Here is a 71,735-nt window from a genome sequence, read left to right as displayed (position 1 = left end):
TTGCTGGATAGTATCAGGTTCGAAAATTTAGGCATCAGCTGTGAAGATAATGAGATTCATTATAACGCCCATTCTCGTTGACTTTTATCTACTTTTGAAGACCTACAATGTCTCCAATGTTTTGGTTTTGTCGGTTTTATTCTTTACTGTTTTGTTCAATTGTATTATAACTAACGATACAGGCAATTCTATTAGAGATAGCGGGAGGCATTATGGTAACCATTGTTGATCACCTTGTATTATGTTTTCACATTATCTATTATGTCCACCCTTTTGACTTGACCGATTCTGTTCTGTTATGTCACATTTGGTTTTACTCTCTTCCAAAAAAGTAATAAGAACCGTGGAAGCAATGAAACCCAAAATGTGTAATAGTCATTGTACAAATGAGAGGAAAAGAAAGTGCTCTAAACTATATAACTGCATGTATATTTAAGTGTATAAGATAAAAAATGATATCACAGAGTTTTATTGGATCATTGAACAGAACTGTTTGCAGTATCATTGATGGAATGTCCACTCTACAAGCTGTAATTTTGTGACTTGAACAATTATTTCTAAGATGACAATATGTAATCCATTAACTAGTGATTTCCTACTGTTCATTTTTTTTCTGCAAATCTGTATAACTTGTACCCTTTCTCTGTTTTTTTTTCTTTTCTCCTTAAATAAAAAAAAAAAAAAGATAGCAAGATAAATTATGGTAAAAAAAAAAAAAAAGAAAACAAGATTAATGAATGTAGATTTTTAAGAAGGGAGACTACATGTTTTAAATGACCAATGCATTTTGTATTTTTCCTACCAGTCTAAATAAATAAAATATCTTTAAAAAAAAAAAAAAAAAAAAAGCCAGTGGACTATTTTGTGCTAGTGAATCTGTCTGCCAAATCTGCCATCACACCCAGGGAGAGAGAGAGCAACAGTTCCTAACCCAAGAACTCGGACCGGATCAGACTGTGCAACAATGTCTGCAACCTGCCAGGAAGATGTGCTGAGTCTGAGTCAGCCCTGGTATTGCAGTGGATGGATCAAAGGAGTTACCGGATCAAAGTGAGCACTTAGACTCTCACAAAGAAGCTACTTGGGAATCACAAATAGTTGTCTTGTTGGAATATTTAGTCTGTGTTCCCAAACAACATCTTATAGGCTTAAATTTTGTATGTTTCTTGATTTATTTATTAATCAGGATTCTGCTGTGCTCTTGTGTGGTTTCCTGTGTTTATCAGTTTGTTACTTTTGTGTTTTTATTCTTTCATTGGTTCTGATTTAATAGATGTCTAATTTCTCTCTGTTGTCTCAGCTCCCTATCTAGTTTTACTTTAAATCCCTAGAGCAATATTACTAACATATTTATTTATTCTTTTTCCAAACACATCAACTCCTCCTCCCAATTTCTTAAATTCCCCATACTTAGCTCCCTCACAGTCACTCCTATCTTCTTCAATATTAATCCTCAATCCTCGCCATCCTAGGCCTTTGCTCTTCTGTACCATACCTAGCTTATTATCCTATCAGCAAGTTATGACAGCCACATAGCTCTTCTCACTCACAACATAAACCCCCTTTCTCCCACATCTCACCCTTGCCCCCACAATATATCCTCTGAAAATCCTAAATACTCTTCAAGTCAACTAAAAGTGCCCCAATAAAATCAGACTCCACATCAGGCTTTTCTTCTCATCTAGCACTGTTACTCCTTCAAACCTCCCTCTTCTACAGCCTAACACTACTCATCCAAACACCTCCCATTCTCCCCACCAAACCTCACCTGCCTCACTGTAAAACAATCACAAATAATAAACCGCCATAGTATGCACAGAGAATAGACAAAGATGGGAAGTGTAACTGCAAGGACTATCATATAGATGTGTTCGGGGAAAAGGACAAAAATAAAAATAAAAAATAAATTTTTAAAAAGAAGTGTGGAAGATTAAACCCGTGTATGCTGTTATAACCAGAAGTAAATTTTTGGAACAAAACATAGAAACAGATTCAAAATCACTTAAAGTAGGTAACAGAAGAAGTAAATACAACCATTAGACATAAAAAGCTAAAAAGTTCTGGGGCTGGTAGCACACACCTGTAATCCCAGCACTTGAGAGGCTGAGAAAAGAGGACCACTTAACTTCAAGGCCATCCTGGGCTATACAGTAAGTTCAAGGCCATCCTGAACTGCACCAAAAAAAGCTGAAAGTTATTCATGGAAAGGCAACATCCTATTTAAAAATTTCCATATAATTCACAAATTCTTCTCACTTCTCTAGTCCCCAACATGCAGTAAGTCCCTAAAAAAGGAGGGGGAAAGGAAGCATATATTTTTTTAAAGGTTATACATACAAACAAAAAAGCCCATAGATACACATAGGAGAAGGAGGAAGCAAAGAAACTGAAGATCTCTGAAGCCCACCCCCACCCAACTCTCACAAGGCAGCGCGAGGGGTCTCAATGGTAGAAAAAAATATCAGGTATCAAAAATCTATGAAAAGTTCACAAAGGGGATGAAGAAAATAGATGAATTCAAAGAGGTTATGAACCAAAAGTTCACAGCAATTTCACTCAATATAACCAAAGTGAATTTGGGGAAAATAGAAAAAACAAAACAGTTAAATTAAAACAGTTCAAAATCTGAATGAAATATTCAACAAGGATATGGACCCCTATAAAAGATGTCAGATAGAACACCCAAAATTTAAAAAACTGTATAGAATTCATACAATGCAGAAATGACCAACGAGAAGACAGAATATCTGATACTAAGGAAAAAAATAGTGAATTATGATAACTCAAAGAAGCTAAAAAGAAAATAAGAGAACAAAATATAAGACTATCTAGCAGCTACTAGGCAACAAGAAGATCAACCTAAGTCTAACTAGAGTTAAAGCAAAACTACAAAGCAGCACAAATGGATTCACTAACATGCTTGTAGAAATCATAGATGAAAATTTCTCAAATACTTGTGTTTAAAATACAAATCAGTGACACTGATAGAACCACAAACAAACATGATGAAAAAAGATGGTCACCAAGCCATATCCTTATTAAATTATTAGATATTTAGGAAAAAACCCAGAATTTTACAAACAGCAAGAGAAAAATAAAACTCACATATAAAGGCAAACAAATTAGAATCATAGCAGACTTCTCAATACAAACCCTAATGGCCAGAAGAGTTTGGAGTGATGTAGTTCAGTCCCTAAGAGGCAAATAACTTCCAACTCAGATTAATTTGTTCAACAAAGAGAGCAAGCTCAAATAGGCAACCTTATGAGAAATCTTAAGATACTCAAAAAACAACAACAAATGAATCCTAAACCAAAATTAAGGCGGGAAATTATAGAGTAGAAATCAATTCAAATTGAGATTTTAAAAAGCAGTAAAAACATGAATCAAAGAGCTGACTTTTTAAAAGATTTATAAATAAAGTTGATAAGCCTCTAGCCAGACTTACCAAGAGAAAGTGAAAGAAGACTCACACTAATGCAATTAGAAATGAAAAAGATGAAATCAGAACAGACACACACTGTGGAAATCCAGAAGATAGTAACTACTTCAAGAAATTATATTCCAACAAATTACCAAATTTTGAAGAAATGGGAAAATTCCCAGATTCATAAAAACTACCAAAAACTCTCCCAAGAAGACATAATTATGCTTAACAACCTACTACTAATAAGTAATGAAACTGACATAATAATAAGGAATCTACCAACTGGGCTGGGGGTTTAGCTCAGCAGCATAAGTGCCTGCCTGGCAAGTACAAAGTTGTGAGTTCAATTCCCAGTACCAAAAAAAAAAAAAAGGCCAGGACTTAATGGACTCACTGCTGAATTCTATAAAACCTTTAAGAATGCTATATTACCAATACACCTCAAGCTCTTCAAAGAAATTGAAAGGGATAGAGTACTCCCAAATTAATTATGGAATCCAGTATCTCTCTGATCCCAAAACCAGATAAGGACTCAATCTAAAAAACAAAACCACAGGACAATTTCCTTAATGAATATAGATACAAAAATCCTCAACAAGACACCAGCAAATAGAATGCAGCACATCCTCATAAAGATCATGCATCATGATTAAGTCAGTTTTATCCCAGAGATGCAAGGATGGCTTAACACACATAGGTCAATAGATATAATGTATCAAATAAACAGAAGCAAGGTCAAAAATCATATGGTCGTATTAATAGGTATAGAAAAGGCTTTTTAGGAAATCCTAACCCCTTCATGATTAAAAAAAACTGAAGAAAGCAGGTACAAAGACCTACACGTGCATATGATAAAAGCTACATATGACAAACCAATAACCAGCATCATACTAAATGGGTAAAATCAAAAAATATTCCTCTAAAATTAGAACAGGACAAAGATGCCCACTATCTCCTGTTCAACATAGTATATGAAATATTAGCTAGAGCAATTAGGTAAGAGAAAGAAAAGAGTGGTGAATTGTCAACTGGTGGTCAACTTGTAACACCAGCTGAACTGAAAAAACATGGTGCTGAATGTAGATGGCCCATCTGAGGATTATTTCCAACATAAAAGAGAGAACTGGAGAGGAAGATGTAGTGTTGTTGGTTTTCCTCTTGCCATTGGTTCCCCTAGAGGAGCTTGTCCAGGTTCTTTCCTCATATAAATTTGTTTTTTCTCATCGTTAGAGGAGCTCTAGACCTTGTTATCACTGAGATTGGCTGTGGTTCAGTTTGGGGGAGCTCTGTGCATTATGTTGAGCATCGTTTCCTGGCTCCAGGGGGAAAGATATATGCTGTTTAAACTCCTAGAGAAGCTTGTCACACTGACTTCCTGAGATGAACTTGGATGTTTTCATCACTGGAGGTGCTAAGGAACTAGTTGTCACTGAGGATGGCTATGATACTTTTCAAGGGAGGCCTGGTCCTTACTTTGAAGTATTGGTTTCTGGCTCCAGTGTAGAACCCTCAACCTACTGGCTCAAACCCTTAATCCCACTGGCACAGACTTTCTGGCTTCCACCACTGAACTTTGGGCCTCCCCAGTGTAGATCTGTGAAACAGACTTGCATAAGATATTGTCCTGGGCCCTAGACCTCCAGTTGGACTCATAGAGTCATTGTCATAGACTCTAGGTCTTCAACTGGACTCATGTAGGACATTGCCGTGGCATCTGGGCCCTTAGCTGGATTCTTTGGGTCTTGGTGTATGGACAGATTTCCTGCACTCTTTCTTTTGTATTTGAGGCTTTGAGTGACCATTTTAAAATAATACTATAAATTCTGTGGCCTATATTTTCTTATTCCCTTGCAAACCTGACTACAACAAAAACAGATACATATAGGAAAGAAAGAACTCAAATTATCATTTTTGTATATGGCATGATACTCTATATAGAAGATTAAACTCCACCAGACAACTTTTAGAATAACCAATTTCAGCAAAGTAGCAAGATACAAGATCAACACACAAAACTCATTAGCATTTGTGTACACCAACAATGAATGGGATGAGAAATAAATTATGAAAATAATACTATTTACAATAGTTTCAAGAAAAATGAAATATCTAGGAATTAATCTAACCAAGAAAGTAAAAAAAAAAAAAAACTCTTCAAAGAAAAACTACAGTACTGTGAAAAAGGAGATTGAAAAGGACATCATAAAATAGAAAGATGTCCCCTGATCCTGGATGGGCAGAATCAATATTGTCAAAATGGCCATACCCTCAAAACTACCATACAGTTTCAATACCGTCCCAATCAAAATACCAATGGTACACTTTACAAATCTAGAAAACAAAATAAATCTAAAATTCACATGGAGCCAGAAGAGACCTAGAATAGCAAAAACAATTTTGGAAACAAGCAAAATAGCTATCCTACAAAGCAATAATGGTAAAAATGCATTGTCCTGGAACAAAAACAAATCAATGGATCAAAGGAACAGAATTGAGGATAAAGAAACTTCCCCAAACATATTAGGCTGCTCAATCTTTGACAAAGGAGCTAAACGTGCAAGTTGGAGGAAAGATAGACTATTAAAACTGGTTTTCTGTATACGAAGAATGAAACTGGACCCCTACCTTTCACCATAAGAACAAATTAAAATCAAAATAGACCAAAGATCTAAACATTACACAAAAACATTAAACCTATTGGAAGATAAAATAGGTAAAACACTTGAAGACACAGGTATAGGAAAGGATTTTCTAAAGAGAATCTCAATTACATAAAAAATAACAGCAAGAATCAACAGATAGGATTATATCAGACTAAAGATCTTCTATACAGAAAAGAATCAATCAGCATAGTGAAGAGACAACCTACAAAATGGGAAATTTTTGCCAGCTACTTCTGAGACAGAGACTAATAACTAGAATATACGAAGAACTTAAAAAATTAATCCACCTAAAATTAAAGATCCAGTCAAAAATGGAAAACCCAAATGAAAGGACACTTCACAGAGAAAGAAATACAAATGGCCGACAAACATATGGAAAAAATGCTCAACATCTCTGGCCATTAGACAAATGCAAATTAAAACAATGCTAAGATTCTATCTTACTCCAGAAAGAAAAACAATCAATAAGAAATCAAACAATAAAAAATGCTGACCAGGCTGTGGTAAAAAAGGAGCAGTCTTTCATTGTTGGTAGTAATATAAACTAATACAACCATTATGGAAATCAGTATGGAGATTTCTCGAAAAACTAAAATTAGAAATTTCATTTATGACCCAGCTATCCCCCTGCTAGTAATCTTCCCCAAAGATCTTAAGTCATCATACTACAGTAATACATGCATACCAATATTTATAGCAGCTAAATCCTAGAAACAGCCTATATACCCATCAAGAGATGATTAGATACGAAAATGTGTTGTTTATATAATGGAATACTAATCTGCTATAAATATTGACACATTTGAGACATTTGTAGGAAAATGGATACACCTGGAAAATACAATTTTGAGTGAATAAACCACACACACAAGCTTCAATGCCATATAGTATCTCTCGTTTGAGTAAGCCCAAGTACAAAGAGAATAATAAAGGACGGACAGAAGGGGACGAGGAGACAGATCTCTTGCAATAGGGACGAGGTCCAGGGAAAAAAGAAAGAGAGGAGGGGAAAATAAGTAGAATAAAGTTATATCACATACAGGAACCTTATTACCTCAATTAACGTAAATGTTAATTACATAAACATAACATGAGCTAAGATTAATATCAACAGGAACGAAACACGGGATAGGGGAATTGGAGGAGGGAGAGGGAAGGAGGTAAGGGGTTTAAAAAAATAAGAAACAAGACCACTCCCCAAGATGACTGTGCTGCATGAATTATAAACATATAATAATAAAATTTAAATTTTTTAAATTTTAATTACTAAAATAACCAAACAATAATTTGACCCTCAATAATCACCTTTGTAGGATGTAAAAGAATTGATTCATTTGTAAGAAAACTGTAAAGGGAAAAAAATCAAGCATTTATCTTGCCTTTCTTTACAAAATCTACCTCAGCATAGCCAAACAGCAAATGAGGGATAGTTTCTTTTCATAGAAGTATTTCAGCTAATAAACAAAGAAGGAATGACAGAATTGGAATATTCCCTAATGAATTAGTGAACCTAAACAATGATTGTTAATTACTGGTAACATCACAGAAAGAGAAACCAACAGATTATTTGATGCCTCTTGTGTACAGCACTATTTATGAAACATTCCTGCCAAAAAAAAAATCAAACCTGAATCTGAGCAAGCTTCTATATCTAACTAACAATTTGCCAATTTACAGGAAAAACAGGGAACAAAAGAAGATGTTAAATGACACTGGGCATGGAATTTGCAAAATGTAGACTCTGAAAAATTCTACAAGGCAAACAATCCAAATTCTTCTGCAAATAAACTGGAAACTTCAACCTAGGCTTAATGGTGCACTCCTGTAATCCCAGCACTCTGGGAAGCTGCAGTAGAAACATCATAAATTTGAAATCACCCTGGGCAATGTAGCCACCTGGTGAGACTGTCTCAAAGTAAAAAATGAGTAAAAAGGGATAGGAGAATCACAAGTTCAAGCTCAACTGAGATAACCTAGACAATTTAACAAGTAAGACTCTGTCTCAAATTTAAAAAAAAAAAAAACTATAAAAGGCTGGGCATGCAACTCAGTGCAAAGACCCGGGGTTCAGTTTCCAGTACCAACAAAAAAATTGGAAATTTTGAAAAAAAATAAAGTAACATATGAATTTTAAAAGACATTTAAATAAATTGCAAAAAATAGGCTTTTCTGAATATTGTTTCAAATAATCAGAGAGTTTAAAATATGTTTACGGAATATTTAAGCATGGATGGAACATTTCATGATTTTAAGAAAGTATTCAAACCGGGCATGGTGGCATATTCTTGAGAAGCTGAGGCAAGAGGATCACTGCAAGTTTGAGACCAGCCTGGCTACAAAGTGAGCTCAAGGCCAGCCTGAACTGCTTAGCAAGATCCTGTCTCAAAAAGACAAAAAAAGGGACAGTATGCTTTATAGATATTATAAAACAATCTTGTGATCATATTTGTAAAAAAAATCTTTGTGGTCCATGCATAGAAGGAAATACTATTCAGTTTTAAAAAGCAATTGAGTATGTTGTATGCATGTATGAAAATATCACAATGAAACCCATTAATAAAAAGAATGAAATCCTAATGCACACTATGTTAATGAACCTTAGAAACATTATATTGTGAAAGAAACCAGACACAAGGACAAATATTGTACAACTCCACCCATATGAGGTACCTAGAGTAGTCAAATTCATAGAGACAGAAGTGGAATGGTGAATGCCCAGAGTAGGGTACAGGGAGATAAGGAATTATTTCTTGAAGGGGGTATGGAGATTTTGTTGGGGAGAAGATGGATAATGATGAAGAGCCCACAACAATATGAATGTACTTACTGCCACTGGACCATGTTGATTAAAATGGACAATTTCACGTTACATATATTTTACCACAAAAAAAGAGTCCTTATCTTTTAGAGATGCAGATATAATGCTACTTGGGATTTGCTTCAAAATATTCAGGGTGAGAAAATAAATGAGGATAAGAATAAAACAAGAATTGCTAACTATTGAAGTGGTGGGTTCATGAAAATTTATTATGCCAGTTTCTCTACTTGCAGATGTGCTTGAAATTTTCCACTAAAAAAAAAAAAAGAGGAAGAGGAAGATGAGAAGACTGATATATTCTGCCACACATTGCCCAGGTCAGCACACTGAGGCCCTTCATTTTGAACTCACCCAGCCATTCCCGGCTGAACCCTTAGCATTGAGGTACACATTTGGCTGCCCTGCTACCTATCCAGGATCCAGAGCGCTACGGTATTACCTAAGCACACAGAGCTCAGGGCATGTCAGTTCTTCTATAATCCCGGAAGCAGTCCCCAGACAACTATAGCTCTAGCTCAGTTTCTTGCTTGGTACACAACCCTATCTTCTTTCTGCTTCTTCCCTATGATCCCAGTCTTTATGTCCAATTTCTCCTTTAAGGAATCAATAAAAACAACAATAACAAGAAGAGGAAGAAGAAGGAAGAAGGGGACAGGGGAGAAGGAGGAGGAAGAGGAGAGGGAGGAGGGGAGGAGGGGAAGAGAATAGGAGGAGGAGCAATAGTAGTAGCAGTAGTAACAGTTGTTGGGCTTGGTTGCACACACCTATAATCTCAGAACTCTGCGAGGCTGAGGCAGGAGGATTACAAGTTCCAGCCCAGCCTGGGCTACTTATTGATTTAGCAAAACTTTAGCAAAATAAAATAAAAAGTCCTGGGGATGTAGCACAGTATAAAGGCCATTATTGAATTTCCAGCACCACAAACACTAATAACAATGCAGCAAATACCTACAAAATAGTATGTTTCAGGCACAATTTCAAATGCATTACATATATAAATGATTTGATCCTCACAACAGTCCTATGACTTCAGTACCATTTTAACCCCTACTTTGTGGATGAGGAAACTGCAGCTTTGGGTAGTTTAAGACCCACACTCAAACTGCAAGGGAGTGGTAGAAATGACATTCAAACTCAGATGCAGTGAGTTCAAGAGTTCTTGCCTTCCCTCCCATACTGTCTTATCTCTAATTTTCACAAACAGAACAGTCAAGCCAGGCATGATACCACACACCTTGTAATCCCAGCACTGTGGGAGGCTGAGACAGAAAGATCACAATTTCAAGCCCAACCTGGGCAATTCGGAGACTTAGCCAGAATCTGTCTTCAAACAAAAATTTTTTAAATTGTTTCTGAATAGCTCAGTGTGAAGGCCATGAGTTCAAGCTCTAGTACCACAAAAAAATAAATTCATACCACTTCCTGTTATGGTTTATGTCTGGATGTTCCCCTTCCTAAGGCTCATGCAGTCATGGGGGTGCTTTGCAGAGATGGCTGAATCTAGAGTTTGTGATTGATTCATTGTCTAGTGCTGACATTAGGAGGGTGAGTGCTACACCCACCCAACGGCGATGGCCTGCCTACAATATAATGGAGGAAAAGAGGCTTGTTCTTCCCCTTTTGTTCTTGTTGCTTTTACTGTCTTCCACAGCCATGAACTGTTGCCTCTCTGCCATGCCACTCTGCCTTGGAGCCAACTGATTATGGACTGAAACCTCCACAAATTGTGAGCTAAATAAACCTCTCTCTCTTTAACTGTATGTGTCAGGTGTTTTGTATGTCCCAGCAATGAGAGAAAAGTTGATACATTTTTTTGTACCAGGAATCAAACTCAGTAACTTGTGCTTGCCAGGCAGGCATTTGTACCACTGAGTTATATCCCCAGTCCAAGAAAAGTCACTAAGACTCTTCTTAATAATAAATCCACTTTACTATTGCTAAATTCCCACTGAAAACTCCTGTGTGGTTTACTGAAAGACAGTAGTCCTCATGGGCAAGCAGCTCCAGGTGGGAAAGCTGTAACCAGAGAAGCCCCACTGCTAATAGCAGAAATGCCAGCTTCCTGAGATGGCCCTGCATCTTCTCTGGGTGTCCTGACCCCAAGTGGTGAGCAACAGGGTGCATGAACTGTCAAGGTGATCTCTGCATGGCATCAAATGATACAGGAAACACTTAGCATGTCTGCGGAGGTCACTACAGTAGTTTTTTGTTTGTTTTTGTTTTGTTTTTTTACTGCAGTAGTATTTGACCTGTACTAAAAGTCTCCAATTTGAGACTGTGAGAAAATGAGTATTTGTATTTTGAGGGTGACACAGAAAGGATACATTATAGTGTGACAGATGGAAATGGATTTACTAAGACATTAATAGTATCTAGACAGATTTTCAAGCACACCTGGGAATACATTACTGACACATTACAAGAATAAACTGATACATTTGTATTCCCATAGCAGACACAAAAACACTTTACCTTTTACAATTCAAAAAACCCTACACTACAGTGACACTTACATCTTATAATTTTGTCTTCTGAACTAAAACTAGATTTTTTGATGACTTTTGAACACCTTTCTTTAAGGGAACAGTGTTTTTGGCTAGAATTCACCAAGATCAAGTCTCTCTTTTGCTATCATTTCAATGTCATGTAGCTTGTCATTAATATGTGAATCCTTCCTAAGTTGATTACTTATTCATATGATATACATTTATGCATATATATAAATATATACGCATTCATCTCATCATTAAACAGTTAACTTCAAGCTAAGTGTGACAACACACAGCACTCTGGGAGGCTGAGGCAGGAAGATCACAACTTTGAACGCAGTCTGGCAATTTAGCAAGACCCCCGTCTCAAAATAAAAAATGAAATTAAAAGAGCAGTGGATATAGCCTGTATCTTCAATTCTCACTACCACAAAAAAGTTCATTTCTCCCAAATCTATTATACATGTTTATTATTATTTTATTATATAATTATGCATATATAGTCTATTAAGCCATTTTTCCATTATCATAATGAAATACCTAAGGCAAGTACTATTTTGTTTGGGTGTTTTAGTTTGTTTAGTTTTGTCAATGACTTTTCTTGTGTGTTTGTGTGTGGTAAGCAGGGATGGAACCCAGGGCCTTCACACTGGGCTGTATCCCTAGCCCTTTTCTTACCTTTTATTTTGAGACAAGGTTTCACTAAATCCCTGAGTTGTCCAGGCTGGGCTGTATTACACACAAAATTCCCAGTGTTGCAAGCAGAACAAAGGAACAAACTTTGGGAGGGTCTCTGCAAGGCTTTACCTCTGCAGATGGGTGCATGGCCAAACTAAATGAAGCCAACCAGCACACACAACAAATAATCCCGATTTTTATTCCTCATGATGGGGGATGACCTCACAGTCTAACCTGATTGGCTAGTTTTCAAAGTGTAGTAGTTGCTGGGAAGAACAGATCCTGTGACTCTGTGACACAGTACTAGGGTTACAGGTGTGCAGCATCATGCCCAGCATGAAACAGGTACTTTAGAAATAAAACAAGATTTACAGCCAGGTGCAGTGGCACGTGCCTGCAAAAACAAAAACTGGGGAAAAATGAGGAGCCAGGCCTGTTGGTGGAGAGCTACAAACCCAGCACCCTGGGAGGATGAGTTAAGAGGATCACAGGGTTGAGTTCTACCCTGTACAGCTTAGCAATTTAGTGAGACCCTGTCTCAAAAATTGTAAAAAGGGCTGGGGATGCAGATAATGTATAGCCCCTGGGTTCAATCCCCAGTACCAAAAATTTACAAAAAGAGGACAAAAGAAAAAGTAGAGGTTATAGCTCAGTAGTAGAGTGCTTGCCTACCATGCATGAGACCATGGGTTCAAATACCAGTTCTGAAACAAAAACACTCCCAATATGAGGAGAAATTTCATAAAGCTGAAATTTTGAATCTTTACTATAATTTAAATGAAGAATTTCAAATCTTTGCCCAAAGGATGATTTTTAAAATATATATGACAGTGTTAATAATTGTAGTTATCTAAAATTAAAAAACCAGACATTTGCCTCATATGTAATAAATAGAAAGTAGAATAGTAAAAGGAAATTTAGAATAATTTCATATTATTTTAGAATGGGAAGGCCTCCTAAAACAAGATAAGTAATTCAGGAATGGTAAGGATACACACATTTGACTACACTTTTTAAATCTTAATTTTTGTGTCGCAAAAGAACTATAAACAAGGTGAAATGTTGGGGAAATAGGCAAAGAATAGGAATAGAAGAGGAAAGAGGAAATGGAGATAAACAAAAATTATGTAAGAGGTTATACAGATTCACCAGTAGTCATGGAAATGAAAAATAAAATACAGGTTTTTTTTTTTAACCGATCAGATTTAGGAGTGGGAATTAAAAGGTAATTATAGTGAATAATGTTCACATTTTAGAAAAACAAGTACTCTCACTATTGGTAGAAATAAGTTACAAGTTTTCTGGAAATTTTGTAATGTCAGAGAAAAATTTTAAATGTCAAATAAAATGTCAAAATTAAAAATATGCATGCTTCGTGACCCACAATGAGAAATCTATTCCACAGAAATAAAAGCATCAATACTTAAGAATACTTAAATACAGGATTGCTCAGTGTGACATTTCAATGGCAAAGAAATTGGAAAGAAATTGAATTTCTACCACTAAATGAATGTTTGAATAAACTATAATTGGTTTATCCATGTTTATGCACAAAAGCAGGTTATACAATACAACATTAGACTTATTTTTAAAGCCCATTAAGGAAAAGGCCGGGTGTGGTGGTGCAAGCCTGTCATCCCAGTACTTGGGAGGCTGAGGCAGGAAGATCACCAAGAGTTCAAGGCCAGCCTGGGCTACCTAGTGAGTTTAAAATCAGCCTGAACTACATTGTGAGACTCTGTCTCTAAACCACCCCTCTTCCTCAAAAAAGAACTTTAAGGAAAAAGAAAAAGTATACGTTTACAATGGAAGAGATTTTATGGCTACCACCTTATCACCTTAAGTTATCAAATTGCTTTACATGGAAGAGTGCTATACCTCCTGACCTTATACAGAAGACATAATGCAGAATTACCCACAAACTCATCTTGCCAAATACAATAAAACTTAAATCTAGGGCCAGGGATTTAGCTTAGTGGCATAAGCACCTGCCTTGCAAGCGCGTGGTCATGAGTTCAATCCCTGGTACAAAAAAAAAAGTCTAACCCTACAGACTTAGTTCCAGTTTTCAGGAAATAGAGGAACAAGCTAAACAATATCTTGAGCTAAACAATATCAGAAAAATATAGACTGTGAAACATTCTCAAAGACAACAAACCTGGTCTCTTCCAAAAGCCAAATTAATTGGGGGGAGGGTGCTGCTAATGTAGCTCAACAGCTGAGCACTTGCCCAGCTTGCTCAAGGCCCTGGGGTTCTCTCCAGGACGGGGAGGGAGGGAGAGAAAGAGAGGAAGAGGGAGAGAGAGAAAAAGAAGGGAGAGTAGAGGAAAGGAGATGGGGGAAAGGAGGGGAAAAGGCATAGAATCATTCTAAATTTAAAAACTAAAGAGGCATAAAGTACATTGCATAAGTGTGAAATTTTTACTGAATTCTGATTCTGATAAAGTGACTACAAAGGAATTTTAGGCACAACCGAGGAACTGTGAATATAAACTGTATATAAACTACATATAAACCAATTAGTTCTGGGTATGTTATTGCACAGAAAGGTCACTATAGATAACAATAACATACTGTATGCTTCACAAAGCTAAAAGAAAGGATTTTGAAAGTTTTTACCATAATAAATGTTTGAGGAGAAATATATTTGATTTAAATATTACATAATGTATACATGTATTAAAACATTACATGGCACCCCATTTAATATGTACCATTTTTATGTTTTTTATGTCAGTTAAAAAGTAAATATCGGGCTGGGGATTTAGCTCAGCGGCATAAGCGCCTACCTCACAAGTGGGCAGTCGTGAGTTCAATCCCCGGTACCGATAAAAAAGAAAAAGACAAAAAATAAATAAATAAATAAATAAATATCAAAGAGGTAGGGGTGTAGCTCAGTGATAAAACACTTGTCGAGTATTTGCAAGGCCCTGAATTTCATCCACAGTGTGACAAAACGTTCATAATAATATTTTTAATACTCAGATAATTTTTAAATGATAAAAGGAAGCTGGGCACGGTGTCACATACCTGCAACCCCAGCACTCAAGAAGTTGAGGCAGGAGGTTCATGAGTTCGAGGCCAGCTTGAGCTACCTAGCAACTTCAGGCCAGCACACTTCTTGGACTACATACAAGACCCTGTCTCAAAAAGAAAAAAAAACAGGAAATTGTTCATTTTCTAAAGTATAATAAATGGTCTTGTGGGTATGAATGAAAACATCCTTATTTCTTAAGCAATGTGTGCCATAGTACTTATGGGTAACACATTAGAATGTTCAATTCACTGTGTTTTAAATGATTTGGGAAAAATATTAGATTGAACTGAATCAAATTGCCATTTTATATGTCAAACACAGTTGAGTATGTATTGATAATCTTACGTGGTTTAATCTAACTAATGAGGAGGGGAAGCAAAAGCACAAATACACTAAAATCTTAACAATGATTGAATCCAGACAAAAGTTATATTGGAATTCATTACACAATTTCAACTTTTCACAATAAAAATTGAAGGAAAAAAAAACAAGTCTGTACCTATTGGCCTGGATGGATATGTGATATGTCATTTAGTTCTTTTGTTGTTGTTGTTTTGGGGTTTTTTGTTTGTTTTTAGTTTTTTGGGGTTTTTGCGACAAGGTCTCCCTATGTAGCTCAGGCTGCACTTGGACTCATTACGTAACCAAGGCTGGCCTCAAACTTGTAATAGTCCTCTTGTCTCAGCCCCTGGAGTGCTGGGACCACCAGCATGTACTACCATATCCAGCTCTCATTTAGTGTTTTTAAAACTGTGGAGAAATATATGACACCCACAAAAGGGAAAAAAGAGATACAACCCATATATTTATATGTCCAAGCACATAAAAATGTATTAGTTGTGAATTAACCTATTAGCATTGAGAATAGTATGAACAGAGGGAGTGGAGAGAAGGTTAATAATGTTTCTTTTTGTATGTCTAAAGCATTTCACTTGTCAAAAATAAGACTACCTTGTGGATGTAGTGGTGCATTCCTGCAATCTCAGCTTTCTGGGAGGCTGAGATAAAATGATCACAGGTTCCAGCCCAACCTGGGCAATTTAACAAGGCCTTGTCTCAAAAAATAAAAAAAGGCTAGAGATGTAGTTCAGTGCAAAAGCCCTGGGTTCAATCCCCAGCACCTCAAAACAAAGAAAAAAAAAAGTGTTTTAGTCACATAAATTTTGAAAAAAATAATAAAATAAACATGCACATATACATATTACATTATACATAATCTCCTAGAATTGGGGGGCACAGATTCTTTTTCTTAGTTTTTTTTTATTGGACACAAGGTCTTGCTATGCAGTCCAGGATTGACTTGAACGCACTAGGTTGGCCTCAAACTTGTGACAATCCTGCTGCCTCAGTCTCCTGAGGGCTAGGATTTCAGGCATGCACCACCCTGCCCAGTTGGGGTATGGATTGTTTTTCAAAAAAGAGACCTACAAAATTCCCCAAAGAATTGTTATCCTGTATCATTTGTACTAGGAGTTGACACCCATCCTGTTGCTAAATTCTCTGACTTTATTTGCCTGTTTTTTTGTAAATCAAGCTCTAATTGAACACAACCATGACCATTCATTCACTTAAGTATTGTCTGTGGCCAATGGCATAATGCAGTGTTGAGGCAGGAGATTCCAGTGTGGCAAACTGAGCAAGGGGGCATCCAATCGTGGAGGTCCAGGAAATGCACAGAAAAACAGTTCCCAAAGCCCTGCACCAGGGAGAATCGGAGAGTGCTAACTTTAGTTCTTCCCAGGAGAACTCAAGGAAGTGTTTGATATGACGGCCTAGACTGAGGAGAGAGGGATACAAAAGATGGCCACCGTCTACCCAGAGGCTCTCTGTGCTCTCTCTTTCAATGGTTCGCTCTCATCCTGCACAGTGCACTTCTTTTCCTACTTTTAATTGGCCTGAATTTACTCTGCTGAGCCTGTTTCTTTTCCTTAATAAATGCAAAACCTCACTACCTTTTCCACTTGACTTGAGCAATTCTTTGTTCAGGACACAAAGAACCTAGCAAGCATCTGTGTAAGGAGTCCCCAGCACCATAGAGCCCAGAGTTGAGTAGCCGTGAGAGACTATATGGCCCTCAAAACTTAAAGCATTTATTGTCCAACCTTGTCCTTTACAGAAAATATTTTCTGGTCCTGATTTAAAAGGTTATCTTAGTAGATACTCTGGATTTCCTGAACAGTCTGCCTTATTAGAGAAGGCTGTTATCCTATTTGAGTGTTATAGTTTTCAGATGGATTTATAATCACCTAAGCCAGAGTAAGATGCCTTGTATTGTGGTGACTTAGTGAGAAAAAAAGGTAAGCTTAAGCATGTCCAGACTCCTAACCGTATATTTTATCACCAACAAACAAATTCCTTTTACTTTCACACACAATCCAAACACTCTAAGCTTAGGTGATTTCCTAAGCTTGATGACAACACAAACAAATATTTGCAGCTTTTCATGGAAATGTTTTAAGGTTGATTTTTGCTCAAAACAAACAAAAAAGCAGGATACTGTGTTCTAAAGATCATCACTTATTTCAAGCACTTCTGAAACAAGCAGTGGCAAAAATTAACTTCCAAAACAACCTTGTAACAAACATACCCTGCAAAATGCAGCTGGCTTCCTTTGACTCTGGAGGCCTTTCTGCACGCTTCTCAACCTGAAAAGTGAAAATGATGCGAAAGCGCGATGTACGCCTGCGAGGAATATGATGCAATAATCATGTGTCTACAATTCCATTATGGTATAATTAATCTTAATTACACATTAACTTCTGCCTGAATTAAAAGACTTGCTTAGCTTGAATCTTGTGTTGCCTGTAATGTCACTGTGTTATTTTGAGAAATGTAAAATAATAAACCTTCTAAAGCAATATGGTAACTTTGGGGACCCTCTTACAGTTCTTACAGCTTAACCGTGATCAGCAAATTATGCCATTTGCTGAGGACCAAGTGAGAGTATTTGTGTCCCTCCCTCCCGTTCCCAGGCTCAGAGGCAGTCGAGCTTGGGAAAGGAAGTGCTGATTACATATCCAGTCACTTGACAGAAGGAGGCGTCACCCATACCTCTCCTTGTGTTTATATTTCTCTACATTGTTCTCAAGGCTGACTAAAGACTTGGCGTTTGCCTCCTTTTCCATGCACCATTGTGAGAATTTCCTGGGTTCTCTTTCAATCTTCTCTCTCTTGCCTACACAGGCACTTATTAACCTTTTTGGAGCTTCTCCAGGCACACCCAGCACCTCCTACAAGAGCAAAGGATCTTCCTAGTAAGGCAGAAAGCTACACCCACAGCAGCACCTTTATTATAGTACAATACAGACACAGCCTGTATTATCTGGGAGGCCAATCTCATGAGATCCGTTTTCCACTTGTACCTATTGAGCTATGGTACCAATGAGGCTTTTTAGTTTTGTTTTTGTTTTTGAGACAGAATCTCCTGATATATTCCAAACTGGCCTTGAACTCACAATATAGCTCAGGCTGGGCTCAAACTTGCAGAGATTCTCTTGCCTCAGCATCCCAAGTGCTAAGATTGCAAGCATGGACCTCCACACCCAGCTAAATGAGGATATTTTTTGTTTGTTTATTTGAGGCAGGGTCTCTTTTGCATAGTCCAGAATGGTCTTGAACTTGCAAAGATTCTTCTGCCTCAGCCTCCCACATATATACTGGGATTACGGGTATGAGCCACCATGCTTACCTAAATGAGGATTTTTTTTAATATCCACAGAACTGGGAATTCCAATATCCTATACATTACTGAGGGGAACGAAAATTCCTGGAACTATTAGAAAACTTTGGTCTCAGAAAACAAGGAAACTAAGTAATGGCTGATGTATCTTAGCTGGGCATATTTTGAACCTGAGGACAATTTTTGCTTCTTTTTGGAACAAAGAAAATGTTTGCTTAGAGTGCTGCACCTAAAGTTGGAACCTGCCAAAGGTGTTGTGCTCCATATTATACTGAAAACTGTCAGCGGAGGAATTGGAGCAAAAGTAGCAAGAAGTGAATAGAAGATGCCTTGTGGAGGGAGAAGACACTGAACACCTGCAGGTTCTATGTGGATGCCTTAACCACGCCATGAAGCCCAGGAGCACATCTGCGCCCATTCTAGAGGACATGGTAAAGTAGAATATCTACTATCTGCAGGGACCTTTGAGGTCCAGAAATGTATGAACTTAGCCTCGCCTTGATTTGTTTGTACTTTCTAGGGAGACTTATGAATCATAAAGCATTCCTTTATATGAGCTATACCATCTTCACAGACTGGCACACTCAACATCATGGCTACTGTATTACTTCTTTATTTATTTATTTATTGTGGTACTGGGGATCAAATTCATGACCTCACGCTCAACAGACAGGCACTTATGCCACTGAGCTAAATCCCCGGCCTTGTATTACTTCTTGATCTGGGTTCAAGTTAGATCAGAGTGCTGACTATGAAAAATTAATCAGCTGTTTCTACATTATATTCTGACTAAATTTTGTTTTCAGTACATAGTTGCTTTTAGCACATCTATAATCCCAACATTCAGAAAGCTGAGGCAGGAAGATTATAAGTTCAAATAACATTTTTCAAAACTTAAAAACTTTTTTTAAAGTAGAAATACAAAAGAATGTTTAAAATTTGGATGAACACAGCCAGGCATGGTGGCACACACCTGTAACCCCAGCACTTGGGAGGTTGAGGCAAGAGAATTATCACAACTTCAAGGCTGGCCTGGGCAATGAAGTGAGTTCAATGGCAGCCTGGACTATATAGTATGACTTTGTCTCAAAAAAAAAGCTTTGGATGAACTCAATGGTAGGTTTGTTACTGGGGTCTGAAATGCTATACTCTTCCCAGGGATCCTTGCCATGTTCTTGTTCTGAGCAAAGAATTGGACAGAAAACACACATAAGATAATGAGGCTTTACATTTAGGCAGGAAAAGTATGCTCTGCAGAGTAAGAATGGCCAACTGGAGAGAAAGCACAGTGGCCTCAACATTCCTCTTTTGTGTCTCCCCAGCCCCAGGCTGATGTAAGATCTAGGCAGTAGACCTATTAGAAACCTGCTTGATCTCATATCAGAACTGAAGATAGCATTTTCTGATTGGTAGAAGAGACAGGGCTTGGGCGCTTGTGTCCTGGCTCTCCATTACTGACAGGCCACACCTACTTGCCCAGCTGGCTGGTGGTGTCCTAATCTCTTAGTTTCTCATTTGTATATTTTGTATCTAGATATGTTTTTCTCCAAGCTTGCAAAAAAAAAAACAAACTGGGTCCTTTTCTAAGGTTATTTGTCTTCCTATTCCTTTTTCTACTCATACACATTAAGGTACTGAAAAGCTACTGATTAACAGGACTAATTTTTATCCTGTAATTAAATCTAATATCCTAGGATCTTTTGCTCCAGCCACTATATCAACAAGATTCTTTGTTCACAGAAAACTACTAGAACAATTTCACTAATGGAAAGATATAGCTCAGTAAGTTTTGAAAAGTCTTGCTCCAATGTTTTATTTTGTGTACTAATAAACTCTTCCCACTTTCTCAAGAAACATACAGTTCTTCCTAAAGGTCTAAGGTGCTGGAGCTATTACATTTTCTGTGCTGAAGTCTCTTATCTTTAGCTGAATGCCTTCATACATAACAATTAGGTTTTGCAAGGCACCTTGTAAGCAAGTATGATCATTCATTACTTAGCTCTGTTCAGAAATCTGTAACTCAAGATTTACTGAAGTCAATAAATAGTGGAAAAAAGGGTACTCTGGCATGAAGACTGTTTATATGTTATATTAGATTTGTGCTCATTTTCCATTGAATTTATCAAAGGGACCCAGAAATTTGATTGCTTTCCGTTTCTGAAATTCTACTCACCTAGAGAAACATCCCCAAACAGCAAGATGCTTGGCTCTAACATATCATATGTGCCTCTGCAAAATGAGGGGCACACACAATGGCAACACAAAGATATATTAAAAAATACATAATGTAACTTGTCTTAATATACTTTTCTGAGTCTAAAAATATGCCAGACCAAAAGAAACATATTTACATAAAAAGCAGACAAGGTCAAATAACAAAGAAAGCCCTTAATTAGTTGTAATCAACTTTAATTTGCATACCGTATATAATTCCTAAATGATTGTTAATAATAACTTTATATAATGGACTTCCAATTTTCATGAAAATGGCACATTTTGATAAGCAGACACAAAACCCTAGTACTAATAAGGTTTAATTTGCATACATTAGACTGATTATCCAAACAAAAGGATTACAGTATTACTTCTCCATACCTTTATGTCCTTATTATGCACATTTATTAACTTCACAAAAGCTAGCTGTTAGTGACAAACAATAGCCATGGTTGAAAGAAATCTACAGAATGAATAGGGCACATTTTAATGCTAAGGAGCAAAGTTTATACATCATAAATGCCAAATTTAACTGTTTGTTAGCTAAAAGAGCTAGGATTCCAAAATGCTTCATCCTTTGAATAAAGCAGCTTGTTTTTTGTGGAAAAAAAAAATGCCTTAACACATTTCATGCCTTAAATTTCATAATGAACGTACCTCAAGCTAGGAAGCCTCCGACACTGTAGTATTCTGAGAATTCATGAACAGCAACAAAATTAAGCTTTAAATGTGTAGTTCTAGGGTGCAGCGCTAATAAATATATTTCAACAAGCTTAGTTTTCAGCCGAGTAAATAATAATATAGGTGGCATTAGTATTGATATCGGTTCTTAATGCTATCATTTATACCCTGCAATTAAAGTTTAAGCACTAAATAAAGCATTATTAGGAGATCTGGGTTGGTTTTTCTTATATGTGAGCACGAATGAAGCTCACTAGTATTTGGATAAGAGCCAGAAAACTTGAAACTTAACCATAAGCTACTTCCGGGGTTTTGCTCTGTGTTTTTGCTGTTTGGCAAGACACAGACTTAGAATACCAAGAAATGATTTCCAAAGAAGGCAGGAGGAAATAGAAGCCCCAGGAACAGAACTAAATTACACATGTTTAACTCTGACCCATCTACACATAATATCAACTATACTAGCCATCTGCTAGGAATTTACATGTCTGAATATCCAGTAAGAGTCTTTCAAGTACGTGATGAATATTCTGTATGTAAAATAAAAGACCAAAAAAAAAATCTTTGCTGAGGGACAATTGCCCTAAAACTGCCCATGTTTCTTATGAACTGTTGTCCGTTCCCCGCCCAGAGCTCCAAATGCGCCAAGGACTGGATTAGAAGGAGACACACTGAAATTGTCGATCCTTTATTTAACAGGATGCTCCAACTTTTCCGCTTGTATTTCCAGATCCTAGATAATACCTAATTTAAGTGATGCATCCAAAATTCACCTGCCTGGATACTATGCAAAATTCTGGCTCCAGGGCACCTTTCCCCATCCCCCTTCCCTGTGCTCAGATGTGGTTTCTGCACCGTAAATTCCTCCTGTGGATTTGATCAGGTGCTCTAGGAGCTGCCCTGAACTGCTCCAGGCTTCTGACACAAACATCTTTAAATCAGTGTAAGATTGGAAGGGTAATGGAAAGTTATGCTTTCCAGACTCAGAGGCGTGTTCCTCCGCTCAGAGGCTGAGGCAGGAAGGCCACTTGAGCCCAGAATTATGAGACCTCATCTTGTCCCCATCAAGAAAAAAAAAAAAAAAAAAAAAAACATAGGGGGTGGGAATTTAACTCAGCGGCATAAGCGCCTGCCTTGCCAGTGTGTGGTCATGAGTTCGATCCCTGGTACCAATAAAAAAAAAAAAAAAAAGCAAAGAAAAAAAATAGAAAGAACAGAAGAAAAAAAGAATAGAAAAGAAGGAAATGCTTTCACTACTTTATGTGCTCATTTTTTATTAAACTCATTGAAGGAACCTGGAAACATCAGTAAAGGAGTTTCAAAGAACCTTCTTTTGCCTGCTTTGAACTTGGAGCCTTAAAATCAATTTCAAATCGGACAAGTAGTAATAAATAGACTTCCACCATTCAGCGTGAGAATTGCCACCTAGAACACATAAAATAACAAAACATTACCGCTCTGAATAGAGCCATTATCATGATCCTAACTCGGGGTAGTTAGAATAAATTTCTAAATACCACAATAAAGCAAGAATTCATTATTTTCACTGTTCTGTTACTAAAGGGACATAAAATGGGTGATAGCTTCTATTATTTTGCTAACCCCAGAGTCAATACCTGAATGTGCCCAAAATAGTTCCATTGACTTCAGCAAGGTCGCTTGTGCACAAGAGAATACAGCATTTTGGTCTAGAAAACAAATAAATGCTACACTAACACAGTATCTAACGACAGTATTCAGACAGCAACTTTCTTTCAACACACGCAAGAGTTTAACACTTTAATATTGTATTATGCCCTCCATTAACCTCCGTAGACATGAACATTTTTAAATGGGAAAACTATGGCCCTACTCAGCTAGGGACAATATTCTTTTCCACTGAGAACAGAGCAACACAAGATGGATACATTTTCTCTCCCAAGCAGCTGTTGTTTCCCTAGCTCTGCTCAGGTCCACTGACCTAAGCAATGGAGAGGCTGAGCTTCTGGACCCGCGCACAAAAACGTACTGCAACGTAAAACACGAAGGAACATAACTTCCACTAGCATTTGCTTTTCTCCACCTGCTAGCACACACTTCCAAAGACAGAAATTCGCACTCTGATTCCTTTTCTCTCTATTCTCTATGCATTGTGTAAAAGAAATAAAGGTCTCTTTGCCAATCCAAATATGCTGCTTTTCGAGTGCATGTCAGATTACGTAGAGAACAAAGGCCAGCTTGCCTACTCACCCGATTACTGAGAAATACCCTCAGGTACCGGTGCCTTTGTGCCTTTTAACAATCCCTCAGGTTCCAGTAAGGCTCCTAGCAAAGGTATGAGACCCACCTCAAACTTGAGAAGATAACAAACACGAAATAAAAACCCATATTACTGTCCTGTTAATCTCATTTACCATTCCCCAAATCATTCCGGCCTGAAGGGGCCAGCTGGATCTTGTAGCCAAGCTCCAAATGAATCATTTGAAACATTCAAATTTTGTGCATACCACTGAATCTCATCTACTTGCATGAGAATATAAATGCATTGTACATGAGTTTGCCTGAGATAGGATGCTACTAAACCTACCATCTTTTGCATACCAATTCCACTAGTTAATATTTTCAGTGAAGAGTTATCCAGTCTTCTTTTTACCCTCTGCTATAAGAATTCAAACCCAGATTATCTAAAGGTTAAGAAGACTACACCAAAGCAAATCCTTCTGATGAATTTCTAAATGCCCTTAGAAGCAAAAAAGAAAACTGGAGACTATAAATTCTGTATTTATTATTTTCTCTCACTTAATCTAAGATTCCTATTTGTGAAACTGAGATATCATTTTTATAGCATATTCAGGCAAATGCATTTTCAGGGAAAACCCATTTTTGCATACACAGATCTTATGTCACCATTGATCTGACAATGCAATTTTATACCTCTGCTGGAGATGACTGTGTGACCCACTTTACTCAGGAAAGTCCTGGATTTTTCCTGCTACCCGAGAATACTTTTTAAAGAGCCACTTTTCACACTCTAGTGTGTTCTGGATTGGACAATAAGTTCTACAGTACACTGGAGCTGTTCCACTTCATTTCTATAACTAAGCAAGTATTGGGAAAAACATTTAGGGATGCCTGTGTTAACTTCTTCAACTTTTAGAACATTAGTTAAACTTCATATTGCTGTGCTACACTGGTACTTCATAACAAATTTCATATTGATATTGTAAGATTTTTGCAGTGCTGAGGATCAAACCCAGGGGCTTGCACATCCAAGGCATGTGCTCTGCCACCAAGTTATCCTCGGGTCCTCTTTTATTGAGATGGGGTCTCGCTGTATTGCCCAGGCTGGCCTGCAACTCCTGGCTCAGGCAAACCTGCTGCCTCCCAAGTACCTGGGACTACAGTCATACCCCACCAGCTAATATTGTATCATTTTAAATTCACTTTTAGGTACTTCCACGGTGTCTACCCATACAACCTAATATAGTAGTAGTAGAGATATTAGGGACCTCACTGACAGCTACATCAAAGATCACTGATATGCCTAAGACTATACAGTAAAGCTTCCTTTTTCCTTACCCTGCACTTTCTATTAAGCCATAGTGGAAGCTTATATAATAGATCTGAGATCACCCTGACTCCTTTTGATACATTATTCACCTTATTACTTTCACTATTTTATTTAGAGAAAAAAAGCAAAACAGAAAAAAGCGTAGAAATAATACAGAATTTGAGCTGGGCGTGGTGGCTCATGCCCATAATCCCAGCCCTCGGGAGGCTGAGGCAGGAGGATCTTTGCAAGTTCCAGACCAGCCTGGGCTACAAAGTGAGCTCAAGGCTAGCCTGAACTGCACAGTTGAGACCCTGTCTCAAAAAGACAAAAAAAAAAAAAAAGAATTAATACAGAATTTCAAAAAAAATACAGTAAGAAATCACTATTTGATAAATTACATATTATTATCTTAGAAGTAGTTGCTCAAGTCACAAAATCAAAATATAAAAAGTGGACAATCAAACAATGAGCACAACCTGTTCTGTTTGATGAACTAACAAAAACTGAGTAGTACGGTTATCTGTCTTGCACACTTACACATACATACAGTTATATCCTTTAGAGCACTTTGTTTTCCTAATGAAACTGAAAGAGAAGCAATCCTCCCAAACTCATTCCTGGAGGCAAGTATTACTCTGATACCAAAATCAGAGAAAGACCCAACCAAAAAGGAGAACTATAGGTCAGTCTTACTAGTGAACACTGATGCAAAGATTCTCAATAAAATACTGGCAAGTAGAATGCAGCAAATTACTTTCACTTTTAACTCATGCTGACTTCCCTAGCGGAAGGAAGCCTTTGAATCAAATCTTACGATTCCTTATAGAAGAAGAACATTTTTCACAACAGCTTAATTTCCTCTTTCTCTGGATTGAAGAAAATTATAACCTAAAACTAAAACAAGACTTTTTAAATTATAAAATCCAGCTGGGTGTGGTGGCACGTGCCTGTAATCCCAGCACTCAGAAGCCTGAGGCAGGAGGATCTCCGTGAGTCCAAGGCCAATTTAGCCTACATTGTGAGTAAAAGCCAGCCTAAACTATATACTGAGACCCTGTCTCCAAAATAAATAAATAAGTGAAAAATAAAATATAAAGTCTAAACCGGACGTGGTGGTACACACCTTTAATTCCAGCACTCAGGAGGTTGAAGCAGGAGAATCACCGGGAGTTTGAAGCCAACCTAGGCTACATAGTGAGTTCAAGGGCAGCCTGAACTATATAGTGAGACCCTGTCTCAAAAAAATAAAAGTCAAACCCCATGGTAGCTGGGTGTAGTGACATGCCCCTATAACCACAGGTACTCAGGAAGCTAAGGCAGAAGGATCCTTGAGCCCATGAAGTTAAGACCAGCCTAGGTAATATAATGAGATCCTCATCTCAAAATATAAATATTGGGCAATGGGAGAAAATACACTCACAACAGTGTTTGTTTAGATCTCTACATACGAACACAGATAAGCCTAAAGTCTCAAAGCTCTGTCCTCTAAATTTAAGAAAAATGGAGCACAGCACAAACATTTTTCACCATGATCATGTTCTAAAATGATGCCTACGTAGCATGTGTTACACCAACCTAAAGGCACTGGCAGACAGAAAGCCACAAAGCATGGGAATAGAACATCCTCTACCCTTGGCTTTCATGGCACTGTGCGCTCCTAGTTCCTCCTGTCTGGCTCCTCTTCATCCTACCCTAGCAGACCTTTACATTTGTTCATTCAACTGGATTCCCCACGGCTTCATCCTGCTGACACTTCCCTTCACGCGCTTCAGCAGAAGCTCAACTGACAACAGGTGGCCTACTTCTAATATATCTGTTTCATTTGGCTCACATCAATGTTTTAAAATTGAGCCAATATTTAAAGCTAACCCATTTCATGGTAAAATTCAGACTCCTAGATTCATTTGGAAACCCATGCAATTGCCACATGGTAATACACAGCTGAAGCAGACTGTCCCAACCAGGGATCTAAAGTATACATCTGTCCCACGTGCTCATACAGGTTGAGCAGTCCTAATCCAAAAATGTAGAATCCCAAATGCTCCATAATCCAGAACTTTTTGAATACCAACATGATGCCACAAATGGAAAAGGCTACACCTGACCTCAGGCCCCATCCCCACAAGATATCTCATTATACATGAGCAAATATTCCAAAATCTGCAAATATACAAAATCCAAATTGTTTCTGGTCTCAAACTTTTTGGATAAGGAATGGAGATATAGAGATATTTACATATATTCTTGCCTGGCCCCCTCATTGGAATTTTCAGTCTCTGCTCTATATAGCTACCATTGCTCTGCACACTAACAAAAACTGCTGAACATTTTCTTGGGTATTTTAAAATTTGGTCTAATTTTTAAACTTTATTTTCTTTTTTGTTTACTTGTATTTAGGTTTTTGAGATGGGGTCTCATTATTTTAGTCTGGCTTCAAGTTCACAATGATCCTCCTGCCTCAGCCATCTCGGTGCTAAGACTGCAGGTGTGTGCCACCACGCCTAGCTTCATTTTATGTACTTGAGACAGTCTCGATATGATGCCTAGACTGGTCTTGAACTCTTAGACTCAGTTGAGCCTCCCACCTCAACTTGCCAAGTTCTGGGACTACAGGAACATGCCACCATGTCTGGTTTTACTTTTAACCTGTAATAATTGTTCATATTAATCAGCAAGGCACAGTGTGTTATTGCAATATATGTACCCAGATTACACTGACCAAATCAGAGTAATTAGCTCCTCCCTCTCCTATCACTTTTTAGTTTGGAGCCTTCAAGCTCCTCTCTTCCAGACCTTCACAAAATATGTGATAGGTTACTGTGAACTATAGTCCCCATACTTTGGGTGCTTTGAAACACCACAATTTATTCCTTCCATCTGTGTTTTGGTACCCATTATCCAACATCCCATTATCACCCTTCCCCTCAACCTAGATATTTTATGAAGTCTAGCCTCATGCTTTGTGTGTCTTGTAAGATCTAGACCACATATTTGTATTCCCTCCCAGGTCCAGACGGCATACCAAGTATCCTGTATGTTTGTGCTACTCAGCTCTCCATCACTATAACAAAATACCTGAGCTAATCAACTTTGCAAGAGAACAGGCTTATTTGGGTTCATGGTTTCACAGGTTTGGGTCCATGCTCAGCTGACCCCATTGCTTTTGGGCCCATGGTAAGGCAGCACATCATGGGCTGGGAGGATATGGTAGAAAAAGGCTGGTCACCTCCTAGCAGCTGGGAAGCAAAAAAGAGAGGAAGGGATTTGCATCACACAGTCTCCTTGAGGGTGCATCACCAATGACATAAAACTTAACCATTAGGCTCCACTTTTTAAAGACTTGTGCTGCCTCCCAATTTCACCAAACTGAAAACCAAGCCTTAAAAACACAGAAGCCTAAGGGGACATTCCAGACCAAACTACAGTAACATTCTTTGATGTCTAGGGCTGTGTGTTCAGTTACCACCAACATCTCCAAGTACATGATGAAAATGAGGGCATCTTTAATACTGCTCTTTCTCCCAAATCTGACCACCACTGTGATTCACCACTACAAGCAACACAACTACCTTAAGCTAAATAATTGCAAATCATATACCTCCTTCTTTTTCAACTTCTATATCCAGTTACCACTAAGTTCTGTTGACTGACCTCCAACATATCTTTCCAATGTTTTTATCTTCATTTACCCATGGCACCATCATTTCCATCCTAGACTATACAACAGCTTCCTAATTGGTCTTCCCACATGTAGACTTTCAATTCATTCCCTGGCTTCAAATTCCCTAATAGTTTCCCATTATGTTGTATCCTTAATGAATAAGGTTCTCCAATCCTTTTATGATGTGACCCTCTAAATTCTTCTACCATATTCCCTGGACCTTCTCTTGCAGCCTCACTGGCCTTCTCTCAGTTCTGTAAAGATGCAATGCTCTTTCCAGATGTAGGGCTGGGGATTTAGCTCAGTACTGTAAGCGCCTGCCTGGCCAGCACAAGGTTATGAGTTCGATCCCCGGTACTAAAAACAAAAACAAAAACAAAAAATGGCAATCTTTCCTGATGCAAGGCCTTTGGACAAACACTTCTCTCTATCTATTACTTATCCACCTCTCCTCATTTGACCAAGTTAGTCCTTCCCAAACTATCACAGCCCTTTGACCACCACAGTAAGTAAGCAGGAAGCTTGTAGCACATTCTGGGAGAACTTATGAGACCACCCACAGCTAGAGATGACCTCTTTTGAGTTCTGCCCCAGCCTCTAAGCCTGACTACCCTTGACAACTGAGGAAAACAATTTCTCAGCTGACTTAAAACTTACCTTCACCACTGTAGCCCAGCATACTTTGGAGATATGGCCCAGAATAGTCATGCTCAAAGAATAATGGCATCAGAAACATCTAGAAGGGTTAAAAGTAGAAATCACTACCCCATCCCAAGCCACTGACTTATCAACTCTGGGAAGGGGGCCAGTCACAGGTGCTCTAGAAGTACTCCAGATGATTCTGATGCACACTCAAACGTAAGAATTATTAGTCTTGATAATGGTGCAGCTAACTACTGCTCGTTTCTCAGATCTCTCACCTCCTCAGTGAAATCGCCAACGCCCACAATATATACCCTTGCTATTTATTTGCCAACCAAAAGTACTTCTCCTTCATAACCCTAACCCCAAGAACTACCCATTGAATATATTGTCATCTGTTCCATGTCTCCACTGTACAATGTAATTTCTACAAAGGTAAAGACCAATTTTGACTTATTTACTTTGATCATGGTACATGGGAAAAATAAAGGGCTGCGGAAAAGATGTTAACAAAAATGAGGAAATAGTCTTTCCTTTCGACAAGTCTTTGAGACTTTCAAAATATCCAGCTGGGGGGCTGGAGGTTTAGCTCAGTGGCATAAGCACCTGCCTTCTTGCAAGCAGGCAGTCGTGAGTTCGATCCCCGGTACCGATAAAAAGGAAAAAGACAAAAAAAAAAAAAAATATCCAGCTGGATATGTTCTCTGCCTAGACAGTAGGCAGCCTATGTCCAAGATCTTATTTTGGGTGTGATGCACCGAAGGTATAGCTCAAAGGAGAGACTCACCGAAGCCGAAATCAACAAAGGCCAGAGGCTCAGGCTCAGCAGTGTGATGCCCATCGTCCACTTCACATGCAACTACAAGGCTCCTCAAGCTTTAAAATGGATTTCAGAAAACTCAGCTGATCCTAAACACAAAATTGTTGTTTGGTTAAGGTAACACAAACTGGGTATGGTGGTGGCACACGACTGTAATCCCAGCACTCTGGGAGGCCGAGGTGGGAAGATCCCAAATTCAAGCCCAGCCTGGGCAGCTTAGCGAGACCCAGTATCAAAATTTAAAAAAAATTAAAGTGATGGGGGTGTAGCTCAGTGCAAAGGTTCTGATTCAATGTAGTCCTGGAAAAAAAAAAAAGATGTTAATGGGCCTTGGGTGCTGGTGTCCTTCTAATATAGTTGAAAACAAAAATGTTGAGGGCGCCACTACCTTCCTTTCATTCAACACGGGGCACAATGCCCACCCACCCCCAATGATTATCCATGTTTAAGCTTGGGAGGTCGAGGCAGCAAATAAATCATCAGTGATAACAACATGGAAGACACCTGGAGTCAGAAGAGTCTGACCACAATGGGAGGCACCTAGAGGTAGAGGCGCCTGACCCTTAAGCCTGCATTAATAAGGTTCCTCTTCCTCCTCTTCCCAGGGTTTAGCACAGCAAGAGCCCAGAGCCCAGAGCCTGGATGCTCACACACTATCACCACCTGCTCCTTGGAGGTGAACCTGTCCACCACCAAGAGCAGCTTCGCCTGGGACCACGGGTTCCTCTTCCTCTTCTTTTTTTCCTCTGCCCTGATGCTATCTGTCCCCTGATCTTCAATAAACATAGCTACTTACAGCTTACGACAAGGTGAATGCTTGGCGATTCTTTCCCCCTCATACACAACAACCTGGACTATTTTGGCCCAATTCAACCGTCACACTTCTAGAGGTGATTTCTAGTTTTTTTCAGTCCTGAACAAGCAATTAAAGGGAACAAGCATAAACAATAGCAAAGTTTCACACTGATTAAAGACAGAGGGAAAAACAGTTATTGCAGAGCAAGTTTGGGCCAAGGAAAAGTAGGAAAAAGGAGAAAATTTTTTTGAAGTTCACATGACTGCATAGAGCAGGCTATGTGAAGAGACACAATAGCCAGCTTAATGGCAACTGTTGCTCTTTATAGTTCCCACACCGAGGTCATGTTCAGGTCAACCTATCAAAAATCTTCTGGAGTTCCTGCTTTGGGAAGTGTTCTGTGTAAGAGTCCAGGGATTTTCTCACAACTTTCTCAACCAGTTATAGCCACATCCTATCTTCCTGTCTCAATAACCTTAGCTAACACTTAAAATTTCAGTAACTTGACTAAATAAAAGGCTTTCACTGTCACTTGCCCAGGGAAGTTTAGGGGGAGGGGTCCACTCAACAGAGTCATTCAGGGAGTCAGGGTCCTGCTTGAATCTGCTCTTCTTCAGATCTACAGTACAAAATCCTCTCCATTGAACTATGGATAGTGAAAATGAGGTGGTACCTGAGACGTATATAGTGAACCAAGCCTGGATGTGGCTCATAGGGCATCTATCAAATTTGGTACTTAGTTACACGGCCACACTTAACTGCAAGGGAAGCTGGGGCCCAGGAAGAAGAGAACGAGGACATTGTTAAAAGCGGTATTACCACATTTTTTTCTTCTGGTCATGCCTCAGCTCAGACATGAACCGCATTCACCCTCTCCACAAAGGCAAAACATCAGTGTTATCTGGCCAGTGAATTCAGTTAAAAAATCATGATTTCTGTGGGATGTGACATTTTATCCGTTAGGTCCAGGTTTGGCTCCTCTTGGTCTGAAGACCTCAGTCCATTTGGTCACCAGCCTACTCATCAATTTCAGGTCCTCTGGTCATTTTGGCTCCCAGACTACTGCATGCTGGGAAACAGAGAACCAATCAGCCATTGGCCTATCCACATGCCCTGGGGAGAAAGCTCTATTGCCACCTTCCAGGCCTTTTGCAGAGGGAAGTCAAAGGCTCTTTGACTACTGTGGACATGACAATCCTTTTTGCTGTCACCCTACTCCTTCATTGAGCCATGAGAGGAGTCACGAACATACCTACCCACTTGGGGTCTCTGGTCATTTTGCCACAGCTTGCGTCAGTGCTGGGGAATCAAGGACCAACCAGGTTGCTGTGGAAATGAGATCCCTTCTGGCCACCTTACAGGCATTGTGCAGTGGGAAGACAAGGGCGCCCTTCCTGCCACAACCTGCCTGCATAATGTAAAAGTGACAGCCTTCATGGCCATTCTCTTCCTAGTGCAATGGCGCACTGGTTGCTCTTCTGACTACCTACTGATTTTTAACTAGAGGATTCAATCCCAGACCCTTCCAGAAATCACCAAGTAGCCCACACTTCACTTTTTTTTTTTTCTTCTGGTACTGGAAATTCAATCCAGGGCCTTCACTCTGAACTACATCTCCAGCCTTTCTTTTTTTTAATTTTGAGACCATGCACAGACACAAAGTTCATCTGTTTGAGGATCCTTCAAGGCCTCTGTCTAATACTGAAGTAGAAACAAAAAGATCTTGCACCCTCAAATCTTTCCAGAAAGCAGTAGAAGACAAGTGGCTTTAGACCAGCATTTTCCCGGCATGATGGTACTCCAGAGGGCCTTCTAATCACCAACCTGACTCCCTTCCAGGGTTCCACAGGTCATTTTAGTACCCAGCCTCCCAGGTTCCCAGCATGCTGGGAGCCCTCTTACAGTTTTCCTGCCCATAGCTGGGCAGTTGAGAGCCATTTTGGGGCACCATATTAATCTCTCCTGAGAGAGAGTAGAGGACCTTTACTGACTGCATATCAACCATGTCTTGAGAAAGCACTGTTTCCTGTCATTTCCTGCCTGCTTGTGTCCCAAAGGAACTGCCCACCAGAAATCTAGCTCGGTCTGATAATCTCAAACCAATCAACATACCCCTGCCACCACCCACTACCCAGCACCTCACCACCCCTAGCCTATATTCTGGGAAAAACTGGCCTTCAGTGAAGCCATCATGTACTATGAAATGTGAACCCTTTTGATTCCCATATGGGCCTCAAGTGCTGGGGAGCTGAGGGCTCTTCTGGTCTCAAACTGCAGGTACCATGGACACAAGCCCCTTTGGACTATTGTCCTCCTTCCTCACTGATTAACAGAGGAGAAGGGCAAAAGTGGCCCCACTGATCACAAACACAGCCACCCACTAGGGCTCCACTAGCCATTTCAACCTCTGACCGGCGCAGCCCCCCAATGAGACAGGAGACGCTCTTGTGGGCGACAGTTAACTGCTGCTTTATTTACACGGGCTCTGGTTTATATATTCGGCCGTGACCAATCACAGGCTGCCATGAGGAAGCAGGGCGGGAATGGGACGCAGGCTCTGGCTACTATATCCAGCTGTGGCCAATCAGGAGTTGCCACAGAGTCGGCACGGGGCAAATACGGAGTGAGCACGAGGTGCGCACAGGTTGGCTAATTTAGAGAGGGACGTAGTGCATTGCAGAAGCTGGCGTGGTCCTTAGTCCCGGGTGGGGTATGGTATGTTGAGCGCCTGCGCCCAACAAACCTCAGCCTCCCTGGGACTGGGGAACTGATCGCCAACTGACCATCAATCTTCAAACGTGTTTTGGAAATGAGAGAGGCTTTTGACCACTGTGCTTTGCATGGTAGAAAGCCAAGGACCTTTCTTGCTACAATGTGCCCACATTCTGTAGAACAAAGATGGTGGCCCTCTCAGCCACCATCCTTCTCTCTAGGCTGGTACACCAAGACTCTTTCTAGCTGCTTGCTGCTTTCCAACTAGAGAACTGAAATGAAGGCCATCCCAGCCACCAGCCAGCCAAATTCACACACTTAAGATCTTCGGGTTAACAGATGGAGATGTAACTCAGTGGCACAGGGCTTGACTAATATGGGGGAGGCCCTGGCTTCAACTCCCAACACAGCAAAATTAATAATAATCTCCAGGCTGCTGTGGACAGGGCTACTAAAGGCTCCTGGAGCCTCAGATCTGCTAAGTGATGTGGAAGCAAGAGCCTTTTTGGTAACCATGTTTTCCCATGCTTCTGTCCCAGGGAACCTTCTGGTCAAGTGTAGCCGTTTTCTAAGATTCCACTGATCACTTCAACCTCTAGCCTCCCTGCACAGTGGAGGATGAGGTCCATTCTGGCAATTCTACTACACATTGGTGTACAATCAAAAACCCAAACCATACTGGCCTCACATGCCATAGGGCCAAGGGTCCTTTGTGCTTTTGCATCAACTTAATTTGAGGAACTAGGCAACCTTTTCAGTTGCCATCCCACTTATGTGCTGGTGACAGGGTCTTCCTGTCAAAAATTCTGATACTTGCTAAGTTTCTGTGAGTCGTTTTAATATCACTCCTCTTGCTTCTGTGCTGGGAAATACGGCCAACCAGCCTTCAGTGAGCTGCATGCTGTGGAAATGAGAGCTTTTGGACCACCATATAAATGTCACCACTGCAAAGCAGAGAGTCCTTCTCAGGCCATGGGTATACTGTGGAAGTGTGAACCTTTTGAACCACCATCCTCCCCTCTATGCTGGTATATCAAGGATCCTTCAAGCTACCCACTGATTACCACCAAATAGATGGAATCGGAGTCCACTGTGGACACTAGCCATCCAAAAATTCATTTGTCAGTGAATCTTTTGGGGGTCTGTGGGGGAGGATAGAGTTCAAAGATCCACCCTCAGGTCTCCAAAGTACTGTGTAATTTCTCCTGCCCAAGTACTGTATTGATGAGAGTATTTTGCACGCTAGGAAACAGTTTTTTCTTCTGGCCATGGGCTATTCTATTCACTTTCTGGAAAAGTGAGAACCATTTTGTCCACCATCTTTCCTGCACAATGGTATCCTGAGAGTTCCTCTAACCACTTGCCTCTCCCCAAAACGATTCTTTTTTAAGTACATGTTTGTGATACCCAATAGGTTCTATCAGTCTTCAATTTCCCAGCATGATCTTGTCCTGTATCACACCACACCCATTCAGCTGGCATCCTAGGGTGCTTGTGGCCAGAAAGTCCCAGGTTACCAGCCTTCCTGTGAGCTGGGGAACTAGACTGGAGATCCTCAGTGCCACTGGCCTGCCTATAACTTAGCAGCCCTGGAGCCCTTTTGACAACCAGCCAGCCCAACTGCCACATATTGTCCAGGCTTCTAGATTTTAGTCTAGGTTTAGCAGGGGAGCTATTCTGACCACAAGTGACCTGAAAATTGGGAAAGCAAGAGCTCATTTAGGTTGTTCTTCATTCATTTTTTAGGGTAGTGCCCCATCGGCCCTCTGGTCACCAATCTTCCCTCTCACTAGGGCCCTATGAGTCATTTCATCCTCCAGCTTGCCCCATGTTAGAGAACAGCCATCGGGTCATCAAGCTTCCCATAAACTATATAGGTGCATGAACCCTTTCAGCGACCATCTCTCCCACATACTGGCACCTAGAGGTTCCCTTAGGGTTTCTGTTGCAAATGCAAGGTAATGTGCAATTTGGTTTTGTCCTCTGTCAAGTGAGAATAGGTTCTGCTTTGCTTTAATCAGAAAAGAGATATTATCCAGGCCTAATAGTTCAGGCCTATCACCCCAGCATGGGAAAGTGAAGCATGAGGGCTACAAGTTGGAGCCCAGTCTGGGCAACTTTACAAGTGAAGGAGACCCTATCTTTTTTTTTTTTTTTTTTTGGTCTTTTTCCTTTTTATCGGTACCAGGGATCGAACTCACGACTGCCTGCTTGCAACGCAGGCGCTTATGCCGCTGAGCTAAATCCCCAGCCCCATGGAGACCCTATCTTAAAAAAATTCTTTTCAAATGGCTAGAGATGTAGTTCAAAGGTACTAGGTTTAATCCACAGTACTAAAAAGAAAAGAAATATACTTTCCTTTCATATTAAATATATGTGGAAGTTAGAGGTTTGAGACTGGAGTATGACAATTCTCTGGGATTGCCAGAGATTCAGGTACCTTCCGAACAAACACTGCCATTTTCAACTTGGGGTTCTTGTCTTCATGGTTCAGTATGGCTGCTAGAACTCCAACCATCATGTCTGTTCCAGGTAGCAAATTTGAGAAATGGAGTAAAGGGCCTTACCCTCTCTTTTAATGTGACTCCTGGAAGCAACACACAAACTGTGTCTTTATTCAGAATTTAGTCAAATAGCCACTCCTTTCTGAAAGGAAAGCCATGAAATGTAGTCTTTCAGTGGCACTACCATGTGCCCAAACAAAAATCAGAATCCGTGTACTAAACGATGCAGGGAATATTTTAGTTATTCACTGAAACCTAATAAATAACCCCAAAGTAACAGCAACCAAAAATACACAAATGTAACAATAATCATTTTATTATCTGTATTAGTCAGCTTTTCTATTGTTGGGACAAAATGTCTAGTACCCAGAACTTAAAGGAGGACAGGTTTTAGTTGGCCCAGTTTCAGAGGTTTCAGTACATGAGCAGCTGGCTCCTGGGTAGGAATGGCATGGGAAAAGGACTTGGCAGGGCAAAGCCTCTCACTTCATGGTGGCCAGGAACAGAGAAGGGAGCAGTGTCCCCTCCCTCCCCCCGTGATCCAGTCAGCTCTTCAAGAGTTTCTAACAGGAGTCAAGTCAACAATTAAGGTTAGCTGGCTCACTGTCTCCCACAGATTTGTAGGTTATGTGGGCTCACCGGGACCATGCTGTTAGTCTCACTCAGGGCACTGTTGCAGTCAGCTATGATGCTGGGATTCTTGGGCCTGTCCCTTCATTCTTCCCACAACCCCTCCTCTCCACGTGACCTCTCCACTCATGCATCCTCTCTCCAACAGAAGGGTCCAAAAGCACAAGGAAGAATCTTCCAGGTCTTCTCAAAAGTTTCGGTGCAGCAGCATTTTACCACCTTCCACTGGTCAAAGCAGTCCCAGTGCGAGACCCAATTCAAGCAGAGGAGAAATATACTTCCCTTCGTGATCAAGGGAGTGACAGAATGTGAAGCACCACCAGGAGGATGGATATTTGTAAGTTGTAATGGTTGATTGATTGTGGCAATTTGAGATGTTTAGAAGCTTAACTAAATTAGTTCAGCAATTCTACAGCCTAGGATCTAGAGGACCCGCCCTAGGGCAGCTTCTCACTCAGATGGTATAAAGGAGAAACAAGGAAGGACAACTTCCTTCTCTTCTTTGGAGGAGCTCCAGCATTTACCTTTAGTTTGCACATCATCTCCTGGCTTCTCGTGCAGATTCTTCAGCTTCCACCTCAGATCCTTCAGCCTTCCAATGTAGACTCTTCAATCTTCCATCACAGACCCATTGGCCTCCTGATATGGACTCACATGGACACTGTGGTGAGCACCAGACCTTGGATGGAAAGCTTTGTTCCCCAGTGTGCAGACACCCTCTGCACTCTTCTTCTCCAGCTCCATGGCTGACCATCGTAAGCTAATCTTTTCATTTCTTATACATTTGTATATCTTGTGTTATATCTGGTTTTCTAGTGAAATACTGCAAAGTAATTAGCAGTCTTTGTCTCATGTGCCTTCAAGACAAGCCATCTAAAAGACTAAGAGAGGGTCATAGCCATATTCAACTCATGAGAAGAACCTAAAGGAAATCAGCGTAAAATTAATGATAATCTCACAGAAATTCTCATGTCAGGTCTTCAGAAAGCCATGGCAAACTTTTAAAATGTACTAACCAAACATTAAATAGTCTACACAGTAACAAGCAATCAAGAACAGAAGAGTAAATACAACTGGCCACTCATCACAAGGAAAAAACATTTGAGCCTCACTTACATTGAAAGAAATGCACCTAAAAGAATAGAAAGCTATTACATTTTTTGTCATTTGTCATTTTTTTGTCAACTAACAATGTTTTACACAATTGAAAATACCAGTGAGCCTATAATCCCAGCACTCAGGAGGCTGAGGCAGGAAGAATACCATGAGTTTAAGGCCAGACTGGACAAGAGAGCGAGACACTGTCTCAAAAAAATCCTGAAACAACTAGTGAGAGATTGTTAGAGAAAAGGAGGAGAGGAGAGGTAAAAAAAAAGGATGGATGTGATTGAATTGTTATATGCAGGTATGAAAATGCCATGGTAAAATTCATTGCTGGGTATAATTAATATGAGTAAGTAAAAAAGGAAGTCCCCAGTGCTATCAGTATTGTTTGCAGAGGTATATAGAGGAATGAGCTGGGGTTTTTTTTGGGGGGGTGGTTAAAGATCTATGAAGCTTTGCTAGGCCTGGGGGTACACAGTTGGAATCCCAGCACACTGAGAGGCTGAGGCCAGAGGACCACAGTTTGAGTCCAGCCTGGGCATCTTAACAAGACTTTGCCTCAAATTTTTTTAAAAATTTGAAAGAAATTTGGGGATGTAGCTCAGTGCAAAGACCCTAGGCTCAAGCCCCTGTATCAAAACAAACAAAATCTCTGATATTTAAATGCCGCTCTTTCAGGTGCTTCAGTCCAAGATGACCAAAAAAAAAAAGAAGGCGCAATGGTCATGCCAAAAAGAGCCACAGCCATGTGCAGCCTATTAGCTGCACAAACTGTGGCTGGTGTGTACCCAAGGATAAGGCCTTTAAGAAGTTCATCATTCACTAAACCCAGTCTGGGAACCAGCGACATGTGGGCATCTCCACTGGACTAGAACAGCCAGACCCAAGGCTCTTCCAGCATACAGGCTGGCAAACAAGAAGTACCATCCCACAGCCCTCCCCACCTCCATAAGTGACCAGCTTATCTGGAGAAACACAGGCTGTGATGATAGATATGGAGGTGAAATGCAATCGGACACCTAGGGTTCTTTGGTGTTTCACTAACATTGCAAGTCCAGGGCCAGTGGTCTGATCCTGGGTTCAGAGGACAGTAGAACACAGAGTGACATCTAGGGGAGATCTCCTTCTGAGGGTTGCAGCCACTGTTGGTTCCCTATGGTCTTGTTTTGAAAGTCCTATATAGTTTCCATTGTTTGGTTAGGTTTTATTCTGGTTTTTTTTTTTTTGTTTTGTTTTGTTTTGTTCTTTTTTTTTTTTTTTTTTTTTTTTTTTTTTTGGTACCAGGAATCAAACTCATGATCTTGTGCTTGCCAGGCAGGAACTTATGCCACTGAGCTAAATCCCTGGCCTGGGTTTTATCTTTTGTTTTGTTTGATTATGTCAAATCCAATGGTAGGAGCAGCTATTTCAAAGATAGCAAGATATATTATGGTAGCAATTTTGGATTTACTGTTGGTTTGTCTTGAAATCCTTTATTGCATTCATTGTCTTGTTTTTATTGTTTCTATTTAATTCTGTTCTGTTTGATTTTTACTATGTCTACAGTTATCTGCAGCTATTTTGAAGACATCAAAAGGCATTATGGTAACTATTGTTGATTTTGTAATTTTTTATTTTTATTTTTGCAGTACCAGGGATTGAACTCATGACCTCACGCTTTCCAGGCAGGCACATGTGCCACTGAGCTAAATCCCCAGCCCCGATTTTGTAATTTTTAAAGCCTGTATCTCTTACACAGGTTTGTTTTGATTTATTTTATTGTTTTATCCTCTTTAAAATAAATAAATAAAAGAAGTTCATCATTTAAAACATTGTAGAGGCCACCACCATCGGGGACATTACCAAAATGAGTGTCTTCAATGGTTATGTCCTTCTCAAGCTCTGTGTGAAGTTGCATTACTGTGAGAGTTGTGCTATTCACAGAAAAGTGATCAGGAATTCATCTCGTGAAGCCCAAAAGGACTGAACACCTGCACCCCAATTTAGATCTGCTGGTGCTGCCCCATGGCCTGCACCAAAGCCCATGTAAGGAGCTGGGCCTTAATGGACTGAAGAAAGCCAGCTTTGGCAGCACATATACTAATGGACTGAAGAAAACTGTTTCTTGGGAAAGAAACAATAAAGTAGATGTTATGCTATATTAAAAATAAAATATAGATGCCTTTTAATGAGAGAATTCCTGTCCTGAGTCAAAATTCCATAAAAATAATATACAAGTATTCCAAAATATATGTAAAATAATGAGCATTTCAGTTTCATATCATGCAATATAAACTAATTTTTCTTTTTTTTTTTTTTCAGCTCTAGGGATGGAACACAGGACTTCACGCATGCTAGGTAAGTACTGTACTTCTGAGGTAGAAAAAATGGGCTCTAAGTCAGGTCTCAGATTCCAGAGCCTGAGGCATTACATACTGCAAATTCTGCCTCAGGTAACTTCAGTAATCTCACTGAGTAAGGCAGACACACAATGCCTCAGGATGTTTTTTCTCACTCTGGGAGCTAAGACAAAGGATCACAAGTTTGAACTCAGCTTGAGCAATTTAGTGACTTGGCAAGATCCTATTCTAAATAAATAAATAAATGGCTGAGGCTGTAGCTCCCTGCAAATACTGTGGTTCAGCCTGCCAGTACTGCCAAAAGGAAGAAAGAAGACGGGGAAGGCAGGAGGGAGAGGAGAAGAAAGAAAGAAGAAAACCTAAGAGAAATGGAGAGAAATCCCGGAGTCAGGTGGTGATTAGTCAGCTTTCCCATCACTGAGACTCACTATGTGACACCCACAACTAATGAAGGAGAGGTTTAATTTGGCTTATGGTTGGGGAGATTCAGTCCATAGTCAGCTGCCTCTAGAGCAGAAGCATCATGGTGGAAAGGCATGATGGAGCAAAGCTTTTCAGCTCATGGCAGCTGGGAAGCAGAGCAAGGGAAGAGTGCCAGAAAGGAAAGGACCCAGGGACCAGGTACAGTACCCAGGGTCATACCTCAGTGTCACAGCCAGAAACACCCAGAGGTATGCTTACTAATCTTCTAGGACAGTGGTGGTAAACCTATGGCGCACATGCCACAATGGACCGTTTGTTTCACTGAAAGCTCTAAAAGGTTCACCACCACTGTCTGGGGAAGTTCCCAAGCCAATCAGATTAACACGATGAAACTCAAGTACCACAGGAGGGAAAATACTGAGTGTGGAAGTTAGAACTAGGTTATATTTTTTGGGTTTTTTTGTTTGTTTGTGAGACAGGGTCTTGCTGCACTGTCCTAGCTGATTTTAAACTCATTATGTAGCCTAGGCTGGCCACAAATTTGTGGCAATTGTTCTGCCTCAGCCTCCTGAATGCTAGGATTACAGGTATGTGCCTCCATGCCTGGCCCACTACTATTTAAATAAGTTCATTCTAGTTGGGTGTGGTGGCACATGTTTATAATCCCAGCAGTCTGGGAGGCTGAGCAGGAGAATCAAAAAAGTTCAGTCCAGGACAACTTAGCAAGACTCTCTCAAAATTAAAAAAAGGGGGGGGGGATGGGGATATAGCTCAGTGCAAATGCCCTGGGTTCAACTTCTAGTACTGAAAAATAAGTAAATAAAAAATAAACAACCAGGACTGGGGATTTAGCTCAGCGGCATAAGCGCCTGCCTTGCCAGCAGGCAGTCGTGAGTTCGATCCCTGGTACCGATAAAAACGAAAAAGACCAAAAAAATAAAATAAAATAAAAAAATAAACAACCAAATTTTGAGAAGGAAAAAGTTGTAACACATAATGCTGGCAAGGCTATAGCAAAATTGGTGCATTCGTAAATGGCTAGTAGCAGTGAAAATTGGTTCAACCAGTTGGAGACATTGTTGGCAATATTTCAAGAAATACTAAAATGTTCATGGTCTTTAATGAGTAATCCCACTCCTACTTTAAATAACTAAGAAATTGCTTATAGTCAGTGATACAAAGGACTAAGTTAGGTATACAAAAGTTTTCATTACACTGTAATCATGTAACAGCAAAACAACTAAAATGACACAAACGTCCAATATGGGAGAATGATTAAGCAATGATTAAGGGTTTGTATTTGACAAGAAACACAGCTGTTCACCTTTTTTTACTCAGACTCCTTTGGCTCATCAAGCCCTGATCCTCACACAGCCTGGGGTGCTTGTGTTAAATTAAACAACAACAATCACTAAGGCACATTTTAGCTCTGTGGAACCAGAATGGAGTCAGCCCAATGTTTTCTTCACATTTAAAAAACTGAGAATACACTCCACCTGCCCTCTTTTAGCTCTGCATAAGTCTCCACTCTTTAGCACATTTGCTGTTTATGATTACAACTCCCTCACAGTTTTCTTGTCATTTCCAAAATGTTTTCTTTGCTGAAGTTGTGCACAAGCTCATTGCTTGCAGGACGCTCGCCAGGATTCTGAGAGGCACTGGGGCCTGGCTGCCTCCCACAGCAGTGTGACCGAGGCCAAATCACAACTTTGCTAACTGCGAAGCCTTGCCACAAGATGACCCATAATTATAAGAAATACATCAAATAGTGATTATTTTTATTGATGTCAAGCTGCCTTTTTACAATGAGCTGTAGTGCGAGAGCACATGCTCTCTTCTGGCCAATGCCCAGCTTGGTAACTTGCTTACAAACTGGATGCACAGAATAGAATCGGCTCTTGTGGTTTCGTCTGAAGGGCCCCTGAGAAGCTGTTTGGAAACACTGTAGGCTGCAGAGGGCTGCTGGTTTTGAGGATGTTAGGAGGTAGAACAAATGATCATTGTTATTAAACAATAATGGTATGGGAACAATACACCAAATGCTTTAGAGAGTTAAAATGTCCCCTGCCTAATGGCCACATGATCCATATAATTATTTTCTTTGTGTGCTTATTGCAATTTTTAAATTGTCTTTCATTATTACTGTGTTTCCAATATAGCTGGTCTCCATTTCCTATATATTCTACGACTGCCGGGTAGTGGTATATGTGCTCAGTGTGGCATGTGTCTATCTTGGATGTTATCTTTTTTTCTTCTTTGTGTAGCTTTTTATTTCTATCTCTAATTTGGAGCCGTGTGTGGTAGTGCACACCTATAATTGCAGAATGGGAGGCTAAGGCAGGAAGGCAGAGATTTTGAGCCCAGCCTGGGCTACCTAGCAAGGCCCAATCTCAAACAACCCAAAAAACCCCTGGGTGTGCTGGTACACTTCCAGCCACATCTGTCCAGGAGGCTGAAGCACAGATAATTTGAGAGTAAGAATTCAAGACAAGCTGGGGCAGAAAAGCAAGACCCCCATCTCAAAATAAAAAGTAAAACTTTTTTTTTAAGCAGTACTGGGGATTCAACCCAAGGCCTTTGTGCTGAGCTACACCTTCAGCCCTGGCACTTTTTTTTTTTAATTTTGAGGCAGGTTGTGGCTAACTCACTAAGTTGCCCAGGCTGGGCTCAAACTCCTGCCTCAGCCTCTCAGATAGTGCTGGGACTACAGGTATGTGCCACTACACCCAGCTAATTAGTGAAATCTTTAAAAAGCCACTTCACTCCCAAAACTCTTTTCAAAAGGAGCCGGAAGCAGAAAGAAGATCTGACTCACTAGCAGCAGAGGCTAGTCCTCTGTCCACTACTGTTCAGTCATGTGACCTTGGACAAGTCAGTTCCTCTCTGATGCTCCATTTACCAGTCTGTGAAACAGACGCAAAATGAGGCAGCAGTCTTGGAGTTAGGCTTCCTGGGTTCACTCACCTCCCAGATCGATCCCTGTGACCTGGGACAAACTACTTCTTTCTGTGCTTATGTTAACCAACCAGCCTGGCTAGCCCAGGACTGAGGGATTGCCCAGAACACAAGACTTTTAGTTTGAAAGCTGGGCAAATCTCCGAAAAAAATTGGTCATCCTTTCTGGGCCTCAGTTTCCCCATCTGTAAAGAGAGATCATAACTGAGCCATCCCTGCATGGCTGTCAGGGGAACTGACTGATCACTATGAAAACACTTAGCACTCCAGCACCAAGGAAATACCCAGTGTGCAGCAGCCGTTATGATCCGCATTGTCTTCAGAGTAGCGCCTTGATTCCATCGCCCTCTGTTCTTATTTCACCATCTCCCTTTCTCCTTCCTTCTATTTAAGAGCATAAAGGCTTAAATATGAGCATATATAGTATTAAACCCAACAGGCTGTGAAATCCTTTGTTTCACTTACCACTACAGAAAATACCAAAGATGCCTTCAAAACTGTTGTGAAGCAATTTAATATACCTCTCATTGGAATGTCACAATTTTCAAAGTTCTAGTTCAATCTCCCCTTAGTGCAGTGCAATAAAAATGTTACTCTAAGATCCTTTCATTTATATAAATAATATCAAAGTGCTTCAACCGAAAAGCTGAAGAAGAAAGAAGGGAAGAGAGAAAAAGGTATGGAGAAGATATGATGACCCCGAAGAGCAGCATTTCCTGGCTAATTTCCCATCCTGGGTTTGAGAAAACATTTCTGGGTGAGGGTTGTTGTTTGTTTGTTTTCATTCTATGAAGTAGGAGCTGATCCTAAGAGATGGATGCTTGGAAGGTGGGAGAGGGAACCATAAATGAAATCCTTCTGAGAGGAAGCCTGGACTCAACTTATACCAGATAGAATGGGGACCTCAAATGGGGACCTCCTAAATTTCAGGAGTCTTCAGATAGCTCTCTCCTCTTTTCCTCCTTTTTGAAGGAGATAAAGGAAATGGATAAAAGAAGACAGACATGCTTTCTGCTGATCAGTCCCCTTCTTGTTGGCCTAGTAAAAAACCCTTTCTGGATATTTTTGTGAAGGTGAGGGTGGGGTCAGAATTTCAACCAGCCATCTTTGTTTACAACACAATGTGGGGCACGTATCACTTTACCCCAAAAGGCAAACCTATACTAGGAAAAAGGAGAGAAAGGAACAGAGGCAGAAAGGAGAGATAGAAAAAGAAAGAAAAAGAAAAAGAAAAGAAAGAAGATGAGAGGGAGAAAAGCAGGCCTGGAATGGATTTTATAGTGTGGAAGATTGTCAACAGCATTTTCTATTTGTAGTATTTAAAAGATAGTGTTGGTGGTCTCCTCATTTCTCAGAAAAGGGAAATTTTACACCTGTTAGATTATAGTCTTGGAACTGTTTATTAGAGAGAGCATAGAGTGACAGATAACGCCAACTCTCTATTATCCATGAAAAGAAATAAGTAAAAATCACTCCTAGGTCTAAATTTCACTTGAACTGTGGGCTCCAATCTCCTTTCTCCCCAGCCCTTCTGGGATTCTGAGTAAAAACGCATTGGTTTTAATTTCCTTACAAACCTTAAACCGCAGGAGTAAAAAACAATGAAATGGCCCCAATGGCAGTAATGGGAGAATTGAGGAAAGAAAACAAGGCCTACAAATAAGAGACAGAGGGACGGAGAAAGATTGGCCAGTATCCACCTCATGAGAAGCAAAACTCAAATACCATCTACCCAAATCAAAGTGTCTTCTACACTCTTAGGGCCACAATGCAATTTGCCCATTCAGTAAAGATTTCCGAAGCTGCCCCCGGGTGCCAGGAACTGTGCTAAGACCAGGAGGAAAAGAATGGGGTGTTGATTAGAGGGATATCAACCTCTTTGGCTCTGCATAAATCTGCACTGCACTAAATTTCAGGAGGAGATTGTGAGGAATCTACGATTTCCCGCTCAGAAACCAAATCTGAGGTCTTCTCATTTATCCTTCCTCCAAAGAAAATCTGCTGCGGCTCATTTTCCGTGCAAGTGCATCCGAGTAGATTATTTGCGCTCGCCCTTCCATCTTTGCCGCCTCGAAACCGCCCCCTCCCCCGCGCCCTGGCCACGCGCGCAGCTGCTACCATGGTCATTCTGGTCATTTTCCAGGGGCAGGCGGAGTGGGCGCCCCAAAGACCTTTCTGACTTGTTCCCACTCGAGGTTGGGTGCCTCTAGTCTCCCGAAGCCCTCCCCGCCTACGCCCTCTTGCGGGCGCGCTGGTCCAGCCACCCAGTCACCCGCGCCTTCGAGGTCACCCCGGTGGGTCTTGCCTCTGCTTCCTCTTGAGACTCTGGAGACCAGACCAGGGGCATCCGAGTCCTCGATTCCAGCAGAGCGGCTCAGGCCGGACGCCCCTGGGTGCTAACACCTTCTCCGCGGAAGGGCAACCGCCGCTGGCTCTGGCGAGCGGTGCCCTGCGGAGGGCGCTGGCCAGGGCTCGGGGTGGACCCGAGGTTGCGCCGTCGGGGTGCGCGGTTGAGCCTGGGCGCAGCAGCAGGCCCCTAGGCCCTAGTGTTCCAGCTCTCCGCCACCGTCGCCCGCTTAACTTCAGCTTGGGACCCGGCCTGCTTCCCTCAAAGAGGCGGGGTGGCCTGGAAAAGGATCTCCGGAGGGCCAGAAAGTCGGGGACGCAGTGGGAGCCGCTAGGGGAGGACAGAAGTGCTCCGGGTATGGAGAAGTCGCCTGGCACAGGGTTCAGTGCGAACCCTTTTGCGCAGTTACTTTTTATTCCGGGGTCTCTCTCTCTCTCTCTCTCTCTCTCTCTCTCTCTCTCTCTCTCTCTCTCTCTCTCCCTCCCCTCCCCCCTTCTGCCTTTTTCAAACCTCCCCCTCTTCTGTTCAGCTATTTGTGTTTTCTGATCCGGCTAAATGATTTGCGCAGGAAATTTGATATCTTTATTCCAGAAACACTCTGGTACTAATAGTATCTATTCCAGAGCCGGCTCCTTCTTAGTCACAGCTTTTTTTTTTTTTTTTTTTTCCTTACTTGCAGGTTATTTTGTGCTGAAGCTCTGTGCAGCCCTGGCATCTTCCCTCCTCCCTTCCACACAATGCAACTCTTAATTAAACACGGGGACACCCACGCCTCCCTTCTCATAGGACCCTTTCCATCTGCTCCCCCACCCCTTCTGAAACACCAGCCTTGTATGGGCAGGGAAAGCCTCATGTTGAACTTCCCAATTAGCAAGACAGCACAAAATACGGGACTCTAAAGAGCTGTTAGCGCTCCTATTTTTGGATTCTTCCTTCTAGGCTTTATGCAGTAAATGTTTTGTTGGCCTTAGCATGACTTTAAAAGCCTGCAGGTCTGAGGACATGAGATTACAGACTACAGGACTTCAGAAGCTTTTTTCTGATTGATGAGTTAGGATTAACAGTGCAGAAGTAATAAATTATAGATCGATTTGAAGAGGGAGTCGGCTTTTGTCAAAACGCTTCCTCGGTAACTTTTTATCAGAGGTTGTTAAAAGCTTCATGGAAACACAGTCATTTCCAACTTGTACAAATCAAAGGAAGCTGGACAGCAACCTGACGTTTATTTCTTTTTTCTCAATTTCTGGTCAGATCAAGAAGGAGCAGGTGATGTATGAGGAGATAGAGTAGAGGAACCTGGGATGTATAGGTTCCATCACGCAGTTGCTAGGAGTGCGGGAAGCGCGCCAGGATCCCTCCAAAAGGTACAGGGCCATGGGGGGGGGTGCTTCAAACAGATGGTGGAAGAATCAGAGAAAGTGGAGAAAACCCTACAATCAGAAGGTGGGGACCCTAAAATCTGAACGCGAATTTACAATCAGAAGGTGGAGTAATCAAGAGACAGCAGGTGGGGAGCAATCACAGAGCCACAGTGTAGGGCTGTCCCAGAGATCGAATTCGAATAAAAGAACTCTCAGAGTAGCTCTGTTCAGATGGCCTCTCAGCAGTGAGGGATCTGAGCCTGCAGGCCGCTAGGCCTCCAGGAACACCCTGGAGACTGCAGACTCAGATTTCCGCCTGGTGTCGCATCCCCAGAGCGCTAACCTTGGTCCCACCCCCAATTATTTCACTTCTAGGTCCAGTGTTTCCTGAGGTTCGCCAGCAAGAATCCACCCGGCAATTATCTCCCCTCTCGCGCTCATGGGGGGACATTAACCACGAACGCGCTGGAGAAGAAAGGTACAGATGGGTCTTTTATTGAACACTTGGAAATGTTTCCAAGGCTTTTGTTTTCTTCCCCCATTCATTCCTGCCGGATCACTTGGATCTGCCAACTTCAGTCCCTAGAGGCTGCAGCGGAGAGGGTTCGGCCTACCCAGAGCCCCCGCTAGGGGGCGCACTCTGGCCGCGGCGCTGAGCCGAGCTCCACAGGGGTACTGCTGTGGGGGGCGGGGGGACTGGACGGCGAGAGCCGGAGGACTAGAGGCCTCCGGACCGAAGCTCTAATTGGCACCCTTGTTGCTCCTTACTGGAGTTCTAACCTGTGCCCACCCACCCTCGCCCTGTCCGGGGTCGCCCGGAGCAGCAAGTACAGAGTAAAGCCTGCCTCTGGGTCCAGCCATCGGGCACTGGAGAGAAGAAAGCAGATAACGGGGATCCCAGGGCCGCAAGAAGTTTCCCTCTGAGCTCTGGAAACCTTGGAGGTGGGGGGTGCGGCAGGAGATGCTGGCTCCTGCCAAAGGATTCAGGGTGACAGCTTGGAATCCAACCCACTTGCTTCTTGCCGGTTGAAAGGAACGGACGCCCTGTATTCTGTGGACAGACTGGAGGCAGGCTGCGGCCATCTCGTCCAGCTTTATGCCTGGAAGAAAGCTTGAAAAAACCTCAGTTTCCGCTTGGATGGCAGTTAGAGGACAAGGTGTCTGTTTGCCTTCTAGTTCCCACTCCACCCCCTGGCCCTGCGGCTGATGGGTAGAGAGTAGCAGAGTTTGCAAATGCAGGGAGTTGTCCTAACACAGTAATCACATCCACACGTCCATACCTTGAGGGCTCGGCCGTGGTCCTCAAGATGCTTCCAAAAAATGCTGCTTCCTAACAGATTTCTCCCGGCAAGCCGAGCCCTGATGGTGGAACCCGTCGCTCAGGCGGAGGACACGCCAAAGAGGGAAACATTGGCAAACACGAGGAAATCCAACTTATCGGCCCCTTTGTACAGTGTCTTTCCACAGGGTGCTCCTTTGAAAACACATCAACAAACAAATCCCATCCGCCGACAGATCCCAGCAGCCTGGGGAGAACTGAGGCAGGGATAGGAAGTGGAGGGCACACTAGGGCGGAAAAGGAGAGGGACAAATTCTAGCCAAGCGGATTATGTTACATTTCCTCCTATTAGCAGACTTCCAGGAGGAGAGATCTCAATTTGTGCATAAATTGAACATCCTGAAGTGGCTAAGACTCTGAAAGCAACATTTGAGGAAGTTAACCTTGACTGGTTGGAGTTAAGGTGGGTGGGGGGAGGCAAATATTTCTGTTTGTGCCCTCTGGCTCTTCCCAGCACTGGCTGTCAATCCTGACGCTTGTTATCCTCACAAGGCTTCAGTTTGTTTGCCTGATCTCAGCAAGGTTTGCTTCCACAAGTAGAACTATAATTGCTATAATTCTACTGTATCATTTGGATCATTGCAGTATTGTTGTTTTCTCTCCTCTTTCTCTCCTCCTAACACTGCAATAACGCGCTCCAGTGTTAAATTAGCAGGTTGTGGAAGACCATAAATGAATGAAAGTTTGTTAAAAAAAAAAAAAGAAATTAAATAAAAAAAAACAGCAAAATGACTTGGCAAAGGGGATATCACATCACAGAGAATCCTTGCGTGTAATCAGGACTTATTGTCTTCCTTTCCAATGGCTTCCAAATTGGTCGCCAGACTCCAATGAAGTTTATTTCTATTGTTTAAATATATGTTTTGAAGAGGTTGAGCATAATTTAAGGGAACCTGAGCCATCCGGTGTGACTGGAAGCCCATTACAGCTTTATTTATGTATGTGTATATTGCACAATAAATTAAAACATCTCAAATGAAAAGTGTGTGAGGTTAACTCTCCTCCAAACATCCCCCCCCCACGGATAATGACATCTAACTGCCACCCCCTTATCCTGAGTTTCTTGCAAATATAATTTTGAAACTACAATGTAGAATTAGCTCTCTCACCACAGAAAAGAAAGGGGTTTCTTCATTCACCTCCTGTAGGTAATTATTATTTCCACTTCTGGGACAAGCCCCATTTTCTACTATAAACAACAGTTTTAAACACTTTTGACCCTCACTTCCAACCATGATTGTCATTTTTATTTTAGTGGCTTATTTTAAAAGCAAATGATCTGAACACCATTGTTTTCCAAACAATCCAGGAAAAGCAAACCAACAGTTACAGATGTAGAGATTAGACGATCCAGGAGTTATGAAAAGGTATGAATATGAGTACTATCACTAAAATGAAATTATTTTTTATTAGAAAGTAAGTGGAAAAATGAATTGAAACTTCATTTTGCTGGCAGAGTATATATTGAATTGGGCTAAACTATAGGTTCTTTTACACAGGGTCCTAGACCCAATTCTTAAAAGTCTATCTATACAACGCACCAATTAAATTCTTCCTATACTGAGGCACCGACTTATTTCTAAATTGACGTATAGGGTAGCACACATATACATCCTACACCCATATTCTGACTAGATATTGTGGAGATGACCGCTGATTCAGTCCATCCAGTACCTTGGAAAAGTTTTCTGTAATTTTTTTTAGAAATTTAATCTCTGGGGAATAGCAAGAGCCAGCTGTAGATTTTGAAGTTGGGTGACAAATTGCAGGGCTGCTGGGTGTAGCACGAGCTAGGTCAGGCCCTTCTTCTATAGTTGAGTAGACGTGCCTTTCCAACAGCATCCTTCCTTGGGGAGACTGATTAGAAAATACCAAAAATAAAATAAAATAAGCAGAACAAATAAAACTAGTATTTTCACACGGGTCTCCTAAAGAAATACTTTATAGTCCATTAATAGAGTTGGATTTACCTCTGGGGATCATTAAGTCAGAATCAGAAATTCTATGTTAACCTCCTGTTTTACAGTGGATGCTTAAAATTAGAACACACCCCAGCAGAAAGTCCGACTTTTTTAAAAAGAAGAACAGCTGCACAAGGGGGAGGAGGAGGACGGAGGCAAGTCTTCCACGGAGAGGGTTGAAATCCCGTTGGGCTTTCAGAAATGACTTCTGCATTTGTGTCTCTTTTTGTTCAACACGATCTTTCTTGGACTCATTTCCAACCCACTCCCTGCGTGTGCGGAGCCGACTCTGATGTCACGGAGCCACTTGGCAGCCGGGTCTTTTGGATTTCCGACCCGGGGCCAGCCAGGGAGGGAAAAGTGCCTGCGTCTCTCCCAGCGGCCAGCCGCAGGAACTCGAGCGAAGGTCCGCGGCTGGAGACCCGGTGGAAACTCTTGCGTCTTTACGCGTCTCAGCTGCAAGGAGACTTAGTCGCCCGGCTGGACTTGCGGGTCTGGAAGAGCACGGAGGAGAGGGGGAAGGAATCAGCGTGCATAGCGTTAGTTTAAAGCTGAATAGGACACTATTAGAAACACCGGACTGTTGATGAGTACAAAAAAAAAAAAAAAAATGTAGGAAAGGCAGGAGTGGATCCCAACCACTTTGGAACCGCAGGGGACTTAAACAAGAAAATCAAAGTCAAAATAGCTCAGATTTTCCTCTGCTCCTCCCCCACTTCACTCTCATTATCCAAGTGTATGAAAAGAGGTGAGAATCCAACTAAAACCGAAAAAAACACAGACACAGACAGAGAGAGACCTTTTGCTCCTCTCTTTAATAGTAAGTAGTATAGCATTCCTATTAGTATCATTAATGTGCCTGTTCCCAATTCCTCATGTCCCTCAAATTGTGTCTGGCATCCTCCTGCCAAGCCAGTCCGATCTGTCCGCCACCCAGCCGCTAGCATCCAAGAGTTATGCAGTTGTTTATGGCTAGGGCAAAATTTCAGTTATGCCTCCTTGTATTTTTAAATACTGACTGTAAGTGATTCAAGTATAATCCTTTGTAAAACGCTTTTCTCTTTGACACGCTGAGGGGGATTGAGAGAGGAAAACCCGAAGTGGATTCCCCTTTCCGACCCCTCTGCCACCCACTATCTTCTCCCCCACCCGGACAGCCTCAGGGCCTTGGATGTCCCTTTAGCTCCAGACCCAGGCAATGAGGATTTACCAGCCAGACCCTCGACTGAGCTTAGCCCAACTTCCCTCAGAGTTGGGTCTTGGTTATCAGCTTTGGATGCGCAGGTAGCTATCTAAATGAGAAGCAAAGCTCTCTCCCTAAGGCTCACTTCTCTCACCTTTGCAAATAGGAGCCAGGTCATGAAAATTCAGAATTTTAGATGCTTGGATTTGGTTGAAGCTGAACCCTGGTTCCTTCCACCATTGGGTGCACAGAGGCCCCCGCCCCGCGGATTCCGTTCCCCAGGCTCTGTTGAGGGCGAATAGCCTGGTGGTGACAGCTTAACTGAGATGAATTTGGAGGAAAAAGGAGAGTCCCAGGAAATGGAGGAGATCCCCACACCGGGTCCCCAGTTTTCCCGTCCTGGAAGCTAGTGATCCAATGTCTCTTTCCGCTCTGTAGGTGCTCTAGAGAAGGCCAAGAGCCTCTGGCAGAGCTTTGTCTTTGAGGGAGCCTTTTCTCATTTCTGAGTTTAAAACCCAGAGGAGTGCCAGGTTGACGCTCTTAGCAAGAGAACAACAACCGCGCTTGGGACGAAGTCAAACAGCGCGAAGCCTCGGCCACAAGAGAAAAGGGAACACCCAGACGGCAGGTGTTTGTTTGCTCACAGCCCTTGCGCTGGCCCCGCAGAGGCTCGCTGAGGTCAAGGCACCGTTCTGGAAGCTCAGTTGGCTTCCAAAAGTGCCGGATCGGCCTAAACGTGAGCCTCAGAGTTTGTGGAAGAGGTGTGCGACGCTCACACCCACAGGCCTGACACCCAAAAAAGCAATAGCTTCGGGCCAGCCCTAAAGAGTTATGGGAGGATCTGCAGGAAAAGAATGACCTACTTGGAAAGTTGTTAGCTTAAAAAGGGGGAGGAAAAAAGAAAGAAAGACAAAAGAAAGAAAGGAAAGGAAAGGAAAATTGGGTCTGGTGCGTGCCCAGTGCTGCACCCCGCACACACGCCGCTGGCCCCTCTAAAATCCAGTCCGGGCTTTGCTCTGAGCCCACAGCCCGATGTAGCCCGGCCTCTGGTGAGAGCCAATCAGACCGCGCCGCTCAACACGTGGAGGAGAGAGACTCCAGCGCTCCGCGCCCGCGGCTCACTACACTTGTTAAGGCTTGTCCTGAGCGCGGAGAGGGCGAGCTCTGGCTGCGGGCAGGGCGGGAGCCAGCAGTCGGCATCCGAGGGAGGCCGGGAGGCGCAAAGATTGCATAATATCCGTTATAACCAGCCATCTAACCCATCCCCAACACACACACACCCATCCCACCCGCCGGGAGAGGCAGCCAGCGAACCCTGTCTGTGCCCAGGGAAAAAGCCCCAGCCATGAGCAATCAGTACCAGGAGGAGGGCTGCTCCGACAGGCCGGAGTGCAAAAGTAAATCTCCAACTTTGCTCTCCTCCTACTGCATCGACAGCATCCTGGGCCGGAGAAGCCCGTGCAAAATGCGGCTGCTAGGAGCCGCGCAGAGTTTGCCCGCCCCGCTGGCCAGCCGCGCTGACCAAGAAAAGGCCGTGCAAGGTAAGGCTGTGCCTATTAGGCATCTGCAAAGAGGTGCTGGGCACTGGTTTGGATATTTCATGTTTGGGGGACCAGGGGCCTGGGGCTTGTCAAGTTGGAGACCAGGGAAGGAAAGGGGACAACTCTGAGGCCTGGTGCTTCAAAGGAGCACAGGACATCTTGCCAGAGACTTGTCTCTCCCTCTCTGCTCTGCCTCCAGAAAATGCAGGGGCCCAGCTTCCCTTGGGGAACCCTTAGGTTCTCCTGACGGTGGATAGGTAGTTTAACTGCTCTTTTCTGTAGCCTGCGATGCGCTGTGAAGAGGGCGAGTGGGTGAGGACCAGCGGGTACCTACCCTTTTATACCTTTATAGCAACAACTTGATGGAGACAGCGACTCAAAGGCTCAATGGCGGGGTCTCCAGGCAGGGCCCCCGGCCTTTCCTCCTTGGAAGATCTCTTTATATGCGGTGTTTTGCCATCTTTTTAAAAAAAAAAAAAACTGTACGTTACTTGTGACCTTTTACACCCAAGCTTTAGAGAAAACCTTTCCCTGGGATTCCCCTAATGCTCCTTATTGTGTTTTGAGATATATGAAATGTATGGCTGCTGGGTACTATTTTTTTCCCTGCTGTTATTCTTAAAAAGAGGTCAATAGTTGAAAGATATGTAAAAGGTTTTATTAATTAAAAATTTCAGAACGATCGCCTTGCCCTGAACCTGTTACATTCAAATTTCGTCTTAACCTGAACGCAGAGGTGTTTTAGTGAAAGAATTGCGTGTAGCTTTTTTTTAAATCCTAAAAACAGCAGTCCAGCCGCAAGGCTGCTGAGAAGACAGGAGCGGATCGTGGAGAAATGACTATTTAAAATAAACTCACTTTTTCCTCTTTTTTTTTTTTAAGCCTGCAGTGGCACCTGGTGCCAGGCGCTTCCTCCAAGGGAAGGAGCGGACTGTGCCTGTTGCACCCGCCTTCTGTCCCCACCCCAGGCCTTTCCCAGCACATTTTCGCTAGGGTGATTTTATTTCCCCTTTTGTGCTAGGTCTCCCGCCCCCCTCCCGCTGTGGGCTTTGGGGGTCCAGGTCAACCCAAGGCCGCTTCGCCCCGCAGGGGTCGGCCGCGGCGCTGGGCCCCTCTTGCCAGTCTGTGCCCCTGTGGCGGAGTGGCGGGCAGAGATCGTGTGCAAAGTTTTCAGAGTGTTGGCGATTTGTTTTTTAAGTTGTTGAATGATTTTGGATTCTCCCGTTTCCCAAAAAAGGGAAGAAAAAAGTGGGAGACTGAGCAAGGGGAACAGAAAAAGGAATGGAAGGAAGGAAGGCGAGGGAAGGCATTGCACGCGAAAAGCGAAAAGAAGAAGGGGCGAGGGAAGGCGAAAGACCAGGAAACGAAGAGAGGAGAGAAAGGAAAAATAAGACAAGTAGGTGAAACAAGGAATAAAGGGTAGAGTGACAGGGAAAGAAACCAAGAGAAAAGAGGATGAGGAGAGAGCGAGCGCGCCAGCAAAGTGGAGGAGGAGTGCAGTCTGAGGGCGCCGGGGCTGCGGTGGCCTGGGGCTGCGGCTGGTGGCCCGCGGGGGTGGCTGTTCCGGAGGGAGCTGCAGGCGAGTAGCGCGCTGACCGCTGTCCCTTGCCCGCAGGCTCCCCCAAGGGCAGCGGCGCCCCTTTCGAGGCCGAGCTGCACCTGCCGCCCAAGCTGCGGCGCCTGTACGGCCCCGGCGGGGGCCGCCTCCTCCAGGGCGCCGCGGCGGCGGCGGCGGCGGCGGCTGCTGCGGCGGCGGCGGCGGCCTCGGCCACCGCGGGCCCGCGGGGGGACGCCCCTCAGCCGCCGCCGCCAACCGCGCGGCCTGGGGAGCGGCCGGACGGCGCGGGGGCCGCCGCCGCCGCTGCCGCCGCCGCCGCCGCCGCCGCCTGGGACACGCTGAAGATCAGCCAGGCGCCGCAGGTGAGCATCAGCCGCAGCAAGTCGTACCGCGAAAACGGGGCGCCCTTCGTGCCGCCGCCGCCCGCGCTGGACGAGCTGAGCGGTCCTGGGGGCGTCGCGCACCCGGACGAGCGCCTCGGCGCGGCCGGCGGCCCGGGCAGTGGCCCGGCGGCAGGTGGCGGCGCGGGCGCGGGCGCGGAGGACGACGAGGAGGAGCTGCTGGAGGACGAGGAGGATGAGGACGAAGAAGAGGAGCTGCTGGAGGACGACGACGAGGAGCTGCTGGAGGACGACGCCCGCGCGCTGCTCAAGGAGCCCCGGCGCTGCGCTGTGGCCGCCTCGGGTGCGGTGGCCGCCGCCGCCGCCGCCGCCGCCGCCGCCGTGGCCACGGAGGGCGGGGAGCTGTCGCCCAAGGAGGAGCTGCTGCTGCACCCGGAGGACACTGAGGGCAAGGACGGCGAGGACAGCGTGTGCCTGTCTGCGGGCAGCGACTCGGAGGAGGGGCTGCTGAAGCGCAAGCAGAGGCGCTACCGCACCACGTTCACCAGCTACCAGCTGGAGGAACTGGAGCGGGCCTTCCAGAAGACACACTACCCAGACGTCTTCACCAGGTACTCGCCGGCCACCCGGCCGCCCGCCGCCGAGCAGGCGCGGGGGCTGCGCTGGGAGGGCGCTCGGTTGGCAGAATGGGTTGGGTTGCGGGGCTGATAGGAGCTCCGAACTCAGGGCACTTTTCTCCTGGACTCTGCGAAGGTTCGCCTTCGACAACACCCACTTTTGCTCTTCGAAAATGACCCGCCCCTCCTCCTCTCCACCTCCGGATTTAAGTTTAGGTTTCCATAGACTTTTATTTCCCAAGGTTGGTTTAGTTGAACGTTTTCAAATAAAAAGTTTTAGTTGGAGAGAAGAAAAAACAGCAGCCTCTCCAAGAATCTCCCAAAAGTGCCATGGGCGGCGGAGGGGAGTACACACACTGTCCCAGGCATTGCTGGCCAAGCCAGATCCCCGAAGAAGTAGCAAGCCTGTGATAGGTCTCAAGGCCAGAGTAGTGCAGGGACTATTTTTGGCCACTGTACCATGTGCTCGCAACCCCTGCCTGTGCTCCAGGAGCCTGGTGCATGTCATTTACGGTGTTCTGTTCTGCTGTTCGCAGTGAGGCTGGAGCCCGTGCCTGCACAGAAGGCCTTTAAAAAGATTTGAGTTCTGTCATTTAAACGCTCCCGAAATAACTGAAGGAAGTTGGAACTGAGCAGTGTTTGGTGTCTGTACACCTAAGAGGCACCAACCAGAAACTTGCCCTCTGGTCTCCGTCCTGTCCTGTCCTCCCATCGTCCCAGTCCCCAACACACATTCAACCCAGTGTGTGTTTACAGTAAACGGGTTTACCCGGTGGCCAATGATTGCTGGAGGCCTGACAGGCAGCAGACTAGCGGTTGGGGGGATTTTCTTTTTGGATGAGTCTCCAAGACGGTTGTGCAGTCTACTTCGCTCTCACTTGAGTTCTTCTGGGGAAGATATGCTGGTGAGGTAATGGGGCCTCTGGGCCCCCAGTTATCCAGCAGTCCTGGACTACCAGCAGGCCTGGGACATTCCTCTCCCAGTCCAAGGCCAAGGTCTCTATGCAGGCAAGGAGCCAGGGTTAGGTACCCCCACATGCTCGTGAACGCGCGCGCGCACACACACACACACACACACACACACACACAAAACATCACCACCACCAGCAGGAGGAGGAGAGAAAGAGACCGAGACGTTGCCTGCATGGTGCAAGGCTTTTCAAGCCGCAAGCAGCTTCTTCGCAGCAAACGTGTGCAGCTTTTCAGTGGGTGTTTTAGAGAGGGAAAGCTGCTTTCCCTTTTGAACCAGTGGGGAAACTGATGTTTAGAACTGAGAAGTCCTAAGCTAATTCCAAAATGTAGTTGGGTTAGTCATTGCCAAACTCTGGCCTTACCAGAAGCAAGAAAAGAGTAGATGAAACGGGGGCAGGGGCACTAAAGTTAGTTATCCCTTGAGCCAAATTTCTTCCCCCTTGAGCTAAACTTGATTCTCCCATTTCCACCAGTCCCTTCATTCAATAAATTTAACATCAGTGTGTGCTATCAAATAGCTAATTGGACAGTCACACATTTATCATCATACATGTGTGTGTTAAAAGAAGAAAGTGAGTCCCTGTCAGTTGGCAACCAAGCCCACCCTGTTTTTAGCTTGGGAGGGGGGACCAAAGTGCTTGAGGAGGAGTATGGCTCTCTGCCGCCCCACCCCCAACTTTGTCAGTTTAGGAGTCTGAGCCGGTAGGCTGTGGCCCGTATCAGGGTGGGGAGTGGAGGGAGGGGCAGCCAGATAAGTTTTAGATTTGCTAATGGTCACTGTGGTGGGGCGCGGGGGTGGGGTGGCCGGGGTGGCAACCAACAGCACTTGGTGAAGCGATCTTCTGATGCCCGGGTTTCAGAGCTGAATGGAGGTCTACTGGCAACACAGACCCAGTCCCCAGGCTTGGGCTAACCCGCTCTATCATATTAGCGAGCAGAGAGCCAATTATTCTCGGCGCGCTCATATTTTCGGTAAACAGGTCGTAAGCCATTCTACAGCATCTTAATGGTTTCCTATTTGCCTTAATTGTCGCAGTAATAACTGCAATGATGGGGTAGGGTTTCAGCTAAATTGACTTCCCCTGAGATGGGCAGGGTTTGTAGTGGGCACTGGAGTCAGGAGGTGCGCAGAATTTTGTTTAATCGAAAAATTACCCCAGTGAACTCTTAACAAGCTTAACGTACCTCCAGAGGGTAATGGGGAGTGTGACCTCAGGGGGTGAGTGAGGGAGGGTGGTGGGGAGAGGGAAAGGGAGAAAAATGCAGAGAGTTGAGGGAGAGGGAGAAAGAGGAGAGAAGACAATTTTTAAAAATAACAAAGTAGAAAGAAACCAAGAGGGTAGGAAAAAATGTTTTCGTTGAGTGCTGAGCTCTGGTCTCCTTTAGTATTAGGACAAATCAGGGTAGAACTGTGCATGCCTGTGCCTCTGTGATTCCTGTTTAGTGCTGACCTAAGATAGGGACAGATAATCTATGTGTCCAAAATTGTGGAATTATAGACCCAAGAAGCCACCTTGTCACACTTGAGTGTGTTATAAGACACAGTATTCTATATCTGGCCACCTGTGTTTTCAGGTTTTCAGTTGGTAGTCCAATAGTGAAGGGCTGGTAATGCCCTGGTACTTGGGGGTGGGGACAGGCGCCAAGGGACTATAGGAGGCCTGCCTAGGAAGGGAAGGTGGCCTGGAGGGAGTTGCTAGGGCCTACAGTGACCTCTTGTCTATGTGTTGCTTTCTTGTAGGGAGGAACTGGCCATGAGGCTGGACTTGACTGAAGCCCGAGTCCAGGTGAGCTGCACACAGAAAAGGAAGAAGGGGGGAGGGGCAGGGCTGGGGGGACATTGGGAAAAAGAGAGATGGGTTGATGGACTCTGGGGAAGAGGAGGCCCCCATCATAAAAACAAGAGAAGCAAAATCTGAAAAGTAGACCCAAACTCACTGTCTCTCTCTCTCTCTCTCTCTCTCTCTCTCTCTCTCTCTCTCTCACTCTCTCTCACACTCACAAAGATACTTAAGAATTAAGATTTAGGAGGTGGGAGGAGAAGGTGTCTGGATATGGGAGCCTGAGGAAGGAGTCCAGAGAAAGAACTGGTGATTTCAGGGGCCTGAGACTGTAGTTCAGGAGCCTCCAGTCCCAAGGCCCCTGTAGAAAATAATCTACAGATGACTTCTGATTGAAATAATGGGATGGAGCATGGATTTGGTTGTTAGACAAATCCGCTCAGTTCCAAGCAGGTATTTGGCTGCGATTAAGTCTCCAATCGGGCTTCATAAAAGCCCACTTAGTGCTAGAACAAACAGGGCCATTTGAAGGCAAAATGCTGTTTGATTTCCCCTCCGCCCCGCACAAGGAGCTGGCTAATGCTATTTGATTTCCCATTTTTTATAGCAATGAGCCCACATTGATCTAATAGGGAGTGAGTGCAATGCTATTAAAGGTGTTTGCAGCCCCATACCAGAGTGCATTTCCGAACCCAGGCCTCATAACCAAAGAGACGATCAACACTGGGCAGCCCCGATGGCCAACAGAAAACAGATGTCCCTGGGTTAGGAGCTGAGTGAATCACTTTACAGTCAAAATCAAGCGCTGATAAAGCACAATAAATTCCATATGGCTCATTTAATACACAACAGCTTCTTGCATTAGAGGGCTAATGATGAGGCCTGTCCCCTCCTTTCTGTTGACACATTTCTCCATTGTCAAACAGAGATGTGACAGCAACTCTGCATTTTCAGCTCAGGGGAACAAGTCGTGGGAAAGTTAAATAACTTTTAAAAAGAAAGAGAGCGCCCCCTCCCCTTCTCCTCTTGCCCTATTCACTTGAGAAGATGTAATTAAGTGAATATGAATTATTAGAGTCCTTTCGTTTACCTTTGGGGGGGCCTTAGAGGTATTAATTCAATAATGAGGAATTGCATGGGGACATCTTGATAATTGCAGTTGAGCCAGAGAGACGATCCTCTGTAAAAAGGTTTCCACGTTCTTTAAGGGCATTCTGCCTCTACTGCCCCTGGCTCCCCGCCTTCTCCCCTTTCAATGTGATCCAGGAGTGGCGAGTGGCGGATATTCTTGTCTAGACAGATCTGGAGGCACAAAAGCTGCCCACCCAGCCTGGTCCCATCCACAGCCTAACTTTTTCAGGCCTCCAAGTCTCCACCCTGGAGTGTTTCTGCAGTTTACAACTAGACTATTTGAAGACCACGGAATGTTATGGATGGGCCTCCTTTCTGCAGAATTTTAAATAACCAACTGATTCGGATTCTTGATTTTTCTTTCCCTGGCTGTGCTGTCTAGAAGCCACACCAAGCTTAGCAGCTAGTGCTAGCAACAACCCCTCCCTTGTGGCTATTTGAAAGACATGAACATCTTTAAATTTTTAGCACATTCTTCTGGCATAATGTACATCATATTTTAATATAATGTCTGTATAGCCCTGGAGTTCATTCTTAATTTTTAGATTCGTGTGCAGTCATAAACCCAGCCCTAAAAATATTAATGCCTTCAGGGTAGAAGGAGCAAATCTCAGCTGTGGGTGTGATAAGCAGGTCACATAAAAATAATTTCATGCTCCTGGGGTTATTTTTAGATGATGGTAGCTGCCACGTTTCAAAGGTCTCTATTAAAAACTGCTTTGTATTAACAATTAGGAAAATACCTTGGGCTGAAAGGCTCCCCCAAAGCCTGTCTTATTCAAATTACCTATTTAAATACCACATCCCCAAAAGGAAATACAGGACTTTTAGCTATGAAGATGGAAACAGTCTACTGGTATCCTGCCCTCTACCTCTGTGTACCCAGGTATTGCTCATTATTCCTCTGGTTTTCTTTATGCACCGAACCTGGCCTTTGCATAGAGCCATTGCAGACAGCAGCCGGCATCCCCCCTATTTCATTTAATGGATAACTCCCTCCCCCAATACGGGTACCTGTTGACTAAGTACTGTGAGCACTTCTTTCCACAGTGCTCTTAGGTGTCCAATAAATATTCCTGCAAAAAAATAAAAATAAATTCCTTTGCGTCCCCTTTCAGGACAGAGCAGGGGTTTTGCCCATGCTTGGGTAAACCTGAGATAGGTGAACATAACATATGCAGCAAAATGGGTCATTCATCTCTTGATGACTGCCCATTCCAGAGCCACCACAGAATGTGTGCTTTCTTTTGCCTTATTTTACTGATTTCTCATAACGGAAAACTTTTACTGTCCCCACTTTACAGATTAGAAAACTGAGGTTCAGAGGGGTTTCAGTGACTTGCCTAAAGTGGTGCAGTGAGGAAGGGGCAGTGCAGACATATAAAACTCGATGTTCCTCCTCTCTAAATACAGCTTCTCTGAACTTGGAAGCCTGGACTAGTTGGAACACCCCTAGAAAGAGTTTGTTTGCCCTTTGTCCCCGGTCTGGTCCCATAACGCCCCCTCCTCGCCCTCGTTTGGGCTCCGGTTTGGCGCCACATGTGTATGAGAGCAACCCTAGGCCAAAGAGGGGCCAGGTGGCGCTGGCCGTGGTGGAGGGGAGGGCCGGTCGGGGCGCCGCAGGAAGGCGCTGTTTGCCAGGATCCGGAACCTAGCCCACCCGGGCTCTCTCCGCCTTGCAGGTCTGGTTCCAGAACCGTCGGGCCAAGTGGCGCAAACGGGAGAAGGCTGGCGCGCAGACCCACCCCCCGGGGCTGCCCTTTCCCGGGCCGCTTTCGGCCACGCATCCGCTCAGTCCCTACCTGGACGCCAGCCCCTTCCCCCCGCACCACCCCGCGCTAGACTCGGCCTGGACGGCCGCTGCAGCCGCCGCTGCCGCTGCCTTCCCGAGCCTACCTCCCCCTCCAGGCTCGGCCAGCCTGCCGCCCAGTGGGGCGCCGCTCGGGCTGAGTACTTTCCTTGGAGCTGCTGTGTTCCGGCACCCGGCCTTCATCAGCCCAGCGTTCGGAAGGTAACGTGCAGCCTCGGAAGGCTGTCTGTCTGTCTGTCTGTCTGTCTGTCTCATACACACGCCGAGGAGACTGAGGTCAGTGAGAAAGCCAGAGACAAACAGGGGGTACACACTTTTTTCCTTTGGCCCACCCTTGAGTGATCTTAGCCAAAGAAAATACTCTCTAATTTTGACTTTTAAAAAAATGTGAGTCTTGAAGGAAATGACTTGGAACTGAGCAGGAAGGGGAGGGCAGTTAGGTGTAACAGCACTGGTGACAACTGTTTGGTGAAAGCTGTAAAATTATGTTTGAAACCAAAGAGCAGCCTCAACCATAGGTAGTATGGATGCTAATGTGTCCAGGTGTGGGCTCCGCGCAGGGATGAGTTTTCAAGCTTTGCAAAAGTCCTTGTACGGGGCCCAAAGCCTGGCATTCTAAGGAACACATTCCTAATGCCCTCCGGACCCCTAGAGTCAGGGGTCCCTCTGGGTACACACTCTAGCTTCCTTGTCACTCAAATGTCCTGTTTCCATATATGCACAACCCCAGATCCCCACAGCGCCCAAGACAACGAAATAAAAGAAACAATTCATCGTATATGATAACTCCCTTTCTTTACATGAGCATCAAATGATGAAATTTAAAAGTCAGTATGATCACACAAAGAAACAAAGAAGGGATGTATTAAGTTGGGAATTGCAGTGAAAATAAAATCAAATGCAGCTTCAATGATCTCTCTTTGAGAGAACAAAGAAATAATAGATTCATCCAACTGCGCAGCCACTTAAAAATCATCTTAGAGAAAATTAAAAATAAGACGAACTAAAATTAGTTTCTTGTAACAAACCAACAAGCTAAACAGCAAGTGCACTGAAGTGTAGTTAGTGACTCAGTTTCCAACGGGAATCAGGGCCTGTTATGAAGCCCTTTTCAAAAAAAAAAAAAGCTTAAATCTTGAGTGTCTTTTTTCCTATGAGAACAGATAACTGGGCACCAGCGCGGCTAGAGTACCGGGCTACTGGATTCAGAGTGTGGAAGCGGGTGGGAAGCAGCGGAACAGTGGGCTTGGGAGGCGGAGCGAGCCCAGGTGGGCTCATTTCTAATTGTGGAAATCCCTGCGGTGGCCTGGAACCGGAACCCTGGGGGAGGCAGCCGGGAAAGCCCGGCGGGCGCTGGGAGGCAGTGAGGGTGGGAGCCTGGCACAGCCTGGGCCTTAGCTGCAGGTGGGCGCTGCTGTGTGGAAGGGGTGGAAGCACTGCGCAGAGTAATCCCGGCGCTCCCCGGAGGCGGTGGCCTGGCGTCAGTCTCAGGCTTGAGCATCTCCTTGAGCTGCTTGCAGGAGTCGCAGGCCTGGAGCTCTCTGGGGCAAGAAGGGGAAAGTTGCCGCGCCTGGACTTGGGGCCGCCAGAGGGTCACAGCCGCGAGTAGAGTGCAAATTAACAGGCTTTGGCCGGGCGTTGGCAGTTTGGCCCTGTGCAGAGGGAGGCTGGGTCTGCGCTGGTGGACTAGAAGGCCAGCAAGCGAGGGCAGCTTACCCAGGACAAGAGGAGTCCCGGGCTGAGTAGGCGCCCGAGAGTTCAATGTCTGTATTGTAGGTCTTGGTCAGCCCACCCCCCTTCTTTTTCTCTCCTCTGTCCGCACAATCTTTGGCAAATAGCTTAAGTGGAGAACGCTGTCTTGGATCACACCCCGTGCTCAGGACAGATCCGTTGAGCCAGGGAGCTTTTGGCCGCAGGTCTGGTCTCAGGCCCTGGCTCAGGCCCCTCTGGAAGGTCTGGTTCCTCGCTCTCCTTGCTCATCAGTTCTCTGCTCTGTGAAGTCCTGTGAGGTGGCCCGGCGCGCCACCTGCCCCGACCCGTTTGCGCCCCGCCCCGTGCCCCGCATCTTTGCGGCTGCGCCCCCCTCGTGCCCCTAGGGAGAGGGCGCCCCAGGCGCTGCGCTCGGCTCCCGAGGCCATGACCCATTCAGCTGTTTGCTCTCCCTGCAGGCTCTTTTCCACCATGGCCCCCCTGACCAGCGCGTCGACTGCGGCCGCTCTCCTGAGACAGCCCACCCCGGCCGTGGAGGGCGCGGTGGCGTCGGGCGCTCTGGCGGACCCAGCCACGGCAGCCGCAGACAGACGCGCCTCTAGCATAGCCGCGCTGAGGCTTAAGGCTAAGGAGCACGCTGCGCAGCTCACGCAGCTCAACATCCTGCCGGGCACCAGCACGGGCAAGGAGGTGTGCTAAAGGCTGCTCTCCACCCTCGCGCCCCGAAAGGTCACCTCAGCACCACTCAAGACCAAATGGAAACAGAGGACCAGCACACTCCTGAGACGGCACTGAGAGCACAGCCGCCTTCGCTCGCTCGCAGCAGCCCGGAGCAGCCCGGAGGCGTGCAAGGCAGCCCTCGGCGCTAACGGACGTGGCACCTCCTCACCTCCTCGGCTGGCTGTCCACCTGCCCTGTCCCTGTCCCCGCCCCCGCCCCCGCCACTGCCAACCTCGCTCCAACTTGAACGTCCACTTTCTCCCATTCTTACTTTGCTGAAAATACCGGGGAGGTTTCCTCCCCCAAGACGCCTGATTATTTGCCTTTTTTTTTTTAAATAGCATTTTGGCGCTCCAATTTGATCTCCCCAGCGCGGCCCGGCACGACGCCTGGACCAGGGAAGTGAATGCGAGTTTGTAAGATAGCTAACAGTGCACTTAAAGGAAAGGGGCGTCTTGTTCTTGTTCTCTTCTTTATCATACACCAACCAAGGTTTTTATATCAAACCAAAGGGAAATACTCTGCTAGAATATGGACTGTTGAAGTCACCAAACTGTGATTATTGATCCTGTACATACCATTGTTATTAAAAAAAAAAAACAGAGCTTTGTATATTTGAAATGTTATAACACAATTGCACTCAGCGTGGTATGGTAAAAGTTTGTCCTCCTGTAGATTCTTACTGTGTTGTAGATACGGTAGGGTTCCTAGACAAATATTTATGTACTCAAGCCCTTTATTTAACTTATTAACTGTAGAGGCTTCTGAAACCTTCAAGATAAAGGCAATGGTACAGTACTTTTGTGTAATGTGTAATTGTTATCACTTTTCCTTGCTATCTAGTGGAGAAGTGTCACGCTCAAAATAAAAAAAAAATTATATGTTTAACAATAGGAAGTGTGGATGCTCTCTGTAGGCGCCAGTGGGGCCTTAAAAGGGCCCCCTACAGGGGCCAGGGGTGGGCTAGGCTCCAGACACCTCTTAGGTCAATCTGCACTTGCATTTTCCTGGCCGAGGCCCCTGGTTTGAATCCGATCCTGTGAGGGACCAGGTTTCCAATGAAGGTTAAAGATGCGACAACGGTGCTTTCCACCGCACCTCAACTCCCCCGGGTCCTGGGCCGTGGAGGTGGGGTGTATCCCAGGGTAGGTGGGTGAATAGTAGGCGTTTCTGACGGTGCAGTCAGACGTTTGAAGCGAGTTGGAGTCTTAGCAGGGAAGGCGAAGGAAGCTGTTCGTACAAAGTGCCACGTAGCAACGAAGTGCGCAGTCCGAGATGACAGGTAATGGCTAGAACTAGAAGTCGCAGCCCTGCTTCCGAGGGGGCGGGCTCCGGGGTACAGGCTGGGAGGAGGCAGACGGAAAGAGTGGGAAAGAGGGAGGAGAAGAGAGGGAGGGAGAGAGAGAGAGAAAAAGAACACACAGAAACAGTGATGGAAAGGCAGCGAGGGGTATCCAAGTGGCAGATCTTAAGTCGACAAATGTCATTACATCACTTACCCAAGCATTGGGAAATGTATACATTAAAAAAATCTAAACAACTCAGGTTTCACGAGGAGACCCAAACAGATCTGCAATCCTTAGCCTCTTCGTCGCACCCCTCCCTGCGGCTGGAACGGCGCCCCCCCCCGCCCCCCTCCGCGCCGCTGCCCTGCCTGCGCCCCCTTGGTGACTGCTGGGTGGAAGCCCGCCCGCGGGGGCTGGGTCTCGCCAACGCTCCCAGGGTGATGGGAAAGGGAAGAGAAGCTTAATTAGTTTCAATTTGCAGTAATTAGTGCGCCAGACCTTTGGGGAGAGGGGCAGGCGGGGGGGGGGGGTGCCGCGGCGTGACTCCCGCGGCTCGCCGAGCTGGGGCCGACAGCCCCGCCACGCCAAGGGCCAGGCCAGTCTCGGTCGCCGCAGGAGGCGCGGTGCCTCTCGAGGGCCCAGGCCCGTGAAGCTCAGCGCGCGCACTGGAAGGAGAGGGGGGCCGTGTCCCCTGATGGCCCGGGGCGCAAGTGTGCGCGGCCAAGGGGAAGGCACGGGGTCGCACAGAGGTCAGCGGCCCTCCAGGTTCTGCACTTCTCAGGGGGGTGGGGGTGACCAGCCCGTCGGGCACCTGGGGCGCTATAGCCCACTGGTCCCTGGCTGCCCACCCAATCCGGGCTTTCTTACCTCCTGCCCGCCGCGGAAACCTTGGGAAGCACGCCCACGGGCTCGCTGGCCCCCAGCTGCTTCTAGGACTTTGGCTATCTGGTGGGTCCCCTCCATCACCGCCTGGCCCAGGACTCGCCAGTGTGGGGCTCGCTGGCAGGGGCCTGACCTGGGGCATGGGAAGAGGCTGCCAGCTACCCCTCCCACTATGCTTCTTTTCCGGGTTTAGTGGGCCCGGTGGGAACTTTCTAGGGCATTACTCGAGGCTGAGAGTCGCAAACAATCAAGATTCTGCAGCCTGTCCCATAGTGAGCGCAAGCCACTTTCCTAGCATGAGTAGGGCGCTGGGGACTTTGGGGAGCAGGCCGAGGAGGGCAAGAGAGCCGAGGGGGAAGGAGTTATTTAGTTAGGTGGGCAATATCAATTTTCCGACGGTTTTGGCTTTTTGTTTAGTAGGGCTTCTTTTTTCTCCCTCAGGCTGCCTGTTGGATGGTATACGAGAAACAGTACCATTCTTCCTGTTAATGAACTCTTTTTTAAGTCATTTTTTCTCATTTGACCCTTCCATGGAGCAGAAGCAAATTGCGTGAAATTACCTCCAAGGATTACATTTATTACTGGCCAGTGAGAACCCCTCGCCTTGTTTTACAAACTCTTAATCCTATGTCATTCTGATGCCACAAACAAGCCTGGTTCAGGGCCTCCTATTCTTTCAACTTTCCCCAGCTGGAGGGACCTCATTCTGCACTTAATATTCCCCATAAATATCGCACGCTAAAGACCCCCTGACTTCCAGCAAGTCCACATTAAACATGTGACATGTCACGCATGACAAACTCTGAGTATCTTTTCAAAGCAGCATTAAAAGCAAAGAAACCAATTTTCTTCTCCTTCCAAACCTCCCCAAGTGCTGAATGATGGGGATTGGAAAGAGCCACTGGAGCGTACTTAGGGGGATTTTATGAGATTTTCCAGAATGATTTAATCTTATTGTGAGCATTATTAATGAATGGCAACCCAATTTGGCCCCAATATCTGGGAACGCAGTCACAATGCTGGGAGCGGCTGACCACCCCCACCCCAAACTTAAGCAAACCTCTTCCACCTCGGAGGAGGTCATGTGGAGCCCTGGGGAGTTCCAGAGAGACCAGTTCACCGCAGGACTGTCTCCTAGCACGCTCAGGGCAGAATGGCCCAACACCTGCTTTCCCAGGGCCAGGGCCACCCCACAGCATCTTGGGGTGAGGGGTGATTGGGAGCTCTGGACTAGTCTCTGTGGGAAGGTTGAGGGGAAAGGAGAAGTCAGTTTGCTACACTTTCCGACAGGTTAGCCAGATGTGGCGGAGGCCCAAAAAGCAAAAACGGAGCATTGTACATATTATCTGATGTGTTCTTCTACCACCGATACCCGTGGCTGGACTGTGGGCAGTAAGGAGGGCTGACATCTTGGATGTGGGGTGAAGAAGGTAGCAAGAGGATGCACTAGGCAGTGTGACTGGTCCGAGAACTCAAGCTAAAGTTACTGGTATTGGTCCCATCAGCCCCCCTCCCTCCACTTCTTATTCTCTTCTCCAAACTGGGGGCAAATCCTTATTCTTGTTGTTTTTCATTACAATACTGAGTCAAAGCACCCATAGTTTTCTGTTTAGTATGGTTTTGAGTGTAGGGATCTCACTAAAATGTAAAAAGGGGTTGATGTTAGAGGAGAGGAAATTATACATTGGTTAACCCAACTTGCTAAAAAAATGTGCACATGAGCGTGTATGTATGTGTATACACGAGTGTGTCTGAATGAAGGGGGTCTTAAATGGAGCCTAAAATGGTATTTTGGAATATATAGTTCCCCAGAGCAACTGCATATTTAACTGATAGCCACAGCCTGGATGGGGGGGTTGGGAGGAGAAACCCTGCTACCTGGGGCGGGGGGGGGGAGCATTTTTCAAAGGAAAAATCGTGTTGTCCCTGGACATTATTAACGGTCCAGTTTGAAGTATACTTTTTTCCTTTAAAGAAAAGGGAGCGATTACCAGTTATACATTAAGAAATGTCATTCAGTCATTTTTATTCATTCTCCGGAAATCTTCGTAAAAGCCTGAATCATACTTCTACAAGCAGCAATTTTGTTAATCCAGGGGGTTATTACTCTGGGCCCTTATTAGGTTCTACACCACTGCCAACCAATCCTATAACCCTCTCAAAAGAAGTTTACCTCCCTGTTATAAAACCAGTAGTGGTATTTATACTGTGCAATAATTAGTGTATTACTTGAATCCACTAACATGTTCATTTTATCTCTGCACAAAACCTCTAGTCTGCTTATAGAAAGCTTGTGCCTCCTTTGGTGCTGTTAAAGTGGTGAAAGAGTGAATTGAAGGCTGGTTGCACTTTCTCCTTTTGCCTCGCCTTAATTCCCATCTCTTTTTGCTCTCATCCAATTAGCACAGTGTATTAAGCGGTTTATCATCTCATAGTCAGCTATTGAGAGAAACAAGGCGAGCACTTTGCAATAGAACCTGCGCTCCTTTGACACCCTCAGGTACTTACATATTCCACTGCGCTATGAATAATAGAGGAAGAATGGAGCGCTAATTCCCTCATCAAAGAATGCCTTGTCTGCTGCTTTGCTCAACAACACCATTCTGATCAAAAGAAAAGCAATAAAGCTTAGCATAACAAAACGAAACCTACTTATTAGCTTAGTGGTTAAATTAATGCAGAGCCGCTGCTATTCAAAACCAAGGTTTGAAAACAGCCTCCAACAACCTGATAATGCTGCCTTCGGGATGAAGGAATTTTAATCTGAAATTTGAGGCTGGCTCAGATGAGTTAATCTATTAAACTGCTATAAGGAAGCTCCACCACAAACTGCTCAATTAAGAAATATTTAGGTGAGGAGAGAGGGAGAAGGAGAAGGAGAGACAGGGAGAGAGGGAGAGGGGGAGAGGGGGAGAGAGAGAGAGAGAGAGAGAGAGAGAGAGAGAGAGAGAGAGAGAGAGAGAGAGAGACTCAGTTTGGGAGTTTGGGATGAGAGGATGAGAGCAAGGAATAACATTGAATGGGAGGATCCTGACAAGAGGGCCTGGGGCCTGATGTTTTTCATTAAAACCTGGGGAAATCTGTTTGGGGAATTTCCTGGTCTTTTCATCTTCAGGCACATCGCATTTTAAATGATTAGTTTGTAAAGGTTCCTCAAGGTGTGTGTGTGTGTGTGTGTGTGTGTGTGCACACGTACACGCGCGTGCATGGGGCTGAATTCATCCCCTTTTAACACCTGAGGATACTCCAGTCTGCACACTTCCGGTGAACCCCCACATCCAGGGCAACAGTGATGAGATTAACTCCATCTACTTTTTGGGTAAGTTAAAGTTTTACAGTGAGTACTCTGTAGGATTTTCAACTTCTGGCCTCCCCTAACTACAGTTATGTGAAAAAAGTTGAGAGCAAACCGTGTGGAAAGCAAGCCTATGTGCAAGGATCTTCTGTAGGTCAGACCCCAGTTGGTTGCCAAATTAAACAGATATGATGCCTGTTTCAGTGGCTTGGGCTGAGCTAAGGTGTTTTAAAGGCACTGTTTCCCAATTGGCTCCAATAAAGTTTAGCCTGGAGGTTTAATCTGGGTCACAGTAGTTAAAATTTGGTCCAAAAAAAGAAAACACAAATCAGTTGCCAAAGGTTAGAAATTGAGAAACTTTATGGGCTATTTGGATTCTTGACTTCTCTTGAAAACTGGACCATGTGGACATACTAGGCTCTGTCCCTTTGAGAATCCCTGCTGTCCCCTTCAGACAGGCAGTGCAAGTGTGTAGGGTGACTCTAGCTCCCTTCATCCCTTCTCTTTTAGCATCTGAGCTTAACATGGTGCCAGAGAGCCTAGAGAGACCTATGTGGAAGTGCTTTCTCCTTAGAAGGTGGGGGTATTTTGACAGTCCTACCCAGTGTGGCTTCAACCTAGGCAAATGGAGGTGTACACACTTTTCTCTGCGAAAAGTGAGTAGGTGATATTCCACTCTCCCAACAGGGAGCTACTGGATGTTTGGTTTTTTTGGGGGGGGGCGGGGTACAGGAGATCGAACTCAGGACCTTGCACCTGCCAGGTAGATGTTTACGCTACTGAGCTAAATCCCCAGCGCCACAAGTTGCAGTTTCAACTTTCCACAGAATTCTGGACAGGATCTTGCTAGGCATTCCAGCTGGTTTTGAACTTACAATGTAGCCCAGGCTGGCTTTCAACTCATAGGAGCCTCAGCCTCCCTGAGGGCGGGACTCCAGGTGTGTACCACCATGTCCAGCTAAGGCTTCCAGTTTCTTGCTGACTAAGTTCAGGATAATTCTATTTATAGTTAATATAATCTTAGTACCCAGAAATCAAGGAAACCATACCTTCTCTTCAGAAAGCCTAGCAGGAATGTAGGCTCCAGAGATGACACAGTGAAGAGCCATTTCTATAACCTTATGATTACCTTAGCTTCCTAAAGCTACCAGGAGTGCTTCCACTTATGTTAGGGCTGCAGAATTTATAGTGCGATTAACTGACTGGGACCTAAACTCAGTGTGTTTCTACGTTGAACCTGAGTGTAAAGAGAAGATGAGGATGAAAACCTGAGGAGGTGCAAGGACAGAAAAGAGAAGGCAAAGCCAGATGAAAGGTTTAACTAGTAACTACTTCTTCCTTAGGGACCACTCTGTGGGGTACCTATCTCCCAGGAACTACGGGCTTTGGTCTTCAAAACGACAGCTCTTAGTTTAGCTCTTTGGTTGTCTAACTGCAAAGAACACCAGAAAATACATCTCATCTCATGTCTCTCACTTTTCTTTTTGTGGCATTGGATGGAGCTGGGGATCCTGTACATGCTAAACACATGTGCTACTCTTTCACTGAACTATAGCCCCAGCCTGGCACCCAGCTCATCCTTCAAAGGACCCCAAATCTATGGAATTTCTACTAAATGCTCCTCAGAACAGAAGGACAAAGTGCCACAAACAATCTCTGAGCTGAGTTTTGGATCTGAGTGGTAGTGAGAAGGTGGGCCGAGATTTGGGAAGGGGACTTCAGTCATACTTTATTCCTTGCTGTCCCGCTAGTCAAATCATTGCACCTGATAAGAAATCACAACTGTTTTCCCTTTAGAAAATTTTATTCTTACATAACAAGCACAACACACTTTTCCTTTATAAAAGCCGGTAAACCTTGGGAATAAAACATGCATAGTTATATAAGAGGAAATATGTATTCTGTTAGTATAATCTTACCAGTAATGTAAGAAAGACTGACGTATTGAAATATATTTCTGCCAGCAAAAAGGGCACCATTCTGAAGAAATGGGAATAGACAGCAAGAAGCACCAGGGCCAATTAATCATTCCTTACAATGTTTTCTGGATGCAGCACAGTGATTCTTTACCAACCTCTCTCTCTTTTTTTTGCAGT

At 43.9% G+C, this 71,735-nt stretch overlaps 2 protein-coding genes, 1 long non-coding RNA gene and 1 pseudogene across 6 annotated transcripts in view; 2 read left to right on the top strand and 2 right to left on the bottom strand.

Annotated features, from left to right (window-relative positions):
• Window positions 1-36,999: 36,999 nt before the first annotated feature.
• On the top strand, window positions 37,000-40,116 carry LOC111755809 (small ribosomal subunit protein eS26-like; annotated as a pseudogene).
• A 7,862-nt stretch (window positions 40,117-47,978) lies between these two features.
• LOC134474607 (uncharacterized) lies at window positions 47,979-49,071 on the bottom strand. Of its 2 annotated transcripts, none has more exons than XR_010045475.1 (2): window positions 48,793-49,071; window positions 47,979-48,623 (listed from the first exon to the last, which is right to left on the bottom strand). It is a non-coding gene; the product is annotated as an uncharacterized LOC134474607 (long non-coding RNA). The 2 variants fall into 2 exon arrangements; XR_010045474.1 differs by having other exon boundaries at window positions 47,979-48,612.
• Window positions 49,072-53,074: 4,003 nt separating this feature from the next.
• Arx (aristaless related homeobox) lies at window positions 53,075-65,069 on the top strand. Its single transcript, XM_063243120.1, has 5 exons — window positions 53,075-53,536; window positions 55,152-56,046; window positions 58,766-58,811; window positions 61,619-61,947; window positions 63,915-65,069. The coding sequence occupies exons 1-5, from the start codon at window positions 53,341-53,343 to the stop codon at window positions 64,153-64,155; spliced, it is 1,707 nt and encodes a 568-aa protein (XP_063099190.1). The 5' UTR covers window positions 53,075-53,340; the 3' UTR covers window positions 64,156-65,069.
• Window positions 65,070-71,424: 6,355 nt separating this feature from the next.
• Window positions 71,425-71,735, bottom strand: part of Pola1 (DNA polymerase alpha 1, catalytic subunit) — a 301,421-nt gene continuing 301,110 nt past the window's right edge. For all 3 annotated transcript variants that reach the window (XM_063242945.1, XM_013148942.3, XM_013148943.3), the window contains one exon: window positions 71,425-71,735. This exon is cut by the window's right edge and continues 890 nt beyond it. The gene's annotated coding sequence lies outside the window, so the exon portion shown is untranslated.

Source organism: Cavia porcellus, unplaced genomic scaffold (assembly GCF_034190915.1).
Source record: "Cavia porcellus strain 051 isolate PalLab524CR breed Dunkin Hartley unplaced genomic scaffold, mCavPor4.1 scaffold_33, whole genome shotgun sequence".
Classification (NCBI taxonomy): Eukaryota; Metazoa; Chordata; class Mammalia; order Rodentia; family Caviidae; genus Cavia; species Cavia porcellus.
Note: the sequence above shows the minus strand (reverse complement) of the source record. Positions and strands in the feature narration are given on the sequence as shown.

What these genes read in the sequence shown, in the direction of transcription:
- Arx (XM_063243120.1), top strand. Translation starts at nt 53,341, where the DNA reads ATGAGCAATCAGTACCAGGAGGAGGGCTGCTCCGACAGGCCGGAGTGC. An exon ending in CCAAGAAAAGGCCGTGCAAG is followed by an intron (nt 53,537 to 55,151) that starts GTAAGGCTGTGC and finishes CCTTGCCCGCAG; the next exon opens with GCTCCCCCAAGGGCAGCGGC. An exon ending in TACCCAGACGTCTTCACCAG is followed by an intron (nt 56,047 to 58,765) that starts GTACTCGCCGGC and finishes GCTTTCTTGTAG; the next exon opens with GGAGGAACTGGCCATGAGGC.